The sequence below is a fragment of the Triticum aestivum genome, chromosome 5D (genome assembly GCF_018294505.1).
Source record: "Triticum aestivum cultivar Chinese Spring chromosome 5D, IWGSC CS RefSeq v2.1, whole genome shotgun sequence".
NCBI classification, from domain to species: domain Eukaryota; kingdom Viridiplantae; phylum Streptophyta; class Magnoliopsida; order Poales; family Poaceae; genus Triticum; species Triticum aestivum.
In genome coordinates this window covers 174855234-174927322 of record NC_057808.1, presented here as the reverse complement: position 1 = coordinate 174927322, position 72089 = coordinate 174855234, and the positions used below count along the sequence as shown (strand labels likewise).

The window sequence follows — 72089 nt, the reverse complement described above, 5'->3', positions numbered from 1 at the left end:
ACTTTGCTATTATTTGGTGGAATGGGCTAGCTGGACAGGGTGCTTTACCTGATACATGGGAATGACTTAAGGTAGCTATGCGTGATCGCTTTGTTCCTCCTTCGTATCATAGAGATTTGCATAACAAACTGCAACGTTTAGAACAAGGAGAAAAATCTGTACAAGATTACTATGCTCAGCTTCAAAAGGGTTTGATGCGTTGTGGTATAGTGGAGGGGCTTGAGGATTCCATTTGTCGTTTTTATGCGGGTTTAAGGCATGATATACAGGAAATTGTTGATTATAAAGAAATTCATATTATCAACCAGTTGTTCCAGTTTGCTATGCTTGCAGAGAAGGAATTGCAGGGACGTAGCAGCGGCACAGGAGCAACATCCACGCCTCCTAAATGCCACGCACAATGGCTCCGTCGGGGCTGCCTAAGCCATCCTATTTTCGGGTGCCCCTAACAGCAGGCAAGCAAGCTTCTGCCTCAACCAGTGGAGTTACTACAGCACCTAAACCACCTGCTGCACGTCCTACATATTCAGGTACAAATTCTTTGCAGGTTCCCGCCAGTAGTGCTTCATTTGTCGCCTTGACGGGACGCACTTCCAACATTCAGTGCCACCGCTGCCAAGGACATGGCCATGTGCAGAAGGATTGCCCAAGTCAGCGGGCATATGTGGCAACCGAAGATGGAGGTTACATCAGTACGTCAGATGTGGAGGATGATGCGGGTGATGATGATGCTGCCGCCGCCGAGAATGACACAGGCCATGACGTCCTTGGTGGCGCCGACACTTTGGGCTACATGACCATCATTGTCCAGGGTGTGCTGAGCACACAAATTCAGCTGCCTGAGAAGCTACAATGCCACAACTTGTTCCAGATTTTCTTCGTCATCAAGAACCAACGAGCACATGTTATCATTGATGGAGGAAGCTGCAACAATTGAGTGAGTTCTGATTTGGTCATGAAGCTTGGCTTGACCACATGACCACATCCACATCCATACCATATTCAGTGGTTAAATGACTCTGGAAAAGCTAAGGTAACACAAACATGCAGAATTCCTTTTCCATTGGTGCCTATACTGATTCTGTTGATTGTGATGTTGTACCTATGCAAGCTTGTTTACTTTTGTTGGGTCGGCCTTGGGAACATGATAATGATGCTACAAACCATGGAAGAAGTATTAAATACACTTTTTTTCATCAAGGGTAGAAAATTACTTTGGTACCTTTGACCCCTGCTGAAATTGTACAAGCTGATAGAAAGAGAGAGCTGCTAGTTTGAGTGGTGCTAAATCTGAAAATCAGCAAGTTGCTAATTCTATTTTTTCACCTAAAAAGGATAAGCCTGCACCTATTTATAAGGCTGAGGGAATTAAATTGAAGGGTGGTGTTATGCTTGCAAGAAAATGTGACTTTGCTGAAATTTCTGATAATGATATTTGCTATTCTTTGATTTGCAAACAAGCTTTGTTTTCGCTTGATGATATTGCTAGTTCGATGTCTCCTGCAGTCACTAATCTTTTGCAGGAGTTTGAGGACATTTTCCTAGCCGAGATACCCCCGGGGCTGCCACCTATGAGAGGGATAGAGCATCAAATTGATTTGATTCTGGGTGCAACTTTGCCAAATCGTGCTGCCTATCGAACCAACCCCGAGGAGACCAAGGAAATTCAGCGACAAGTCCAAGACCTTTTGGACCGCGGGTATGTACGTGAAAGCCTTAGTCCTTGTGTTGTTCCTATACTTTTGGTTCCTAAGAAAGATGGTACTTGGCGTCTATGTGCTGATTGTAGAGCCATCAATAATATTACTATTCGGTATCGTCATCCTATTCCTAGGTTAGACGACATGCTTGATGAGTTGTGTGGTTCTATAATTTTCACAAAGATTGACTTGCGTAGTGGCTACCACCAAATTAGAATGAAACTTGGAGATGAATGAAAAACAACTTTCAAAACTAAATTTGGGTTGTATGAGTGGCTGGTAATGCCTTTTGGCTTGACAAATGCACCTAGCACTTTCATGCGCTTAATGAATGAGGTTTTAAGAGCTTTTATTGGCAGATTTGTGGTGGTTTACTTTGATGATATCTTGATTGACAGCAGGTCTTTGGATGAACATATGGACCATTTACGTGCTTTTTTAATGCTTTAAGGGATGCACGTTTGTTTGGTAACCTTGAGAAGTGCATTTTTTTGCACGGATCGAGTCTCTTTTCTTGGTTGCGTTGTTACTCCACAGGGAATTGAGGTGGATGAGACGAAGATTGGCACCATACAGAGCTGGTCGGTACCCCAAGCTATCACATAGGTGAGTTTTCTTGGTCTTGCAGGTTTCTACTGCCGCTTCGTCAAGGATTTTAGCAGCATTGCTGCACCACTGCATGAGTTGACGAAGAAGGGTGTGGCATTCCATTGGGGGAAGGCACAAGAGGAGTCCTTTAGCACTTTGAAGGACAAACTTACGCACGCACCATTGCTGCAACTTCATAACTTTGGTAAGACTTTTGAGCTAGAATGTGATGCTAGTGGAGTCGGCAGTGGTGGTGTTTTGATGCAAGATGGTAAACCCGTTGCATACATTAGCGAAAAATTGCATGGTCCTGTTCTGAATTATTCCACATATGATAAGGAACTGTATGCACTTGTGCGTTCTTTAGAAACGTGGAGTCATTGTTTGTGGCCTAAATAATTTGTTATTCATTATGATCATGAATCGCTTAAGTATCTTCGCTCTCAAAATAATTTGAATGGTAGGTGATATGTCTCCAACGTATCTATAATTTTTGATTGTTCCATGCTGTTATATTATCAATCTTGGATGTTTTATAATTATTTTATAGTAATTTTATATCATTTTTTGGTACTAACCTATTGACATAGTGCCAAATGCCAGTTGCTATTTTTTGCATGTTTTTTACATCGCAGGAAATCAATACCAAACGGAGTCCAAACGCAGCGAAACTTTTTATGGATTTTTTCTGGACCAGAAGACAACCAATGGGCCAAAGAAGCACCTCGGGGGTGCTCCGAGGGGAGCACAACCCACCAGTGCGCGCTAGGAGGCCCAGGCGCGCCCTGGTGGGTTGTGCCCACCTCGGGTGCCCCCTGAACCGACTCTTTGCTCTATAAATACCCCGATATTCCAGAAACCCTAGGGGAGTCGACGAAAATCAATTCCATCCCCACAGAGTCCAGAACCACCAGATCCAATTTAGACACCATCACGGAGGGGTTCACCACTTCCATTGGTGCCTCTCCGATGATGCGTGAGTAGTTCTTTGTAGACCTTCGGGTCCGTAGTTAGTAGCTAGATGGCTTCCTCTCTCTCGTTTGATTCTCAATACAATGGTCTCTTGGAGATCCATATGATGTAACTCTTTTTGCGGTGTGTTTGTTGGGATCGGATGAACTTTGAGTTTATGATCAGATCTATCTTTTTATATCCATGAAAGTTATTTGAGTTTCTTTGATCTCTTATATGCATGATTTCTTATAGCCTCGTATTTCTTCTCCGATATTTGGGTTTTGTTTGGCCAACTCGTTCTATTTATCTTGCAATGGGAAGAGGTGCTTTGTAGTGGGTTCGATCTTACGGTGCTTGATCCCAGCGATAGAAGGGGAACCAACACGTATGTCTCGTTGCTACTAAGGATAAAACGATGGGGTCTATTTCTACATAAATAGATCTTGTCTACATCATGTCATCGTTCTTAGTGCATTACTCCGTTTCTCCATGAACTTAATACACTAGATGCATGCTGGATAGTGGTCGATGTGTGGAGTAATAGTAGTAGATGCAGGCAGGAGTCGGTCTACTAATCTTGGACGTGATGCCTATGTAATGATCATTGCCTGGATATCATCATGATTATTTGAAGTTCTATCAATTTCCCAACAGCAATTTGTTTACCCACCGTTTGCTATTTTTCTTGAGAGAAGCCACTAGTGAAACCTACGGCCCCGGGTCTCTTTCTCATATTATTTGCCTTTGCGATCTATTTTCCTTTGCTTTTAGTTTCAGATCTACTAAACCGAAAATACGAAAATACCTTGCTGCAATTTATTCCTATTTATTTTATTTGGCGTTCGATCTATCAATCTACTACAATTTATTCACGTCTGTTTGCCAATTTCTGGCGCCGTTTAACCGAAAGGGATTGACAACCCCTTTAATACGCCGGGTTGCGAGTATTTGTTATTTGTGTGCAGGTGCCGTTACGTATTGTTGATTGGTTCTCCTACTGGTTCGATAACCTTGGCTCATCACTGAGGGAAATACCTACCGTCGCTGTGCTGCATCATCCCTTCCTCTTTGGGGAAATACCGACGTAGCTTCAAGCCGCATCAAAAGGAATTTCTGGCACCGTTTCCGGGGAGGATCATCAACATCTACCAGGTTCCTAATCACAAATCTCATCTCCTTGCAATTTATATCATTTGCCATTTGCCTCTTGTTTTCCTCTCCCCCACTTCACAAAAATTTGCCGTTTTATCTGCCCTCTTTTTCGTTCGTCGTTTTCTCGTCAGATCTCTTTTTGTTCGCAATCTTGTTTGCTATCTTTGCTTGTGTTGCCATGTGTCCTATATTTGCTTGCATCTTCACTTGCTAAAAATCTATTGATATAGATCCTCGTCCACTTGCTAATCTTTTTAAAAGACACAATTATGATGAATCAATTGCTAGTGATTTAAGTGCACTAGATTATCTCTATGAAGTTTTGCTTGAGATTCGTGAATCTGAAAATTGTGATGAAGTGTTAAAAGAAGAAATTTATGAAGTGATTCATGATAGATCCTTGAATGAAAAGCATGATTGCAATGGTGTTACTATAAATTCTATTGATGACAGTTGTGCTAATGATATGCAAAACCCCAAGCTTGGGGATGCTAATATTACTATGTCCACTACTTGTTGCAATAATCATGATTGGGGTGGTTCTTCTTATGATCTTGAAAATTTATTTAAGCCTAATGATGATTATGCTTGCGATAATATTAAAAGTGGGTTTGGAAGAGTGTCAACTTTGCATGCATGTGGATCATGAAGAGAATATTTTATGTGATAGTTATATTGTTGAATTTGATTATGATCCTACATGTAATTATTATGAGAGAGGAAAATATGGTTGTAGAAATCGTCATGTTACAAAATTACCTCTCGTTATGTTGAGATCGTCAATGGTTTATTCCTCTTCTTTGCATATGTTAGATGTCTCTTGTCTTGATAATTTGTTTGCTTATAAAATTCCTATGCATAGAAAGTATGTTAGACTTAAATGTGTTTGTCATATGTTTCATGATGCTCTCTTTGCATTTCAATTCTTATCTTTCATGTGAGCATCGTTGAAATCTTGTGCCTAGCTAGGGGCATAAAACGATAGCGCTTGTTGGGAGGCAACCCAATGAATAAAATTTATTTTTGCTTTTTAATTTCTATTCTTGGGTGTTAGCACAATTATGCTACTGTTATGATTGTGTTTTTTGTGTTTTAATTAGTGTGTGTGCCAAGTAAAGCCTTTAGGATCTTCTTGGGTGATAGTTGTTTGATCTTGCTGAAAAACAGAAATTTTTGAGCTCACGAAAACAATTCTCATTTTTAACCAGAGCGTGATATCATGCCAAGTATTTTTGCAGAAGTTTAATATACAAATTTCTCACGAGGTCCTAATTATTTCAGAATTTTTGGAGTTTCAGAAGTATTCGAAATTTCCAGATTACTACGGACAGTTCTGTTTTTGACAGATTTTGTTTTCTTTGCGTTGTGTGCTTGTTTTGATGACTATGGTTTTTTTTCTGAGTTTTTGCCATAGAAAAGTTGGAATACAGTAGATATAATGCAAGAATAAAATATGAATTGGTTTACTACAGTACTTATAGTAGTGATTTGCTTTCTTATACTAACGGATCTCACGAAGGTTTTGTTGAGTTTTGTGCGATTGAAGTTTTCAAGTTTTGGGTTATCTTACGATGGATGAAGGAATAAGGAGTAAGAAGAGACTAAGCATGGGGATGCCCCGGCATCCCAAGCTATTATCCAAAGAGAGCAAGCAACTAAGCTTGGAGATGCCCCGAGTGGCACCCCCTCTTTCTTCTAACGACCATCGGTATTTTACTCGAAGCTATATTTTTATTCGTCACATACTATGTGTTTTGCTTGGAGCGTCTTCTATGATATGAGTCTTTGCTTGTTTTGTTTTGTGTTTTAAGTCTTGATTCCTGATACGTCTCCAACGTATCTATAATTTTTGATTGTTCCATGCTATTATATTATCTGTTTTGGATGCTTAATGGGCTTTAATATGCTCTTTTATATTATTTTTGGGACTAACCTATTAACCGGAGGCCCAGTGCCAGTTTCAGTTTTTTTGCCTATTTTAGTGTTTCACAGAAAAGGAATATCAAACAGAATCCAAACGGAATGAAATCTTCGCGATGATCTTTCTTGGACCGAAAGCAAACCAGAAGACTTGGAGTTGAAGTCTGGAACACCACGAGGCAGCCACGAGGCAGGAGGGCGCGCCCAGGGGGTAGGCACGCCCCCACCCTCGTGGGCCCCTCGTAGCTCCACCGACGTACTTCTTCCGCCTATATATACTCTTATATCCTAAAAACATCAGGGGAAACCACCTTCTATACTCGTGAGATCCCATCTTGGGGCCTTTTCCGGTGATCTGTCGGAGGGGGAATCGATCACGGAGGGCTTCTACATCAACATCGTAGCCTCTCCGATGAAGCGTGAGTAGTTTACCACAGACCTTCGGGTCCATAGTTATTAGCTAGATGGCTTCTTCTCTCTCTTTGATTCTCAATACAAAGTTCTCCTCGATGTTCTTGGAGATCTATTCGATGTAATACTCTTTTGCGGTGTGTTTGCCAAGATCTGATGAATAGTGGATTTATGAACTTGATTATCTATGAATATTATTTGGTTCTTATTTGAATTATTATATGCATGATTTGATATCTTTGCAAGTCTCTTGGAATTATCGGTTTAGTTTGGCCTACTAGATTGATCTTTCTTGCAATGGGAGAAGTGCTTCGCTTTGGGTTCAATCTTGCGGTGTCCTTTCCCAGTGACCGTAGGGGCAGCAAGGCACGTATTGTATTTTTGCCATCGAGGATAAAAAGATGGGGTTTATATCATATTGCTTGAGTTTATCCCTCTACATCATGTCATCTTGCCTAATGTGTTACTCTGTTCTTATGAACTTAATACTCTAGATGCATGTTGGATAGCGGTCGATGTGTGGAGTAATAGTAGTAGATGCAGAATCGTTTCGGTCTACTTGACAAGGACGTGATGCCTATATTCATGATCATTGCCTTAGATAACTTCATAACTATGCGCTCTTCTATCAATTGCTCGGCAGTAATTTGTTCACCCACCGTAATACATGATATCTTGAGAGAAGCCACTAGTGAAACCTATGCCCCCCGGGTCTCTTTATTATTATATTGCATCTATTTTATTTACATCACATCTCGTTTACTATTTTGTAATCTTTACTTTCCAATCTATACAACAAAAATACCAAAAATATTTACTTTACTATCTCTATTAAATCTCACTCTTGCGAGTGTCCGTGAAGGGATTGACAACCCCTTTATCGCATTGGTTGCAAGGTTCTTGATTGTTTGTGCAGGTACTAGGTGACTTGTGCATGTCTCCTACTGGATTGATACCTTGGTTCTCAAAAACCGAGGGAAATAATTACGCTACTTTGCTGCATCACCCTTTCCTCTTCAAGGGAAAACCAACGCATGCTCAAGAGGTAGCAAAAAGGATTTCTGCGCCGTTGCCGGGGAGATCTACGCCAAGTCAAGACATACCAAGTACCCATCGTAAACTCTTCTCCCTCGCATTACATTATTTGCCATTCGCCTCTCGTTTTCCTCTCCCCCACTTCTAAAACGATTTTCGAAAACCTTTCCCTTTTCTTCGCCCTTTTTTCGTTCGTCTCTTTTCGCTTGCTTCTTGTGTGCTTGTGTGTTGGATTCTTTGTTGGTCACGATGGCTCAAGATAATACTAGATTGTATGACTTTTCCAATACCAACAACAATGATTTTATTATCACTCCGATTGCTCCTACTACCGATGCTGAATCTTGTGAAATTAATACCGCTTTGTTGAATCTTGTTATGAAAGATCAATTTCCTGGCCTTCCTAGTGAAGATGTCGTTACCCATCTAAACAACTTCGTGGATTTGTGTGATATGCAAAAGAAGAAATATGTGGATAATGATATTGTCAAATTGAAGCTATTTCCGTTTTCGCTTAGAGATCGTGCTAAAACTTGGTTCTCTTCTTTGCCTAAAATAGTATTGATTCATGGAATAAGTGCACAGATGCTTTTATCTCTAAGTATTTTCCTCCCGCTAAGATCATCTCGCTTAGAAACAATATTATGAATTTTAAGAAACTTGATCATGAGCATTTTGCACAAGCTTGGGAGAGAATGAAATTAATGATACGTAATTGCCCTACACACGGTTTGAATTTATGAATGATTATACAAAAAATTTATGCCGGATTGAATTTTGCTTCTAGAAATCTTTTAGATTCAGCCGCGGGGGGGGGGGGGCACTTTTATGGAAATCACTTTAGGAGTAGCTACTAAACTCCTAGACAATATTATGGTTAATTATTCTCAATGGCACACTGAGAGATCCACTAGTAAAAAAGTTCATGCGATTGAAGAGATTAATGTTCTGAGTGGAAAGATGGATGAACTTATGAAATTGTTTGCTAATAAAAGTGTTTCTTCTGATCTTAATGATATCCCTTTGTCCACTTTGATTGAGAATAATAATGAACCTATGGACGTAAATTTTGTTGGTAGGAACAACTTTGGTAACAACGCGTATAGAGGAAACTTTAATTCTAGGCCGTTCCCTAGCAATTCCTCTAATAATTATGGTAATTCCTACAACAACTCTTACGGGGATTTTAATAAGATGCCCTCTAATTTTGAGACTAGTATTAAAGAATTTATGATTTCGCAAAAGAATGTCAATGCTTTGCTTGAAGAAAAATTGCCTAAGATTATTGAGTTGGCTAGGAACGTGGATAGAATTTCTCTTGATGTTGATTCTTTGAAACTTAGATCTATTCCACCTAAGCATGACATCAATGAGTCTCTCAAAGCCATGAGAATTTACATTGATGAGTGCAAAGAAAGAACCGCTAGGATGCGTGCTAAAAAAGATTGCTTTGTGAAAGCATGTTCTTCTAGTTTTCATGATAATAATGATGAAGATCTAAAAGTGATTGATGTGTCTCCTATTAAATCTTTGTTTTCCAATATGAATCTTGATAAAGATAGGACTTGAGATGAGTCAACTTTAGTTAAAAGGCGTCCCAATGATTCGGAGTTTTTAGATCTTGATGCAAAAATTGATTAAAGTGGGATTGAAGAGGTCAAAACTTTACATACCAATGAACCCACTATTTTGGATTTCAAGGAATTTAATTATGATAACTGCTCTTTGATAGATTGTATTTCCTTGTTGCAATCCGTGTTAAATTCTCCACATGCTTATAATCAAAATAAAGTTTTTACTAAACATATCGTTGATGCTTTAATGCAATCCCATGAAGAAAAGCTTGAACTAGAAGTTTCTATCCCAAGAAAACTTTATGATGAGTGGGAACCTACTATTAAAATTAAGATTAAAGATTATGAATGCTATGCTTTATGTGATTTGGGTGCTAGTGTTTCCACGATTCCAAAAACTTTGTGTGATGTGCTAGGTTTCCGTGAATTTGATGATTGTTCTTTAAATTTGCATCTTGCGGATTCCACCATTAAGAAACCTATGGGAAGGATTAATGATGTTCTTATTGTTGCGAATAGGAATTATGTGCCCGTAGATTTCATTGTTCTTGATATAGATTGCAATCCTACATGTCCTATTATTCTTGGTAGACCTTTCCTTAGAACGATTGGTGCAATTATTGACATGAAAGAAGGAAATGTTTGATTCCAATTTCCGTTAAGAGAAGGCATGGAACACTTTTCTAGGAAGAAAACTAAATTGCCTTATGAATCTATTATGAGAGCCACTTATGGATTGCATGCCAAAGATGACAATACCTAGATCTGTTCTTGCTTTTATGCCTAGCTAGGGGCGTTAAACGATAGCGCTTGTTGTGAGGCAACCCAATTTTATTTTTGTTCTTTACTGTAATAAATAATCCATCTAGCCTCTGTTTAGATGTGGTTTTTAATTAGTGTTTGTGCCAAGTAGAACCTTTGGGAAGACTTGGGTGAAGTCTTTGCGATCTTGCTGTAAAAAACAGAAACTTTAGCGCTCACGAGATTAGCTGCCATTTTTTACTGGAGAGTGATTTTAGGTTGACTCTTTTTGCAGATGATTAATAGACAAATTACTCACGTCCACCAGTTTATTTCAGAATTTTTGGAGTTCCAGAAGTGTTCTATTTAGTCAGATTGCTACAGACTGTTCTGTTTTGACAGATTCTGTTTTCCGTGTGTTGTTTGCTTATTTTGATGAATCTATGAGTAGTATCGGGGGTATGAACCATCGAGAAGTTGGAATGCAGTAGGTTTAACACCAATATAAATAAAGAATGAGTTCATTTCAGTACATTAAAGTGGTGGTTTATTTTCTTATACTAACAGAGCTCATGAGATTTTCTGTTGAGTTTTGTGTTGTGAAGTTTTCAAGTTTTTGGGTAAAGATTTGATGGATTTTGGAATAAGGAGTGGTAAGAGCCTAAGATTGGGGATGCCCAAGACACCCCAAGGTAAAATTCAAGGACAACCAAAAGCCTAAGCTTGGGGATGCCCCGGAAGGCATCCCCTTTTTCGTCTTCGTCTATCGGTAACTTTACTTGATGCTATATTTTTATTCACCACATGATATGTGTTTTGCTTGGAGCGTCTTGTATGATTTGAGTCTTTGCTTTTTAGTTTACCACAATCATCCTAGCTGTACACACCTTTTGGGAGAGACATGCATGAATCAGAATTTATTAGAATACTCTATGTGCTTCACTTATATCTTTTGAGCTAGATAACTTTGCTCTAGTGCTTCACTTATATCTTTTTAGAGCACGGTGGTGGTTTTATTTTTTAAAAATTATTGATCTATCATGCTTCACTTATACTATTTTGAGATTCTTTTAAAACAGCATGGTAATTTTCTTTGGCTATAAAATTAGTCCTAATATGATGGGCATCCAAGATGGGTATAATAAAAACTTTCATAAAAAGTGCGTTGAATGCTATGAGAAGTTTGATGCTTGATGATTGTTTTGAGACATGAGGATGGTGATATTAGAGTCATGCTAGTGAATTAATTGTGAATTTGAGAAATACTTGTGTTGAGGTTTGCAAGTCCCGTTGCATGCACGTATGGTAACCGTTGTGTAACAAATTTGAAGCATGAGGTGTTTCTTTGATTGTCTTCCTTATGAGTGGCGGTCGGGGACGAGCGATGGTCTTTTCCTACCAATCTATCCCCCTAGGAGCATGCGCGTATTTCTTGGTTTTTGATGACTTGTAGATTTTTGCAATAAGTATGTGAGTTCTTTATGACTAATGTTGAGTCCATGGATTATACGCACTCTCACCCTTCCACCATTGCTAGCCTCTCTAGTACCACGCAACTTTCGCCGGTACCATAAACCCACCATTTACCTTCCTCAAAACAGCCACCATACCTACCTATTATGGCATTTCCATAGCCATTTCGAGATATATTGCCATGCAACTTTCCACCATTCCGTTTATTATGACACGCTCCATCATTGTCATATTGCCTTGCATGATCATGTAGTTGACATCGTATTTGTGGCAAAGCCACCATTCTTATTTTTTTCCATACATGTCACTCTTGATTCATTACACATCCCGGTACACCGCCGGAGGCACGCATATAGAGTCATATTTTGTTCTAGTATCGAGTTGTAATTTTTTGAGTTGTAAGTAAATATAAGTGTGATGATATTCATTATTAGAGCATTGTCCCATGTGAGGAAATAAAAAAAGAGAAATGTCAAATAAAAAAAGAAGGCCCAAAAAAATGAGAGAAAAAGAGAGAAGGTACAATGCTACTATGCTTTTTTCCACACTTGTGCTTCAAAGTAGCACCATAATCTTCATGATAGAGAGTTTCTTATTTTGTCACTTTCATTTACTAGTGGGAATTTTTCATTATAGAACTTGGCTTGTATATTCCAATGATGGGCTTCCTCAAAATGCCCTAGGTCTTCGTGAGCAAGGAAGTTGGATGCACACCCACTTAGTTTCTTTTGTTGAGCTTTCATATATTTATAGCTCTAGTGTATCCGTTGCATGGCAATCCCTACTCACTCACATTGATACGCCTAGTTGATGTGAGACCAGCTTCCTCCTTTTTCTCTTCTCCACAACCACCATTCTATTCCACCTATAGTGCTATGTCCATGGCTCACGCTCATGTATTGCGTGAAAGTTGAAAAGGTTTGAGAATACTAAAGTATGAAACAATTGCTTGGCTTGTCATCGGGGTTGTGCATGATTTGAGCATTTTGTGAGACGAAGATGGAGCATAGCCAAACTATATGATTTTGTAGGGATGAACTTTCTTTGGCCATGTTATTTTGAGAAGACATGATTACTTTGTTAGTATGCTTGAAGTATTATTACTTTTATGTCAATATTAAACTTTTGTCTTGAATCTTTTGGATCTAAACATTCATGCCACAATAAAGAGAATTACATTGATAATTATGTTAGGTAGCATTCCACATCAAAAATTCTGTTTTTATCATTTACCTACTCGAGGACGAGCAGGAATTAAGCTTGGGGATGCTTGATACGTCTCCAACGTATCTATAATTTTTTATTGTTCCATGCTATTATATTATCTGTTTTGGATGTTTAATGGCCTTTAATATGCTCTTTTATATTATTTTTGGGACTAACCTATTACCGGAGGCCCAGTGCCAGTTTCTGTTTTTTTTTTGCCTATTTTAGTGTTTCGCAGAAAAGGAATATCAAACGGAATCCAAACGGAATGAAACCTTTGCGATGATCTTTCTTGGACCGAAAGCAAACCAAAACACTTGGAGTTGAAGTCCAGAATGCCACGAGGCGGCCACGAGGCGGCCACGAGGCAGGAGGGCGCCCCCCCACCCTCGTGGGCCCCTCGTAGCTCCATCGACGTACTTCTTCCGCCTATATATACTCTTATACCCTAAAAACATCAGGGGGAGCCACGAAACCACTTTTCCACCGCCGCAACCTTCTGTACCCGTGAGATCCCATCTTGGGGCCTTTTCGGCGGTCTGTCGGAGGGGGAATCGATCACGGAGGGCTTCTACATCAACACCATAGCCTCTCCGATGAAGCGTGAGTAGTTTACCACAGACCTTCGGGTCCACAGTTATTAGCTATATGGCTTCTTCTCTCTCTTTGATTCTCAATACAAAGTTCTCCTCGATGTTCTTGGAGATCTATTCGATGTAATACTCTTTTGCGGTGTGTTTGCTGAGATCCGATGAATTGTGGATTTATGAACTTGATTATATATGAATATTATTTGGTTCTTCTCTGAATTCTTATATGCATGATCTGATATCTTTGCAAGTCTTTTCGAATTATCAGTTTAGTTTGGCCTACTAGATTGATCTTTCTTGCCGGGGAGATCTACGCCAAGTCAAGACATACCAAGTACCCATCATAAACTCTTCTCCCTCGCATTACATTATTTGCCATTCGCCTCTCGTTTTCCTCCCCCCCCCCACTTCTAAAATGATTTTCGAAAACCTTTTCCTTTTCTTCGCCCTTTTTCCGTTCGTCTCTTTTCGCTTGCTTCTTGTGTGCTTGTGTGTTGGACTGTTTGTTGGTCACGATGGCTCAAGATAATACTAAATTGTGTGACTTTTCCAATACCAACAACAATGATTTTATTATCACTCCGATTGCTCCTACTACCGATGTTGAATCTTGTGAAATTAATACCGCTTTGTTGAATCTTGTTATGAAAGATCAATTTTCTGGCCTTCCTAGTGAAGATGCCGCTACCCATCTAAACAACTTCGCGGATTTGTGTGATATGCAAAAGAAGAAAGATGTGGATAATGATATTGTTAAATTGAAGCTATTTCCGTTTTCGTTTAGAGATCGTGCTAAAACATGGTTCTCTTCTTTGCCTAAAAATAGTATTGATTCATGGAATGAGTGCAAAGATGCTTTTATCTCTAAGTATTTTCCTCCCGCTAGGATCATCTCTCTTAGAAACGATATTATGAATTTTAAGCAACTTGATCGTGAGCATGTTGCACAAGCTTGGGAGAGAATGAAAATTATGATACGTAATTTCCCTACACACGGTTTGAATTTGTGGATGATTATACAAAAAAATTATGCCGGATTGAATTTTGCTTCTAGAAATCTTTTAGATTCAGCCGTGGGAGGCACTTTTATGGAAATCACTTTAGGAGAAGCTACTAAACTCCTAGACAATATTATGGTTAATTATTCTCAATGGCACACCGAGAGATCCACTAGTAAAAAAGTTCATGCGATTGAAGAGATTAATGTTCTGAGTGGAAAGATGGATGAACTTATGAAATTGTTTGCTAATAAAAGTGTTTATTCTGATCTTAATGATATGCCTTTGTCCACTTTGATTGAGAATAATAATGAACCTATGGATGTGAATTTTGTTGGTAGGAACAACTTTGGTAACAATGCGTATAGAGGAAACTTTAATTCTAGGCCGTTCCCTAGTAATTCCTCTAATAATTATGGTAATTCCTACAACAAATCTTGAGAGAAGCGCTAGTGAAACCTATGGCCCCCAGGTCTATTTTCCATCATACAAGTTTCCGATCTACTATTCTAGTTCCCTATTTACTTTCTTTGCAATCTTTTACTTTCCGTTCCATAACCAAAAATACCAAAAACATTACTTTACCGTTTATCCATCTCTATCAGATCTCACTTTGCGAATAACCATGAAGGGAGTGACAACCCCTTTGTCATGTTGGTTGCAAGCTGGTGTTTGTTTGTGCAGGTATTCGGTGGCTTGTTGCGTTGTCTCCTACTGGATTGATACCTTGATTCTCAAAACTGAGGGAAATACTTACGCTACTTTGCTGCATCACCGTTTCCTCTTCAAGGGAAAACCAACGCATGCTCAAGAGGTAGCAATTCCTTGCCGGACACGCCTATTTGGGAGAGCCAAAATTATGCCATGACTTGTTAAAATTGCTCTCTATGCTTCACTTAAATTTTTATGAGCTATGGATTTGCTCTAGTGCTTCGCTTATATCTTTTTGAGCATTGTGTGCTTTAGTATTTTTGAAGAAATTCTCTCTTGCTTCACTTAAATTAATTTGAGAGAAAGAAAGAAATATTGTGCTCATGATCTTCACTTATATTTGTATGAGCTTATCAAAAGCAACACATGAAAATTAGTCCCAATGTGATAGATATCCAAGAAGGATATAATAAAAACTTCCATGAAGATCATTGGACAAAATAAACTTGGTTCTTAGTAATAGTTTTGAGATATGATGATGTGATATGTGAGTCATCTTGATGAGTAATTATGCTTTAGTAAGAATATTGGTGTTAAGGTTTGTGATTCCCTATGCAAGCATGAAAGCCAATAATTATGCAATGAAATTATATCCTACTTGTGGTGCATTATTCGGTGTTAATTATGCTCAATGCTCGCTTATGAGATTATTCGTTTCTTGGTTGTTCGCTTCTCAATCTTTTGCTAGCCTTCACTTTGCACTAAGTATGATCACTACTTGTGCATCCAAAATCCTTTAAACCAGCTTTGCCACATGAGTCCACTATACCTACCTATATGCGGTATTCTTTTGCCGTTGATGTGCCATCTCTAATATTCAAAATAAATTTCTCTTTTGTGTGCTCGTACCGCTCGCGAGGCGGCGAGGGCTGGCTAATATTTTCCATGCTAGATGTCTTATTGTCATGATGAGTGTTTATTCCCTTGTCATTGCACGAGAGTAAGGCAAAGGTATTAGGGATGCCCAGTCCAGAAATGAAAAATGAATTTATTTTATGTTGTCAAATAATAAATTCCTTGGAAAGTCGGAAGGCACCCGTGGATACGGTTAGCCATGGAAAGTGAAAGTATGGTTGAAAAAGGAATAAACTTTAATTTCTGTTTGGGAACCGCCTATGATATATCTAGCATGGAAAGTGTTGGGAACTCTAAGTCGTTTTTGTTGGTGAGAAAAGTATGCCTCTCAAAATGTTTTTATCTCTCAATTTTCACTTTGAGCTCGGGCACCTCTACAAATCCCTGCTTCCCTCTGTGAAGAGCCTTTCTTTTACTTTATGCAATTTTTATTTTTTTAATTTGAGTCTCCATCTTCTCTTATAAAAGCACCAACTAGGGGGCACTATGATCGTACTTGAGCATCGGGTGTAGCTAATATGCGAGTGTGTTTCATGAATGGATCAATGATTGAGCATGATGGGCTAGGGATAACTTATCTTAGCATTGATATTTTGAAAGACTTGGTTGCTTGTTGATATGCTTGAGTATTTAAGTTATCATGTCAAAACTAGACTATTGCTTTGAACAATATAAAAGTCGAAATGTCCATGCTATAAAGAAAATAATATGAGATGACATGTTAGGCAGCATTCCACATCAAAAATTCTGTTTTTATCATTTACCTACTCGAGGACGAGCAGGAATTAAGCTTGGGGATGCTGATACGTCTCCAACGTATCGATAATTTTTTATTGTTCCATGTTGTTATATTATTAATCTTGGATGTTTTATAATCATTTTATAGTCATTTTATATCATTTTTTGGTTCTAACCTATTGACATAGTGCCAAGTGCTAGTTGCTATTTTTTGCATGTTTTTTACATCGCAGGAAATCAATACCAAACGGAGTCCAAACGCAGCGAAACTTTTTGTGGATTTTTTCTGAAACAGAAGACAACCAATGGGCCGAAGAAGCACCTGGGGGTGCTCCGAGGGGAGCACAACCCACCAGAGCGCGCCAGGAGGCCCAGGCGCGCCCTGGTGGGTTGTGCCCACCTCGGGTGCCCCCTGAACCGACTCTTTGCTCTATAAATACCCCTGATATTCCAGAAACCCTAGGGGAGTTGACGAAAATCAATTCCAGCCGCCGTAGAGTCCAGAACCACCAGATCCAATCTAGACACCATCACGGAGGGGTTCACCACTTCCATCGGTGCCTCTCCGATGATGCGTGAGTAGTTCTTTGTAGACCTTCGGGTCCGTAGTTAGTAGCTAGATGGCTTCCTCTGTCTCGTTTGATTCTCAATACAATGGTCTCTTGGAGATCCATATAATGTAACTCTTTCTGTGGTGTGTTTGTTGGGATCGGATGAACTTTGAGTTTATGATCAGATCTATCTTTTTATATCCATGAAAGTTATTTGAGTTTCTTTGATCTCTTATATGCAGGATTGCTTATAGCCTCATATTTCTTCTCCGACATTTGGGTTTTGTTTTGCCAACTCGATCTATTTATCTTGCAATGGGAAGAGGTGCTTTGTAGTGGGTTCGATCTTACGGTGCTTGATCCCAGTGACGGAAGGGGAACCGACATGTATGTATCGTTGCTAATAAGGATAAAATGATGGGGTCTATTTCTACATAAATAGATCTTGTCTACATCATGTCATCGTTCTTAGTGCATTACTCCGTTTCTCCATGAACTTAATACACTAGATGCATGCTGGATAGCGGTCTATGTGTGGAGTAATAGTAGTAGATGCAGGCAGGAGTCGGTCTACTAACCTTGGACGTGATGCCTATGTAATGATCATTGCCTGGATATTGTCATGATTATTTGAAGTTCTATAAATTGCCCAACAGTAATTTGTTTACCCATCATTTGCTATTTTTCTCGAGAGAAGCCACTAGTGAAACCTAAGGCCCCCGGGTCTCTTTCTCATATTATTTGCCTTTGCGATCTATTTTCCTTTGCTTTTATTTTCAGATCTACTAAACCAAAAATATAAAAATACCTTCATGTAATTTATTCTTATTTATTTTATTTGGCATTCGATCTATCAATCTACTACAATTTATTCACGTCTGTTTGCCAATTTTTGGCGCCGTTTAACCGAAAGGGATTGACAACCCCTTTAATACGTCGGCTTGCGAGTATTTGTTATTTGTGTGTAGGTGCCATGTAACACCCTCAGTGTCATGCTACGGTAACCCACTGTGATTAAGCTAATCATTCTTCCAAACAGTGCTTAATCACCTTTGATTCAAATCTCATTTGAAATTCCACTTTGCAATCAAATTCAATTTGCAAGTGCAAAATGAAGTTGATCAAAACTTGTTGGAAAAATGTTCACCTTTTAGCAAATAATCCAAAACTTTTTACTGTTAAGGAACACAACATCATCATCATTTCTCAATGGGCCTAATGCATTTTAACAGAGCAAAAACAGCCGTTAAAATGCCCTTTCCATTATTGAATAAATTCAAATGAAGTCCAAAAATGCCCAAACTTTTTGTGGCAGTGCTGGATATTGCAAAGTAATTATGTGACCAAGTTTCACATTTTTGCAAAATCATATGGAAGCTCAAAATATTACTAAACCCCTTTCTATAAAAAAAAGGAAAATAGAAAAGGCCACTGTGCACAGGCCTAAGTGCACAGTGCCTAGAGCTCAACCCACCAAGGCCTCCTCCTTCTCCCCCGTTCTCTGTTCAAGCGGCCGAGGCGCGCCCGTCTTCGCAGCCGAACCCACCTCGCCGACCACGCCGCTACAGGCCGTCGGGGTGGATAAGATCTCCACCGTGGCCTCCCCTCTCGTCATCTTCATCCATTCGCCCCCGCGTGCCTCTCCCTCTCTCGTTCCCCACCTCACCTGAAACGCTCGCCGCCATCGCCGCTCGATTCCGTGGCCACCGTGCCTCCCGCGCCTCGATCTGGAGCTCACCGTCTTCCTCGTCATCGTCTACGTCGCCTATGCCATCGGGACCGAGCCGAGCGCCTCTACTCCGACCGGAACGAGCTCATCTTCAACCTTCGGATCGCCAGCGTTCGTCGCCGATTCCGGCTACCTCGCGCCCTCCCCGAGCTCACTGCCACTCCCTATGGCTCCGCTGTGAGCTCCCGCTTCTCCTCCCCCTCTCCGTTAGCTCGCCCACGTTTTGTAGCTGCCGATGCCACCGACGACGGAACACTCCGCCGCTCGCGCTTGTCGCCGGCATAGCCACGGTGACCCTTGGGTCACGTGCGTGCCACCATCGCGCTCACCGCACCGCGTAGGCCTCGTCTACCCGCTTGGTTTGCCCGCAAATGCACCCAACCCCGATCCCGATGACGACCGAAGTCCGGCGTCCGCCTCGCCGCTCGCCATCGACGTTCCCGACCACCGCAGCCTCTGCTACCACCCCAGATCGCCTCGCCGTCGTATTCTCGTTCGAACGATTCCAGCCGCGTCCGATTTGAGCCACCGTAGCGCAAATCCGGCGGCCTCCCGTGCGCGCCGCCGTGCATTTTGGTCGCCGGCGTTGCTCCGGTCGCCGTGCTGACCTGGCGCCGACGTGGCCCTATGGGGGCCACCCCAGTGAGGCTGCCAGGGGGCCCCGGCGCCCAGTTGACCACGTTGACTCTGGTCAACGCGGTTACCTTGCACTGACATGTGGGCAGCGTCTGTTAATTAGGCTAACTAAACATTTTTATAAATAAAATTAACTTGTTAGACTAATTAGTCACTGACATGTGGGGCCCAGCTGCTAATTAACCCCCATGTTCAATTAAAATAACCCACTGCTAGCCCTCTGTCTATGACATGCGGGACCCACTGGCCAGTTTGACCAGTCAGCGGGTCTGTTGACCTGCTGATCTCATGTTGACACTATGCTGATGTCATAATTCCTTTTCTGTTAATATTAATAATTCCAGAAAGTACTTTAATCTTTAAAAATTCATAGAAAATAAACCGTAACTCGGATGGAAATGTTTTCTATATGAAAATTGCTCAGAAAAATCCAACGAATCAGAATACGCGGTCCGTTCATCTATCACATGCCCATAGCATAGCGAACCTGCAACATTTCACCTTCGGCTCATCTGTCCGAAAACATGAAACACGGGGATACTTTCCCGGATGTTTCCCCCTTTCGCCGGTATCACCTACTACCGCGTTAGGGCACACCTACCACCGGTCATTGTCATGTCATGCATCGTCATGCTTATGTTTGCATTGCATTTACTGTTCTTCCCCCTCTTCTCCCCGGTAGACTACGAGACCGACGTTGCTGCTGCCCAGTTCGACTATAGAGTTGACGACCCCCTCCTTCTTGCCAGAGCAACCAGGCAAGCCCCCCCTTGATCATTAGATATCGCCTACTCTTCTCTATACTACTTGCAATAGAGTAGTGTAGCATGTTACTGCTTTCCGTTAATCCTATTCTGCTGCATAGCCTGTCATTGTTGCTACAGTTGTTACCCTTACCTGCAATCCTAAATGCTTAGTACAGGATGCTAGTATTCCATCAGTGGCCCTACACTCTTGTCCGTATGCCTTGCTATACTACTGGGCCGTGATCGCTTAGGGAGGTGATCACGGGTATATACTATATACTTTATATACATGACACATGTGGTGACTAAAGTCGGGTCAGCTCGTTGAGTACCCGCAAGTGATTCTGATGAGGGGGCCGAAAGGGCAGGTGGCTCCATCCCAGTAGAGGTGGGCCTGGGTTCCTGACGGCCCCCGACTGTTACTTTGTGGCGGAGCGACAGGGCAGGTTGAGACCACCTAGGAGAGAGGTGGGCCTGGCCCTGATCGGCGTTCGCGGATACTTAACACGCTTAACGAGATCTTGGTATTTGATCTGAGTCTGGCCATTTGGTCTATACGCACTAACCAACTACGCGGGAACAGTTATGGGCACTCGACGTCGTGGTATCAGCCGAAGCCTTCATGACGTCAGCGACGGAGCGGCGCGCGCCGGATTGGACTGGAACGCCTGCTAGGCTAGGTCTGCTTCCGGCCGCGTTCGCAACGTGCAGGTGTGCAATGGGCGATGGGCCCAGACCCCTGCGCCATAGGATTTAGACCGGCGTGCTGACCTCTCTGTTGTGCCTAGGTGGGGCTGCGACGTGTTTATCTTCCGCGGCCGGGCATGACCCAGAAAAGTGTGTCCGGCCAAATGGGATCGAGCGTGTTGGGTTATGTGGTGCACCCCTGCAGGGAAGTTTATCTATTCGAATAGCCGTGTCCCTCGGTAAAAGGACGACCCGGAGTTGTACCTTGACCTGATGACAACTAGAACCGGATACTTAATAAAATACGCCCGTCCAAGTGCCAGATACAACCCGGTGATCGCTCTCTAACAGGGCGATGAGGAGGGGATCGCCGGGTAGGATTATGCTATGCGATGCTACTTGGAGGACTTCAATCTACTCTCTTCTACATGCTGCAAGATGGAGGCTGCCAGAAGCGTAGTCTTCGACAGCACTAGCTATCCCCCCTTATTCTGGCATTCTGCAGTTCAGTCCACCGATATGGCCCTTTACACATATAACCCATGCATATGTAGTGTAGCTCCTTGCTTGCGAGTACTTTGGATGAGAACTCACGGTTGCTTTCTTCCTCTTTTTCCCTCTTTCCTTTCTACATGGTTGTCGCAACCAGATGCTGGAGCGCAGGAGCCAGACGCCACTGTCGACGACGACTCCTACTACGCCGGAGGTGCCTACTACTACGTGCAGCCCGCTGACGACGACCAGGAGTAGTTAGGAGGATCCCAGGCAGGAGGCCTGCGCCTCTTTCGATCTGTATCCCAGTTTGTGCTAGCCTTCTTAAGGCAAACTTGTTTAACTTATGTCTGTACTCAGATATTGTTGCTTCCGCTGACTCGTCTATGATCGAGCACTTGTATTCGAGCCCTCGAGGCCCCTGGCTTGTATTATGATGCTTGTATGACTTATTTATGTTGTAGAGTTGTGTTGTGATATCTTCCCGTGAGTCCCTGATCTTGATCATACACATTTGCGTGCATGATTAGTGTACGGTCAAATCGGGGGCGTCACAAGTTGGTATCAGAGCCAACTGCCTGTAGGAATCCCCCTTTCCAACTCCTTGGCCGAAGTCGAGTCTAGTCATTGAAAACTTTTACTAACATGGCTGTGTGGCTTACGGGCCCACGTCGCCATTGGGTGGTATTAGGATCTTTTACTCCTTGTCTATACTCTGGGACTCTGATCTCTCTTCTATTCAGGTTAAGTGATTTTTGCTAAATCTAACATTAGGATCTCGTTATCACTTTCACCCGGAGAGCCCCTTATTACTGATGATCGTCTGCTGCACGTGAAGACCCTGAAGATACTCTCCGCTGATAACCCGAGAACTTGTGTTCATCGCTTTTGCAATTCCCTTCCATCGATAAACTCCTATGGATAACCACGTATACTCGCCATTCAAACAATGTTTCCCAGTTGATCTTGTTATTACAAGATACCCCGAAATTCTCTCTGTTGTTCCGAGAATCCTTTGAGCTTACTGCCTTGCTGTTCTTTGTCACCTGAATACCCCTACAGATAATTCTCGCACTCACCGGGTATTTGCTCATCCCCAGTTGATTCATGTATTTCACAAAAGTCCTCAAAATACTATTTGAACTTCCGAAAATCCTCAGGAGCCTTTTTGCTCTTGAAATTCTTGCTTACTTGCATTATGATTAATCTTAAGTCTAGTAATCTTATTGACATCCATTGTCATTATCATTTTGAGTCAGTTAATTCAATTTGTTGCGGATGCTCGCAATCCTCAAACAGATCCTAGAATTCATCCTTCCGACTCAGACGTCATTTTAAACATGAACTGGTTCTCGACCGACCGAATAGCCGTCGGTTGTACCCGTAAGTTTACTCAACTTATCCATCTTCAATCAGAGCATTTGCTTCTGATCTCTTGATTTGGAAATCGCAACTCCTTTGCATTGAGATTTGAATTAGTTAGTTATTCCCCTAATCTGATGCCTTGCATTCTTTCTTCCTTTGATTGAGTACTGAAACTCACATCAGCTTCGTTGTGGATCGCCCGATCCATTGTTGGATTTCATCCGACATCGTCCTTCATATTCAATAACCTTGTGAGCCTTTCCACGGGTATATAATGCCTTTGGTAAATTTTATCTTCTGCTTTGTCAACCATGCTCTACTTTTGAGCTTGTGTTATTTACTTCTGAAGTTCGTGGTATATGTTCTAAGAAGCCCTGATGGCTTGAACCTATGCCTTCCTTAATATGTGTGAACTCGAAAGATTTCACGAGTCATACTCTTCTGGTATTTTGCCATATAAAATTTCAACACTACAACTTCATCGAACGCGAGAAGTAAATGAAAGGATATGCATTGGAGAAGTGGGAGTCGACCTTGAACTTTGTGTTCATGCCCATGGACACGATGTAGATCTTCTCATCGAAGCTTCTTCTAAAATTAGTTATTCCCTTGGTATAAGTTCATCTTATATTTGGGATCTGGCCTTTTGCAATCGTGGTTCCGACCACGTTCTCCTTTAAATACCATTTCTCAAACAAGTTAAACCACTTGTCCTCTGCAGATCATTGCACCTGTCCAACCTTTACTTTAATCTATCGTCGAGTATTACCCCCGGTATCTCGAGATAAACACAAAACATCATAACTTCTTATGAGTTCTTCATCAAGTACTACATTTTCACCGATTCCAATTTTTCACGAGCTCCGAGTTATGAAACACTCAAAGACACCGATAACTGAATCGAGTCCACACTATGGTTCAACAACTCTTAGTAATCTTCTTTACGTACGAGTTCGTACCCGATCACGCCATTCCTAGCCTATTTGGCTATATCATTGTCGTGATGATTTTAAGTGTGCTACCTGGTCCTTATTCCCGGAACACAACTTTTCGACGATGAGCTAAGCTTACGTCGACCCTCCTCGTCTTATCATTTCGCCTTGGGCAACAAGCTTGGTCTCGAGTTTGTGTCGTACCCGTGGTTTCAATAACCTTTTGCTTCATCATTCCTTTGACTTGATGTCATCGCCGATCGATTACACCTTCATGAAATCTCTCGACAATTGTGTCGTGATCATCATCAACATTCTAAGCTCTTCCAGGATATCAATCGGATTCATGATGGGAAATACCATCCTTGCCCCTCGATGATTTGTGTAATCATCGACAACATTCTTACCTTCCCCCAACACAAACTTGTTCATGTTTTGTGTTGTACCTTGATATCCTTGCTATCTAGCTTAGGTTATGTTCTACCTTGTGGTATTACTGTCTTCTATATCAAGAATGTTGTGAGGATTGCTCCACCTCTTAAGTATTCTTGGTATAGTGATGCTTCTCGCCATCACCATTCCCTTCTTGGTCCCCGTGTTGAGTGAACTCTGTTTTGCGAATTTATTATCTCTGGCAACCCTATTGCTTCAGAGTTAATGGACAATTATTCCAATTTAGTGTGTTGGTTGCTCAATCGCCATTCCGACGTTGGGCGTGCAACCCAACCCTTATTTCGAATGCACCTTTCAAACCATGTTTAATTGTCTATGTTTTCCTCCAGCATACATCATTAAGTCATTTGATCTGGCTAATGTTATCTCCTTGTTCACATAGTTGTGGAAATCCATCCTTTTTGGAAATGTCAATGGATTGTCGCTGAGTCAATCAGTCACCTCCTCACCTCTCCTTGATTTAATGATGAACTCTTGTTTCGGAACTCGCTTCCATGGTTTAATTCCCGAGAATCATACAATGTCACCTCGACAATTTGTGTTGCACCTTTCTTCTCAGGCATCCTGAGTCTAAGGTATTTTGACACCAATCAGATCTGAATCTCGGTCAGATATGATGGTTGGAACATATTTTCAAGAGTTATAACATTGGTCCCTATATGCCCCGGTAAGGTGATGTCATGCCTAGCACGCCTGACCAGAGGACCTAGTGTTATAGTTTCTTTTTTTTAACAGGGTTAATCATTTTTCCATGAGGAAATTGAATGCCTTGTTTAATAAGTTTATCCTGATTGATCCTTTGTGTATCCAAAGTCCGATTTTTGCTTGAAGACCATGACAATGCTATCCCGAAGCATGTCGGTGGTAATCCAATTTTCAACAAGAACATTTGAAGCCCAATGCTAAATGTTTCTCGCTCAATTATCCAAACACCTTGTATGGGTAATGTCATGAAATTTCTCTCACCTTACCTAAAGAGTTTTCTACATTATATCCTGTCCTGGATATCATGCTCTGCTTGTCCTTGGGAAGGATATACCCTTGAAATATGTGTTTAAACACATTTTCCTTTCCATTGTTCCGTTTAATCTGATAATCATATTTTCCTTTCCATTGGTTGGTTTAACGTTTCTGGTGATCATTATGATCTAAGCAGTATTAATTCCCTGCTTGTGCAAACACCTCGGTGTACAACTCTGTCAGTAAGACCCTGTTACTATTGTTGGTGACATTTCGGTAACCACCGATGGACGAGAACTTTGCCTATTGGTCCGCCTCGTTTCAACGAGCAGGAAAATGGTTCTCTTCGTCCCTCGCCCTTGGTACCGACGTTGTTGCCGACATAACTGGTAGGCTACCCTCTGACATGCCTTGCTACCATGACCGTGCAAGATGTTACCATTTCTCCTACTTTTAATCCACATGGTGGGCCCATAACCCACAGTTCCACAGGATCGAAACCTGACTCTCCTATACACCCCTGTTTCTAAAGTTACTCCTCACGCTTGGCTTCTTATGAAAATCCTGAGACACCTTCCGAGAGACGATCTATTCTGGTATCAGATGCAATAATTATTCCCATTGCTCTGAATCCCATTCACCCTGTATTTCGGGCAACAAACGATTGCCTACCCGGTTGAAGCTTCTTATTGCAACTCCTTACCTTGCTCTCGACGTCTTTCTTAAATTTAACCTCGAGAGATGCCTCTATGCCATGTTCACTAAGATAGCCCCCAGGCACCTATCATGTGTTGAGCTCCATCATTCCCGAGTTTTTCCCCCTTACTACACCCCTTAAAATCTCGGGACGAGATTTCTTGCAGTGGAGGAGATTTGTAACACCCTCAGTGTCATGCTACGGTAACCCACTGTGATTAAGCTAATCATTCTTCCAAACAGTGCTTAATCACCTTTGATTCAAATCTCATTTGAAATTCCACTTTGCAATCAAATTCAATTTGCAAGTGCAAAATGAAGTTGATCAAAACTTGTTGGAAAAATGTTCACCTTTTAGCAAATAATCCAAAACTATTTACTGTTAAGGAACACAACATCATCATCATTTCTAAATGGGCCTAATGCATTTTAACAGAGGCAAAACAGCCTTTAAAATGCCCTTTTCATTATTGAATAAATTCAAATGAAGTCCAAAAATGCCCAAACTTTTTGTGGCAGTGCTGGATATTGCAAAGTAATTATGTGACCAAGTTTCAAATTTTTGCAAAATCATATGGAAGCTCAAAATATTACTAAACCCCTTTCTATAAAAAAAAGGAAAATAGAAAAGGCCATTGTGCACAGGCCTAAGTGCACAGTGCCTAGAGCTCAACCCACCACGGCCTCCTCCTTCTCCCCCGTTCTCTGTTCAAGCGACCGAGGCGCGCCCGCCGTCGCCGCCGAACCCACCTCGCTGACCACGCCGCTACAGGCCGTCGGGGTGGATAAGATCTCCACCGTGGCCTCCCCTCTCGTCATCTTCATCCATTCGCCCCCGCGTGCCTCTCCCTCTCTCGTTCCCGACCTCACCTGAAATGCTCGCCGCCGTCGCCGCTCGATTCCGTGGCCACCGTGCCTCCCGCGCCTCGATCTGGAGCTCACCGTCTTCCTCGTCGCCTACGCCATCGGGACCGAGCCGAGCACCTCTACTCCGACCGTAACGAGCTCGTCTTCAACCTTCGGATCGCCGGCGTTCGTCGCCGATTCCGGCTACCTCGCTCCCTCCCCGAGCTCACTGCCACTCCCTATGGCTCCGCTGTGAGCTCCCGCTTCTCCTCCCCCTCTCCGTTAGCTCGCCCACGTTTCCTAGCCGCCGATGCCACCGACGACCGAACACTCCGCCGCTCGCGCTTGTCGCCGGCGTAGCCACGGTGACCCTTGGGTCACGTGTGTGCCACCATCGCGCTCACCGCACCGCGTAGGCCTCGTCTAGCCGCTTGGTTTGCCCGCAAACGCACCCAGCCCAGATCCCGATGACGACCAAAATCCGGCGTCCGCTTCGCCGCTTGCCGTCGACGTTCCCGACCACCGCAGCCTCTGCCACCACCCTAGATCGCCTCGCCGTCGTCTTCTCGTTCGAACGAGTCCAGCCGCGTCCGATTTGAGCCACCGTAGCGCAAATCCGGCGGCCTCCCGTGCGCGCCGCCATGCGTTTTGGTCGCCGGCGTTGCTCCGGCCGCCGTGCTGACCTGGCGCCAACGTGGCCCTATGGGGGCCACCCCAGTGAGGCTGCCAGGGGGCCCCGGCGCCCAGTTGACCACGTTGACTCTGGTCAACGCAGTTACTGTGCACTGACATGTGGGCCCCGTCTGTTAATTAGGCTAACTAAACGTTTTTATAAATAAAATTAACTTGTTAGACTAATTAGTCACTGACATGTGGGGCCCAGCTGCTAATTAACCCCCATGTTCAATTAAAATAACCCACTACTAGCCCTCTGTCTATGACATGCGGGACCCACTGGCCAGTTTGACCAGTCAGCGGGTCTATTGACCTGCTGATGTCATGTTGACACTCTGCTGATATCATAATTCCTTTTCTGTTAATATTAATAATTCCAGAAAGTACTTTAATCTTTAAAAATTCATAGAAAATAAACCGTAACTCAGATGGAAATGTTTTCTATATGAAAATTGCTCAGAAAAATCCAACGAATCCGAATACGCGGCCCGTTCATCTATCACATGCCCATAGCATAGCGAACCTGCAACATTTCACCTTTGGCTCATTTGTCCGAAAACGTGAAACACGGGGATACTTTCCCGGATGTTTCCCCCTTTCGCCGGTATCACCTACTACCGCGTTAGGGCACACCTACCACCGCTCATATTCATGTCATGCATCGTCATGCTTATGTTTGCATTGCATTTACTGTTCTTCCCCCTCTTCTCCCCGGTAGACTACGAGACCGACGTTGCTGCTACCCAGTTCGACTACAGAGTTGACGACCCTCTCCTTCTTGCCAGAGCAACCAGGCAAGCCCCCCTTGATCACCAGATATCGCCTACTCTTCTCTATACTGCTTGCATTAGAGTAGTGTAGCATGTTACTGCTTTCCGTTAATCCTATTCTGCTGCATAGCCTGTCATTGTTGCTACAGTTGTTATCCTTACCTGCAATCCTAAATGCTTAGTACAGGATGCTAGTATTCCATCAGTGGCCCTACACTCTTGTCCGTATGCCTTGCTATACTACTGGGCCGTGATCGCTTAGGGAGGTGATCACGGGTATATACTATATACTTTATATACATGACACATGTGGTGACTAAAGTCGGGTCAGCTCGTTGAGTACCCGCAAGTGATTCTGATGAGGGGGCCGAAAGGGCAGGTGGCTCCATCCCAGTAGAGGTGGGCCTGGGTTCCTGACGGCCCCCGACTGTTACTTTGTGGCGGAGCGACAGGGCAGGTTGAGACCACCTAGGAGAGAGGTGGGCCTGGCCCTGGTTGGCGTCCGCGGTTACATGAAAATAACACGCTTAACGAGATCTTGGTATTTGATCTGAGTCTGGCCATTTGGTCTATACGCACTAACCAACTACACGGGAACAATTATGGGCACTTGACATCGTGGTATCAGCCGAAGCTCTTCTTGACGTCAGCGACGGAGCGGCACGCGCCGGATTGGACTGGAACGCCTGCTAGGCTTGGTCTGCTTCCGGCCGCCCTCGCAACGTGCAGGTGTGCAATGGGCGATGGGCCCAGACCCCTGCGCCATAGGTGGGGCTGCGACGTGTTGATCTTCCGCGGCCGGGCATGACCAAGAAAAGTGTGTCTGGCCAAATGGGATCGAGCGTGTTGGGTTATGTGGTGCACCCCTGCAGGGAAGTTTATCTATTCGAATAGCCGTGTCCCTCGGTAAAAGGAAAACCCGGAGTTGTACCTTGACCTTATGACAACTAGAACTGGATACTTAATAAAACACACCCTTCCAAGTGCCAGATACAACCCGGTGATCGCTCTCCAACAAGGCGACGAGGAGGGGATCGCCGGGTAGGATTATGCTATGCGATGCTACTTGGAGGACTTCAATCTACTCTCTTCTACATGCTGCAAGATGAAGGCTGCCAGAAGCGTAGTCTTCGACAGGATTAGCTATCCCCCTCTTATTCTGGCATTCTGCAGTTCAATCCACCGATATGGCCCTTTACACATATACCCATGCATATGTAGTGTAGCTCCTTGCTTGCGAGTACTTTGGATGAGTACTCACTGTTGCTTTTCTCCCTCTTTTCCCCCTTTCCCTTCTACCTGGTTGTCGCAACCAGATGCCGGAGCCCAGGAGCCAGACGCCACCGTCGACGATGACTCCTACTACACTGGAGGTGCCTACTACTACGTGCAGGCCGCTGACGACGACCAGGAGTAGTTAGGAGGATCCCAGGCAGGAGGCCTGCGCCTCGTTCGATCTGTATCCTAGTTTGTGCTAGCCTTCTTAAGGCAAACTTGTTTAACTTATGTCTGTACTCAGATATTGTTGCTTCCGCTGACTCGTCTATGATCGAGCACTTGTATTCGAGCCCTCGAGGCCCCTGGCTTGTATTATGATGCTTGTATGACTTATTTATGTTGTAGAGTTGTGTTGTGATATCTTCCCGTGAGTCCCTGATCTTGATCGTACACATTTGCGTGCATGATTAGTGTACGGTCAAATTGGGGGCGTCACATGCCATTTACATATTGTTGCTTGGTTATCCTACTGGTTCGATAACCTTGGTCTCATCACTGAGGGAAATACCTACCGTCGCTGTGCTGCGTCATCCCTTCCCCTTTGGGGAAATACCGACGTAGCTTCAAGCCGCATCAGTAGGCATGCTAAGTGGGTTGAATTTATTGAATCTTTTCCTTATATCATCAAACACAAGAAAGGGAAGGATAATGTGATTGTTGATGCTTTGTCTAGACGATATACTTTGTTGTCTCAACTTTGATTGTCGGATTTTTGGACTTGAGTCAATAAAAGAACAATATGCGCTTGATGCTGACTTTAAAAATGTTTTGCTGCAATGTCGAGAGGGACGTACATGGAATAAATTTGTCCTTAACGATGGGTTTATGTTTCGAGCTAACCGTCTATGCATTCCAGTTGGTTCTGTTCATCTTTTGTTGTTACAGGAGGCGCATGGAGGAGGATTGATGGGTCATTTAGGTGCGAAGAAGACGGAGGACGTTCTAGCCACACATTTCTTTTGTCCAAAGATGAGGAGAGATGTTGAGAGGTTCGTGCCTCGCTGCACCACATGTCAAAAAGCTAAATCTCGCTTGAATCCACATGGTTTATACATGCCTCTTTTTGTTCCTTCTATTCCTTGGGTAGATATTTCTATGGATTTTGTGTTAGGATTGCCTGGGGGGAAGGGATAGTATTTTTGTTGTGGTGGATCATTTTTCTAAGATGGCACACTTTATATCATGTCATAAGAGTGATGATGTTGTTTATATTGTTGATCTCTTTTTCAAAGAGACGTTCGTTTGCATGGTATGCCTGCTACTATTGTTTCAGATCGTGATGCAAAATTCTTGAGTCATTTTTGCCGCACCCTATGGAACAATTTGGGTACAAAATTGTTGTTTTCTACAACTTGTCACCCACAAACTCACTTTGGGCACCATGTTGAGGCTGTTTTGAAGAAAAATTTGAAGATGTGGGAAGAATTTTTGCCTCATGTGGAGTTTGCATACAACCAGGCAACACATTCTACCAACAAGGTAAGTCCTTTTCAGGTAGTGTATGGTTTCAATCCCTGTGGTCCTATTGATATCTTGCCTTTACCCACAAGTGAGAGGATTCACAATGATGCCAAAGAACGTGCTGGTTTTATCTTGAAAATGCATTAGACAACAAAGCACAATATTGAAAAAAAATGAATGAAAAGTATAGAATTACTGGTAGTAAAGGTAGACAAGAAGTTTAACTAGAACCGGGTGATTTGGTTTGGTTGCACATGAGAAAGGATAGTTTTCCAGATTTAAGAAAGTCTAAGTTGATGCCTAGAGCTGATGGTCCTTTCAAAATACTTGCCAAGATAAATGATAACGCATATAAACTTGAGTTGCCTCCCGAGTTTGGGGTTAGTCCCACCTTTAACATTTCAGATTTGAGGCCATATTTGGGAGAAGAGGATGAGTTTGAGTCGAGGACGACTCCAATTCAAGAGGGGGGGAGGGGGCATGATGAGGACATCACTCCTTCGGATACACACAAACTCCACTAGATATACAAGGACCGATCACTAGAGCTCGAGCGCGACAATTGAATTTAGAGGTGAGCTCGTTTCTAAGCACTTCTTTATATGTTCCTGAGAATGATTGCTACCTGATGATTATATTATGATTAGGAACCATAAAGAGCACCAGGAGATACTTGCAGAGGGGCTTGGAGGTGGAAAGGACCAGCAAGGGCGTCCAAGTCAAGGTGGAGACCCAAACAAAGTTGACTTCGAATCTGTTTCGGAGTCCAGGAGCAGTCTGCACTAAAACAGTTGTCCAGGTCGCATACGGGCTCGGTTTTAGACATTCCATATATGCACGGATATCTGAGAAGATAACCTTTTCAATGGCGCTGGTCCCATGGTCAAATTCCTCCTGAATCAACGGGAATCATCGAAACAAAAGACGTCCAGAATCTGTCTCGGTGCTGCACCACCGTTTTAGGCCTTTGGGCCATGTATCCTTTTGACCCCAATTAGGGGCGTGACCAGAGGGTCCTTGGTTAATCCTAGACCATATTTACAGCCGCCGGTGCTTAGGTTAGGGTCGGGTTTTGCATAGATTATTCTGTCACAAGAACAGATTCGCCGTTCCTCGGTTTGTGAGACCCCAACTTCGTGAGATTAATCATACATCTGCAATTTGGTTGCATGCTTTCTTGTTCTTGCTTGTGTTCTTTGATTCGCAGGTAAGGATTAGCCTGCTTGGCGAGGTCGACCGTGCATCGCCATTTGATAACCAGAGGAGACGTGGTCCTGCGATTTCCGGGTTCAGAACGTGTTGTTCGGGAGCCGGATTGAGTTGTGTTCCACCAAATCGAGAGTTATCAGGACCTTTCGAAAGATCGGGACACCCTTGATCATATTAGTTGGGCTGCAGCTGAGCTTTGGTAGTCCATCTTATCCGCGTGTTCGAGGGGTCACCGTGCCTCACTTATCTTCGTGAAGTCGGAGCTGCGGAGGAGGTGTCTCCGCGGTGACGATGACACGAGATGGGTGGTCGGTTCCAGTGCCGGCTCGGCGTAGGCCTAGCGCTTTCCCCTGCAATGCTCGTCGACAGAGTTGGAGCTGCCTACTCGTCTGCGTGTGCGGTGGACTGTTTGGCGTCGACCATCGCAAGCCTCGACCCTTGTTTGCGGTTAGGGTTATATCGGTGGTCGTTGAGGGTGGAGTCGGAGTCGCCCTCGTGGAGGTGTGATGACGATGGCAGCAGATTGCAACCTCGACAGTGCTTTTTTCTCGACGGCGTGTGTGTTCTTGTGTGGGTTGCCAGGTCGCCATGTGTACCTTGTTTTGCGGGCGTGTTTGTAACAGTTTTTGCCCCGTTTTTTGTTAATTAACCGGGCAACTCTCTTCGACAACTTTTAATGAATCGAGTCCTAAGGGACTGCGTTTCATAAAAAAAAGGACAAGTTAAGTTCACTGAAAGAATGCTTGGACGTCCATTGAGTATCTATAGCTAGTAGTAATTCGTAATTTCAATAGTGGGTTCTCTCAATTACTTGTCGTGTTTGGTGATCCTTACTTTATTTTAAAGGTGTATCTAGTAACTGTGATCTATGATCATTATTGGCGTTGGTGTGAACCTCCTGGTACTGCACCGAATCGATTGCAACTAAATTAATATATATATTACCCGAAAAAAAGAGTTAATATATGTATCGAGAACAAGTGAGCAGACAAAGCAGAGCCAACAAGTAGCAAAAAGACCAGTCATGACGAAAAGTGTAGCCTTTCCTACTGTCTGTAGGTCGGTAGGTGTAGCCTTTGAGCGCAATTGACATCTGACTAGCTACATACATTCCGATATGGCACCATGTATGTAGCTAGTCAGATGTCAATGATAACTTAGATCCGGGAAAAAACTTGTTGAAAATATACCCCTAGTAACTTCTGTGTAAATAGCATGGTAATTTACGTACTGCAAACATGATAACTTATATACAATACCATGGTAAGTTTAACCTGAAGGAAAGTTGTCGAAAACATACCCCCTCTAACTTTTGTGAATGCATGATATTTTACTCATGCGGGTTCCATAATTTACGTATAACACCATGATAACTTTAAACCAGGGGAAAAGTTGATCAAAACTTTTGGGGTGGGTGGGGCTGGGTGGTTGTTGAAAACACACCCGGTAACTTCTGTGTAAATAGCATGGTGATATACCCACATCAGAGCTGATAACTCACGTACAAACACTGGGGTAACTTTTGATAACTTAACATGGTAATATATGTATGACATAGCTGATAACTCAGTTACAAATACCACGGTAACTTTTGACCCCTGAAATAAAAGTTGTTGAAAAATAACGCCGGTAACTTCTGTGTAAATAGCATGATAATATACACACAATAGAGCTAATAACTCACGTACAAACACCATGATTACTTTGACTAGGTTTTTTCTTTAAAAAACATAATCTTAATAAATTTTGTGTAAATAGCATGGTAATATTTGACCACGGACCTGATAATTGACATACAAATACCACGATCCAAGAGAAGAAGTTGAAAACATAATCTCAGTAACTTCAGCGTAAATGTCATGGTATTTTACGCACCACAGACATAATCATATGTAGCCAACAAGCCGGCTCAGGCACTGCATGGCCCGACACACGCCTAAACAAATCTGGCCCGGCAGAATGAGCAAAGTTTCATTTTTAAGTGGATCATGCCATGTCGGCATGTGTACCTCACCTCGTGGCCCAGGCACGACATTGATTGTAGATGATGGGTATTACATAATTTACTTACAATATCATGGTAAATTTTAACACAAAAAAAATAGTTAAAACATACCTCAACAACTTCAATGTAAACACTATGATAAGTTATGTACTATAGGCATGATAATTTACTTGGTCAACGTGTGGTAACTTTTGACCTGAAAAAACAAATCGTCGAAACATACAACATAGTATCTAGTTTCGAACATCTCATCATGACAAATTTTTTATATGAAAACAGATTTTGAATCGAAGCAACGGTTTAAACTATAAAATATTTTAAAGTTTCAAAAGTGAAAGAATCTTTTGATGACATCATCTGTTTTGACTTTTGTTTACATGCATGCATGAAATCATGAGTGAAGGCTAGTTGCATGCCCTCCTTTGTCACCTCGCACGTGGATTAGCTAGTCTGCATGCATGTGAAATTAGTTAGGAAGAAGAAAACGTGTGGATGTGTTGTTTATCTTCCGATCAATCGAAAGTTAGCACAGTCCTTTATCCATATATATACACCTGATCTCCGTGACAACACTTGCATTGTTCCACGATTCAGCCACCCGTTTAAGCAAGCATGAACTTCGGTTTCACGTGGCGTAGTTGGCCCGATCAATAATGGCTCGAACGCAGACACCATCCGCGACACAGCGTCACCAAGACGTTTGCCAAAAATGAAAAGGTTTGCTGAAAACAATAGTGTCAGGACATGTGGGTTGAACCAAGAAGCAATTGTGGCAAAGCAGCAACATCACGGTACGTGCCATAAGCATACATCTTCTTTCTGAAGCTTAGAGACGATAACAAGTCTCAGCTCATCTACTCCCTAATGATAGCCAAATGATCCCTCGTCCGAAATTACTTGTCAAGAAAACGGATAGAGGAAACAGATAAAAAAAGGTTTGTGCCGGCCAGCTTTAACACACAAATGGCTAAAAATGACAAGAGACCACAGTGACCATCCTGCATGCATGACATCCTAGGTTCACCTTGACGATCTAAACTCCGTTGCCGGGCTGGCAGCACCTGTACACGAGTCAGTTAAGAGAATCTTAAAATAACTAAGTAGGTGATCCCACTATGAATAAGTGAAGAGAATTATAAGATAACATGTTCCTCACATGTAAACATATCACTTCAGCATGTAACCATGCACAAAAAAAGACCCAACCATTTCTATTCTATACTATGGTACTTATATTTAATAAATCATATGTATTCTCAGCTTTAGTTCTGAAACCAAAGATTCAAGTTCCATACAACCAAATCTTACTGAAATACTCCCTCCGTCCCATTGTATTACATCCAATGTGGATGGAGGGTGGAGGGAGTACATTGCAATCAATTCCCGCATCAAGGTATTGTCTAGCTTCCTTTATAGTGGGAGCCAATTTTCAGCAATATTACCACAAGACCGTGAGTCAGATATGCACGGAGATACCGTTTTCCAATTAACAGCCATCAGATCAAGTGAAAAACACCACACAACTGGTTTCCATCCATAATTTAAACAAACATTTTTGTCGTTAGGATCTGAAACAAGTTTAGCGTGTTTCTGTTTCTACCATATTATTATGAAAATTTTAGCAAAGAGAGGCAAAGAAATAAAACAGCAAAATGTGTGTGTGTTAGAGAGAGAGAGGGGGGGAGGGAGAGGGGGAGAGAGAGTGAGGAAGAGGGAGGGAGAGAGTGTGTGTGTGAGGATTTGACGGTAAAAAAGGTCGCCAATGTCACTTGATATGTATGAGAATATTAATATTGAACTCTTAAAGTTAATGTGGCCCCGTTGCAACGCACGGGCGTTCTTCTAGTCCATATTGTTATGCACTAGCGTGTATGTGTAAAATAGATGAATTATGGTCCCGTACCCAATAAGATCTCTACTCCTAATGTCTCAGTTGGTAGTCTCCGCGGTTAATTTTCGTCCCACCTTCCCTGATTTTTTTTCGTCCTCCCTCCCACCTCCCAATTCTCCCGCAGTAACGATCCCACCTCCCAGTTTCGTCGGTTTTTTCATCGGTTTTTTTCGTCGGTTTTTTATTCGCCCGCCTCCCACTGGCCGGACAAACCCAACGTTTATTTGGTAACACAATGAATTCACATATGATGATTGATTTCTTCTTTGGTAACCCAACTAACGGATGGTAATCAATCTTCAAATACCAAAACCAAATGTACAAGACAACAATCAATTCACGTATCACAATCAGATTCTTCTTTAGTACCCAGCTTAACTCATGGATGGTAATCAATCTCCAAACAAAGGAAACAATTAACCTCTACATCACGGAAGATAATACATATTACATAAAAATAACGCTGAGAATTTAGATGTATTGTTTGTCATGGAGCTGTGGCTGGCCGATTTACATGAAATTAATTCCCTCAGTTGTGGTGGCAAATATAATACACATAATCTCTACTCCTAATGAAGCAGTTGGTAGTCTCGCTTCCAGGTTTTTTTCGTCCCACCTCCCATGGTTTTTTTTTGGTACCTCCTCCCATCTTCGCTGGGTTTTTTTTCATAGATTATTTTCGTCCCCTCCCACCACTTTATCGGTTTATTTTCGCGTCATCCTCTCACACAACGAAAGAAATCTGAACAGATCAGAACTTTCCATACTGGCGCAAGTTATTTAGTAATGTAGAATCAATCACGAACAATCTCTAAAGATCAAATCTAAATTAATTAACCTTACCTTAAATCACTCAATCACATTAATTAGAAAACAAATATTTGATTTTCAGAAAAATCGCTCAATCACATTAACCTTACCTTAACTTACGGATGGTAATCAATCTCCAAACAAAGGAAACAATACATCGAGGGAGCAGTAATAAACTCCCTTTCTTATGACATGTATATGATCTTCCCTTCCCTCTCCGTTGTCGAGCGTTCTTGATTCTCGAGGCCGATGCTTGGGCTGCGTCACTGGGTCGCGACGGTGCCGGAGGACGAGGACGGCGAGGCCGGGTGCCGCGGCACCGCGTTGGCCGCGGCCGGTGAAGGGGGCGAAGAAGGGCGGCTTCCCTAGCCCTGGCCGTGGCCCTGGCCATGGGAGTTGGTGCGGTGGAAGCGGCACTTGAAGGACCCGGCGTGGGTGGCCGGCGCGCAGACGCACTTGGAAGCGGGCCCGTGGCCCGCGCCGGACGGCGCCGACGCCGACCCGGGCCACCTCCTCCGCGTATTCTTGGAGCTGTGGCTGGCCGATTTACATGAAATTAATTCCCTCAGTTGTGGTGGCAAATATAATACACATAATCCATATTGTTATGCACTAGCGTGTGTGTGTGTGAAATAGATGGATTATGGTCCCGTACCCAATAAGATGGATATGTGTGTGTTAGAGAGAGAGAGGGAGGGAGAGGGGGAGAGAGTGAGGAAGAGGGAGGGAGAGAGTGTGTGTGTGTGAGGATTTGATGGTAAAAAAGGTCGCCAATGTCACTTGATATGTATGAGAATATTAATATTGAACTCTTAAAGTTAATGTGGCCCCGTTGCAACGCACGGGCGTTCTTCTAGTCCATATTGTTATGCACTAGCGTGTATGTGTAAAATAGATGGATTATGATCCCGTACCCAATAAGATCTCTACTCCTAATGTCTCAGTTGGTAGTCTCCGCGGTTAATTTTCGTCCCACCTTCCTTGATTTTTTTTCGTCCTCCCTCCCACCTCCCAATTCTCCCGCAGTAACGATCCCACCTCCCAATTTCGTCGGTTTTTTCATCGTTTTTTTCGTCGGTTTTTTATTCGCCCCCCTCCCACTGGCCGGACAAACCCAACGTTTATTTAGTAACACAGTGAATTCACATATGGTGATTGATTTCTTCTTTGGTAACCCAACAAACGAATGGTAATCAATCTTCAAATACTAAAACCAAACATACAAGGCAATCACAATCAGATTCTTCTTTAATACCCAGCTTAACTCACGGATGGTAATCAATCTCCAAACAAAGGAAACAATTAACCTTTACATCACGGAAGATAATGCATATTACATAGAAATAACGCTGAGAATTTAGATGTATTGTTTGTCATGGAGCTGTGGCTGGCCGATTTACATGAAATTAATTCACTCAGTTGTGGTGGCAAATATAATACACATAATCCATATTGTTATGCACTAGCATGTGTGTGTGAAATAGATGGATTATGGTCCCATACCCAATAAAATGGATATGTGTGTGCGTTAGAGAGACATAGAGAGAGAGGGAGAGGGGGAGAGTGAGGAACAGGGAGGGAGAGTGTGTGTAAGGATTTGATGATAAAAAAGGTCGCCAATGTCACTTGATATATATGAGAATATTAACATGATTAATATTAAACTTTTAAAGTCAATGTGCCCCGTTGCAACGCACGGGCGTTCTTCTAGTTTTTCCAGGATACAACTGCCACAAAAAATGGGGGGCAAAAGTACTTGTAGTTTCATTCTCGGCAGTAGTTTCAGGTTCACCATGCTGAGAAGCTTTGTCGTCGCACGATGGCTTGACATCTCTGCTCACATGGACGGCATTTCAAGCGCCTGAAGGACGTCTTTGAACTCGAAATCATGTGTTTCCTTGTTGAAACGCTCCACGAGCTTGTACCGCACATCGTTCAGGTAGAAGGAGTGCGCGGTCACTAAAAGACACTTCGCCTCTGCATCGGTTAGTTTGCTGGTGAAGACAACGTCTCCTCGGACAAGCACTGTATCCTTGGTTTCTGCAAACTCTGTGAAATGAGTGATTGTATAGTAAGGGCTTGCTTGAGTTCCTCTTGCTTTGTAGTCTTCAAGCCCTGTGAAGATCATGTGTGGCAGCTGGACTGCAATGTTGAACGGCACAGAATAGGGCAGTTAGCTTCAAATAAAACAAACAGTGGCAGTTCCCATAGGTGGGTTTTGAACAAAACGAATGGCCATTCAGAAAACGGCGTATCTATTCAACACTACAACTGCTTCATAAATTTCCATTTAATTTCACCAAAATTTACCGAATTTTTAGACTGCAGCCTCACTGCCTTACAGTTGTGGAGAAGATACTAGACACAAACATTAACGGTATAAGATGTAGAGTTACTATTCCTATACTACCCCAGCACACCCATACATTTGAATGGGATGTTCAAAATATAATTACTTGGTTAGTAATACATTTACGTGTAAATCCATCAGTACTATAAGCTATTAAGTGATAGGGCTTGAGGTTGGCGCGATGATACAGCATGGATACTTAGTTCATTTGTCAGCAGTCTGTCGATGTTCATTTGGTATGACCATATGAGCGTGAGTATATGTACCATTCTTGAGAGACAAATTGGCTACAGGACACTACAAATTAATGATATTTGCTCCATCACGCTCCAAGTTTGTAACTTTGCTAAGGCGTTCTAAAATTATGGCTTTTCGCCTGAACAGACTACACCAGTTGTAATACCCCTTCGATCCATGTTACTTGTCGCTCTAACGGATGTATCTAGCACTGAAATACGTCTAGATACATTACATCCATTTGAGCGAAAAGTAATATGGATCGGAGGGAGTAATATTTTCTGGCTTGGGAGAGAGAGAGCGGTAAAAATCTGTTTGTGTGTTTGGTGATCTAGAGACTTAGTTGCTTGTGATGGCATCTATCAAGACAAATGTGCATCAGTTAATTTCTGTGTAAATATTGTTGTGCATGTCTACTGTGTGCAGCTATTAAACAATAACAACAAAGCCTTTAGTCCCAAACAAATTGAGGTAGGCTAGAGGTGAAACCCATAAGATCTCACGACCAACTCATGGTTCTGGCACATGGATAGCAAACTTCCACGCACCTCTATCCATGGCTGTTCTTGGTGATACTCCAATCTTTCAAATCTCTCTTTACAGACTCCTCCCATGTCAAATTCGGTCTACCCCGACCTCTCTTGACATTATCCGCACGCTTTAGCCGTCCACTATGCACTGGAGCTTCTGGAGGCCTGCACTGAATATGCCCAAACCATCTCAGACGATGTTGGACAAGCTTCTCTTTAATTGGTGCTACCGCAACTCTATCTCGAATATCATCATTCCGGACTCGAACCTTCCTCGTGTGGCCACACATCCTTCTCAACATGCGCGTATCCACCACACCTAATTATTGAACATGCCGACTTTTAGTCAGCCAACACTCGGCGCCATACAACATTACGGGTCGAACCGCCGTCCTATATAACATGCCTTTTAGCTTTCGTGGCACTCTCTTGTCACAGAGAATGCCAGAAGCTTGATGCCACTTCATCCATCCGGCTTTGATTCGATGGTTCACCTTTATCAATACCCCCATCCTTCTGCAGCATTGACCCCAAATATGGAAAGGTGCCCTTCTGAGGCACCACCTGTCCATCAAGGCTAACCTCCTCCTCGCGCCTAGTAGTACTAAAACCGCACCTTATGTACTCGGTTTTAGTTCTACTAAGCCTAAAACCTTTCGATTCCAAGGTTTGTCTCCATAACTCTAACTTCCTATTTGACCCCTATCTGACTATCATCAACTCGCACCAAATCATCCGCAAAGAGCGTACACCATGGGATATCTCGTATATCCCTTGTGACCTCATCCATCACCAAATCAAAAAGAGAAGGGCTCAAAGCTGACCCTGATACAGTCCTATCTTAATCGGGATGTCACCAGTGTCGACATCACTTGTTCGAACACTTGTCACAATATTATCGTACATGTCCTTGATGAGGGTAATGTACTTTGCTAGGACTTTGTGTTTCTCCAAGGCCCACCATGGGACATTCCGCGGTATCTTATCATAGGACTTCTCCAGGTCAATGAACACCATATGAAGGTCCTTCTTTTGCTCCCTGTATCTCTCCATAAGTTGTCGTACCAAGAAAAGGCTTCCATGGTCGACCTCCCAGGCATGAAACCAAACTGATTTTTGGTCATGCTTGTCTTTCTTCTTAAGCGGTGCTGAATGACTCTCTCCCATAGCTTCATTGTATGGCTCATCAGCTTAATTCCACGGTACTTAGTACAACTTTGCACACCCCCCTTGTCTTGAAGATTGGTACTAATATGCTCCGTCTCCATTCTTCTGGAATCTTGTTTGCCCGAAAAATGAGGTTGAAAAGCTTGGTTAGCCATACTATCGCTATGTCCCCAAGGCCTTTCCACACCTCAATGGGGATACAATCAGGGCCCATCGCCTTGCCTCCTTTCATACTTTTTAAAGCCTCCTTGACCTCAGACTCCTGGATTTGCCGCACAAATTGCCTGCTGGTCTCATCAAAATAGTCGTCTAGTTCAATGGTAAAACTCTCATTCTCCCCATTGAACATCTAGTCGAAGTACTCCCGCCATCTATACTTAATCTCCTTGTCCTTCACCAGGAGCTAGTCTGCTCCGTCTTTGTTGCATTTGACTTGGCCAACATCCCTCGTCTTCCTCTCTCGGATCTTGGCCATCTTATAGATGTCCCTTTCGCCTTCCTTCATGCCTAACCGCCGATAGCGGTCCTTATACGCCCGACCCCTTGCTTCACTGACAGCTCGCTTGGCGGCCTTCTTTGCCATCTTGTACTTCTCTATGTTGTCTGCACTCCTATCCAGGTATAGGCGTCTGACACAATCTTTTTTCTCCTTAATCGCCTTCTAGACATCATCATTCCACCACCAGGTATCCTTAGCTTTGTTTCTCCTTCCCCTGGACAATCCAAACTCCTCCAAGACCACCTTACGAATGCAAGTCGCCATCTTCATCCACACATTGTCTGCATCCCCTCCTTCCTCCCAAGGGCCCTCCTTAATGACCCTCTCCTTGAACGCCTGAGCTACCTCCCCCTTGATCTTCCACCACTTCGTTCTGGCGACTTTGGCACACTTATCCCGCTGGACACAAATCCGAAAGCGGAAGTCAGCAACCACCAGCTTATTGTGAGGGACAACACTCTCTCCAGGTATCACCTTACAATCTAGGCATGCACGCCTATCTTCTCTTCTCGACAGGGTGAGATCAATCTGGCTAGAGTGTTGACCACTACTAAAAGTCACTAATGTGATTCTCTCTTTTTAAAGAGGGTGTTAGCTACGATCATGTCGTAGGCTAGAGCAAAGCTTAAGACATCTTCTCCTTCTTGATTCTTGATGCCAAAGCCCCCATGCACCCCTTCAAAACCTATGTTAGATGTACCCACGTGGCCATTGAGGTCTCCTCCTATGAAGAGCTTCTCGCCAATCAGTACACTCCTAACCATGTCCTCTCGGCCTTCCTAGAACTCCCTCTTGGTGTTCTCATTGTGGCCTACTTGTGGGGCATACGCGTTGATAACATTAAAAACTAAGTCCCCAACTACCAGCTTGACCAGGATAATCCGGTCCCCATGTCTCTTGATGTCTACCACTCCATACTTGAGGCTCTTGTTGATCAATATGCCTATGCCATTTCTGTTTGCAGCCGTCCCGTGTACCACAGCTTGAAGCCGGTATCCTCCACCTCCTTCGCCTTTTGTCCCCTCCATTTGGTTTCTTGGACGCAAAGGATATCAACACCTCTCCTCACCGCTGCATCAACTAGCTCCCGAAGCTTCCCTGTAGAGACTCTACGTTCCAGCTACCTAAGCGGATCCTCCTAGGCTCGGCTAGCTTCCTTACCCTTCGCACTCGTCGAGTCAAATGTGAAGACCCTTGCTCATTTTCCACTACATCCGGGCGTCGATGTAGCGCGCCACTAAGGATGCGACGACCCGATCTTCGCTCACTTGCCACCGTATCCAGATCAAGATACGGCACGCCACCGGGGGGGGGGGGGGGGGGGTCCGGCCCTTGCCCATTTGACACCACACCCGGGTTCCGGTGTGGCACGTCGCTGAGAGAGTTACACCCCAACGAAAATCTTTTGGGTTTCATCTCCATAAGAGTGGCTGAGTTTTTACGTTGGCTCGCCAAGCCTATCACAACCCTCCTCCTTTACCCGGGCTTGGGACCGGCTATGTTGAGACAACATAGGCAGAGTTGTGTGCAGCTATTAACATGTCAATATTTTTTAACAGAAAATGGTAAAACAGAATTTTTACATGCTTTCCACACTCCCAAGTCTGGATGATGTTATAGTAGGAGGAGTGCATGTTGGCAAATCGATGCAAGCTTACAGTTTGTCTTGGCAAGCAATGAATTTATAGTACGATAGAGTAAATACCATGGATTTAGAGTGTCATGTAGCCAATTTTGCCTACATACCAGGTTCAAACAGCCTCGTCTAAAATAAGCAGATTTGTGTTCCAAGGGTTATAATCACTGGTTTCATTTACTGATAATCAACAAAACATAAAATCGGACACTTGAACAATAACATGCACATGATATTAAGAATGTCAAATTGACCAAAGTCCATTGATATGAAAATTCAAAAATATATGGTTAGTAAAGAACATACTTATAGATTGTAACAAGTTCAGTTTCAATGGAAAATTATGAAAAGGAAAGCAGTCAACAAGGCTTATAAAAATTGAATATATGCAGAAGAGCCGAGAAATAACCTTGCATAAACATGGTGGTATATCCACTTCCTCTCCACAAAGGAATAACAAAATATGGGCTACAAAAAAGATCAAATTAGTTAAGAAAATAAATAGTTCAGAAAACAATCATGGTGATGCAATCAAAACTCCAACCAACAAATAAATACCATGTAGCCGATCTTTGTTCCAAGAGACGGTAAAGCTTTGCTTTAATAGATACACCTATGTGACCTCTTCCCAAGTGGTACTAATGTTCCACGAAAAGAACAGCGACACAAACAAATTGTACAAAAGAAATGTCAGGAACTCAGGATGGATTCAAGTTAACAATACAAATGTAGTAAGCAGTATGCGCAGATACAAAATAATGCTTTAGTGTCAACAGCATAAGACATAAAAAAATAGTAACTGGATGATAATTAGGCAAAGCCAAAACTTCGCTTGCTAATTTTCTGGGCTAACAGGACATTATGTGAGATTACTGGTCATGCCACTAGCCTTTTGAATACAGAAATTCCTAGGGAAGCTATAGGTTCCTTCCCACACTTGATGCAAATAATGCATGGTTTTTGCATCATATCGGACAGGATGGTCTAAAAATCCTACTTGTTTCTGCTATTTTCCAACCTACTTGCCCAAACAAAAGCATAAAATAAGTTGTATTGCCTTCAGGTAGGGGCATGACAGATTATCACATATACCTTTGTTCACCTTGCCATCCTTCTTATCCGCCAAATACTTGGGGCAGTTCCGCTTCAAGTGACCAGTCTGCTTGCAGTAAAAGCACTCAGTCTCAGGCTTAGGTCCAGACTTGGGTTTCTTCTCCTGAGCAGCAACTTGTTTGCTGTTCTTCTTGAAGTTCCCCTTTTTCTTCCCTTTGCCCTTTTTCTTGAAACTGGTGGTCTTATTGACCATCAACACTTGATGCTCCTTCTTGATTTCTACCTCCACAGCCTTTAGCATTGCGAAGAGCTCGGGAATCGTCTTATCCATCCCTTGCATGTTATAATTCATCACGAAGCTCTTGTAGCTTGGTGGCAGTGATTGAAGAATTCTGTCAATGATGCTATCATCCGGAAGATTAACTCCCAGTTGAATCAAGTGATTGTTATACCCAGACATTCTGAGTATATGCTCACTGACAGAACTATTCTCCTCCATCTTGCAGCTGTAGAACTTATTGGAGACTTCATATCTCTCAACCCGGGCATTTGCTTGAAATATTAACTTCAACTCCTGGAACATCTCATATGCTCCATGACGTTCAAAACGTCGTTGAAGTCCCGATTCTAAGCCGTAAAGCATGGCACACTAAACTATCAAGTAGTCATCAGCTTTGCTCTGCCAGACGTTCATAACATCTGGTGTTGCTCCTGCAGCAGGTTTGGCACCTAGCGGTGCTTCCAGGACGTAATTCTTCTGTGCAGCAATGAGGATAATCCTCAAGTTATGGACCCAGTCCGTGTAATTGCTACCATCATCTTTCAACTTTGCTTTCTCAAGGAACGCATTAAAATTCAATGGAACAACAACACGAGCCATCTATCTACAACAACATAGACATGCAAAATACTATCAGGTACTAAGTTCATGATAAATTTAAGTTCAATTAATCATATTACTTAAGAACTCCCACTTAGATAGACATCCCTCTAATCATCTAAGTGATCACGTGATCCAAATCAACTAAACCATAACCGATCATCACGTGAAATGGAGTAGTTTTCAATGGTGAACATCACTATGTTAATCATATCTACTATATGATTCACGCTCGACCTTTCGGTCTCAGTGTTCCGAGGCCATATCTGCATATGCTAGGCTCGTCAAGTTTAACCTGAGTATTCTGCGTGTGCAAAACTGGCTTGCACCCGTTGTAGATGGACGTAGAGCTTATCGCACCCGATCATCACGTGGTGTCTGGGCACGACGAACTTTGGCAACGGTGCATACTCAGGGAGAACACTTTTATCTTGAAATTTAGTGAGAAATCATCTTATAATGCTATCGTCAATCAAAGCAAGATAAGATGCATAAAAGATAAACATCACATGCAATCAATATAAGTGATATAATATGGCCATCATCACCGGCGCGACACCTTGATCTCCACCGTAGCATCGTTGTCGTCTTGCCAACTTATGCTTCTACGACTATCGCTACCGCTTAGTGATAAAGTAAAGCATTACAGGGCGATTCCATTGCATACAATAAAGCGACAACCATATGGCTCCTGCCAGTTGCCGATAACTCGGTTACAAAACATGATCATGTCATACAATAAAATTTAGCATCATGCCTTGACCATATCACATCACAACATGCCCTGCAAAAACAAGTTAGACGTCCTCTACTTTGTTGTTGCAAGTTTTACGTGGCTGCTACGGGCTGAGCAAGAACCGTTCTTACCTACGCATCAATACCACAACGATAGTTCGTCAAGTTAGTGCTGTTTTAACCTTCTCAAGGACCGGGCATAGCCACACTCGGTTCAACTAAAGTTGGAGAAACTGACACCCGCCAGCCACCTGTGTGCAAAGCACGTAGTAATTTCAAAAAAATTCCTACGCACACGCAAGATCATGGTGATGCATAGCAACGAGAGGGGAGAGTGTGTCCACGTACCCTCGTAGACCGAAAGTGGAAGCGTTAGCACAACGCGGTTGATGTAGTCGTACGTCTTCACAATCCAACCGATCAAGTACCGAACGCACGGCACCTCCGAGTTCACCACACGTTCAACTTGATGATGTCCCTCGAACTCCGATCCAGCCGAGCTTTGAGGGAGAGTTCCGTCAGCACGACGGCGTGGTGACGATGATGATGTTCTACTGACGCAGGGCTTCGCCTAAGCACCGCTACGATATGACCGAGGTGGATTATGGTGGAGGGGGGCACCGCACACGGCTAAGAGATCAAGAGATCAATTGTTGTGTCTAGAGGTGCCCACCTACCTCCGTATATAAAGGAGGGAGGGAGAGGCCGGCCCTAGAGGGGGCGCGCCAAGTGTGGGGAGTCCTACTAGGACTCCCAAGTCCTAGTAGGATTCCCCTTTCCTTTCCCGAGTAGGAGAGAAGGAAAGAGGGGGAGAGGGAGAAGGAAAGGGGGGCTGCACCCCTTGTCCAATTCGGACCAGAGGGGGGGCGCCTCCTTCCTTTTGGCCTCTCTCCTCTATTCCCGTATGGCCCAATAAGGCCCAATACTTCTCCCGGTGAATTCCCGTAACTCCCCGGTACTCCGAAAATACCGGAATCACTCGAAACCTTTCCGATGTCCGAATATAGTCGTCCAATATATCGATCTTTACGTCTCGACCATTTAGAGACTCCTCGTCATGTCCTCGATCTCATCCGGGACTCCGAACTACCTTCGATACATCAAATCACATAAACTCATAATACCGAATGTCACTGAACTTTAAGCGTGCGGACCCTACGGGTTCGAGAACTATGTAGACATGACCGATTCTCCGGTCAATAACCAATAGCGGAACCTAGATGCTCATATTGGCTCCCACATATTCTACGAAGATCTTTATCGGTCAAACCGCATAACAACATACGTCGTTCCCTTTGTCATCGGTATGTCACTTGCCCGAGATTCGATCTTCAGTATCTCAATACCTAGTTCAATCTTGTTACCAGCAAGTCTCTTTACTCGTTTCGTAAGACATCATCCCGTAACTAACTCATTAGTTACAATGCTTGCAAGGCTTATAGTGATGTGCATTACCGAGTGGGCCCAGAGATACCTCTCTGACAATCGGAGTGACAAATCCTAATCTCAAAACACGCCAACCCAATAAGTACCTTTAGAGACACCTGTAGAGCACCTTTATAATCACCCAGTTATGTTGTGACGTTTGGTAGCACACAAAGTGTTCCTCCGGTAAACGGGAGTTGCATGATCTCATAGTCATAGGAACATGTATAAGTCATGAAGAAAGCAATAGCAACATACTAAACGATCAAGTGCTAAGCTAACGGAATGGGTCAAGTCAATCACACCATTCTCCTAATGATGTGATCCCGTTAATCAAATGACAACTCATGTCCATGGCTAGGAAACTCAACCATCTTCGATTAACGAGCTAGTCAAGTAGAGGCATACTAGTGACACTATGTTTGTCTATGTATTCACACATGTACTAAGTTTCCGGTTAATACAATTCTAGCATGAATAATAAATATTTATCATGATATAAGGAAATAAATAATAACTTTATTATTGCCTCTAGGGCATATTTCCTTCACAGTTTCCATCTTCGGACTGGGGAGATGACCGTGACGCTTGAGTATGTCTCGTTGATCACCGGTCTTGCTATCGACGGGAGGCCTCTCTGTATGAGCACCGATTCTGATGGGTGACGCGAGCAGATAATTGCTCTTATCGGTATGGCTCCTACCGAGGCTGAGGCTGATGTAGAGGAGGGAGAAGAGAAGAAGAAGAGGGAAAGGAAAGCAGCCGGAGCTGCTTTCACGTGGATTCAAAATAACTTTGTGACGTGCCCTGCGGATGCCACTGATGATGTGATCCAGACACATGCTCGTGTCTATATGTGGTACGTTGTCTCGAGGACTTTGTTTCCTGACTCCACGGGCAAGAACGCTCCATGGATGTGGCTGAAGGAGTTGACCGTCTTCGATAGCAAATGGAGCTGGGGTTCAGCGACTCTTGCGTACTTGTACCGACAGGTAGTTGGTTTGTTTTGTTATCAACTCATTTCTTCATTACCAATGCAACCTTGCTGTCAATTTAACATTGTTTTTCTTTCATATGCAGCTGGATGATGTGTGTTGCAGGATCACAGATAGTGCAGGCATTGGTGGTAATATGCTTCTACTTTCTGTATGGAGCTCGGAGCGTCTGCCTGTTGGACGCCTGAAGAGCGTCAGGTTTAATCCTTGGTATGAAGATGAAGATGACGAATTACGGTGCCCCACTTGGGCTTACAAGTGGGATGTGGTTTCCGAGATGACGAATGATGTCAATCTCATGTACCAAAACTACATTGCCGAGTTGGACACGATTACGCCTGAGCAGGTAACGAGGTCATTACTTCAGTCATTTCTCATGCTTGCCTGAAAAAAAGTCACCAATTTTGCATTGTTGCCCTATTTCATAGGTGGAATGGCAGCCATATGGCGCCGATGATAGACTTGGGTACACCCCGGAGTTTTCCATCAACCCGATGTGCTTGCGAGATAGGGATCCCTGGCTTATGTGGTGCCCACTGATATGCAACTGGGCTGTTGAGTTTCATTTTCCACATCGCGTGTTTCGTCAGTTTGGTCTGTTCCAGCCTCACCCGCCGGAATGGGTGGATACGGACAAAGCAGTTCATAGGTAAGAGAGCGTATTGAGTAAGCATCGTCAGTCCTTCTTGATTTTCCTAATGTTTGGTTTTGTACCATGCAGGTTGGACAGGAGAAGGCAGCGGAAGATAAAGGACTGGGACAAGCATCATGCTCCGTATGTTACCCGCTTCCAGCTTTGTGTGGAGCAAGCTCGTAGCACTGCACGCGCCCAGCTTCGTGAGCATAACCCACTTGCTTTTGATAACTACATACGATGGCTTCTTGAAAATACTCGAGTTGAGATATGCCCGCCGGCATATAATGAGGATATTCTTGAAGAACCCGTAAAAAACTTTGAGGATCTATCAAAGGGGAAGTACAACAGAGATGTCAGGGTAGGGCAAGGAGTCCCTGCTGTTCCGGTGATTAACTATGTGGTAAAGTGTTCCTTCTTTACTTTCCCGTTGGCTGTATTACACATGTTTGAATGGCTAACGTGTTCATTCTTTCTCATCCGCAGTGCACCGAGATCAAGAAAGCAGCTGATGAGAGCCAGTCTATTCTGGAGAACACACCGGTTGGAAAAGGCAATGATGATGGTTCACTACAAGCATTCCTCAAGGTACATATCGCATTCACTATGAGAGCCAGTCTATGTTGCAGAGTTTGATATCTTCTACACTTGTTCATGTTACAGCATCAGGCCAAGAAGTTAAGGCAGTTATCGAATCTTCTCGGTTGTCGTGATCCCGAATTTGATGAACCATCTGCCTCTAGGTCTGGTACACCATCAGACCCCTCATCTCACCATCAGGGGGATGATGTGAGTTCCTCATATGCTTATCTGGATGATGAGGGCACGGTCACCCAAGAGGTATGACTAATCCTTTAGATGTGATTCTCACTTGATTACGACGCCGGTCTTGACCATATTGTTTGATTGTGTGATAGGGCCATGAGCTTGATGATGACATGACTTTGGCGGACGCTCAAGTTCGGTCCGCATATATGTTGAAGCCTAGGCAGCCCATACGCTAGTACACTCCCACCGACTTTGACAACAGAGGCAACCCAAAGGTGGTCGTAGGGACCTCGCAGATGGCTAGCTTGGATGATGAGGCGGAGGCGGAGGCGGAGGAGGAAGTGCAGGAAGAGGAGGCTCGTCCACCCAGGAAGAAGAAGATTGCCTGCAGGCGTGGCACCAGGAATACGCGCGGAAGGCATTAGTGCTTGTGTTTGTTAGTGCTCTTGTAGCTGTTTCATTAGGTCGATGAACTTGTGAGGTTATGTTATATGTTGGTGAACTATTACTAGTGTGGTATTTGTGTTTGCGAACTAGTAGTAATGTTGAATTGTCCTAAATGATGTGATGCAAGTTATTAGTTGTCTTTCTTTAGTATGTGCAGTTTATAGTAATTTTATTTATGTTCAAGCAAGTTATGTGAGTGCAGAGTGCTGATGAGGCCAAAATGGCATCTGTTTCTGCAGTTTGGCAGTTAACAGCACTGCAGCGCCCAACAGCCAGGCGCTGCACTGTACTATGCAGCGTCCAACGCCTAGGAGCTGCACCATACAGTGCAGCGCTCGTCTCATAGGCGCTGCTCAACTGGCCATGGCTATCCAGAGGGCCACAGAAGGCTTTTAGCACTGACCATCCACGAAAATTACTAAGTCAGAGTGCAGCGCCCAAGACCCAGGCGCTGCACTGTACTGTGTGATGCCTATCCCTTGGGCGCTGCACAGTATAGTGCAGCGCCTGTGTTCTGGGCGCTGCACGGCTGTTTACTGGGAAAACAGAATTTGCAGCACGTTCATTTCACCGGAACATCATAATACTTACAATGACTGCAGCATCAAAGCAATTTGAACAAACACAAATTTTATGCCGATCAGTTCATAACTTAAGACAATTCAAACATTAGAAGATCAGTTCATACCTTAAGACATTCATTACAAATGACAAATGGCAGCTTGCCCTAGAAGATAGTTCACCAACATCTCACATGCCCTCACAAGTTCACGACACATTCATTAGAAGATAGTTGACGACGAGTGCACCGAAGCAAAGTCCCTACTGAGTAGAGCGAGGCCATTTCCCCTTCTTGTCACGTGCCGAGTCCTCCTCTTGCGCCTCGCGAGCCTTTGCAATCTTTCTTTCCCTCTCCTCCTCACGAGCAAGTCTCGCTTGGCGTGCCCTCTCCTCCTCTTGTTTCTTCCGCTCCATCCTCTCCTTCTGACGACGCTCTACCTCCAAGCCTCTTCGAAACGATTCTTCGAACCGCCGTTGCCGCCTAAGACAATCTTGGTATTGGTCCTTTTTGACATCTTCTGGCACTTCAAGATCTATCCACGTGAAGTACTTGCATAGAGGAGGCGGTGACTGCATACAAAATTTTTGTTAGTGTTGACACACATTTGAGAGTAACATTTTACTTCTCGAGCTTACCGGTGGTTGGTCATAGGCATTAGTTGGAAGTGCACGATCATAAGCATAGTTCGGGCATACAAAATATCTCCGCCCTTCCGTCCATGATTTCTTTCGGTCGGTGGACACCTTCACCTTGCAAACATCTCCACACCAACATGGCGGGATGTTGACATCTTTCTCCTTCACCTTGTCCAAAGATGCGTCCTCCCACTTGTTCGGCATGTCTTCTTGGTTAGCACACAGTGGCCTCGTCATGGAACCGAATGAAGCCATGCCTACAAAACCGAGAATTCTTGGTTAACCCTAACCCCCACTTAACAATAACCACAACCCTAACCATAGCATAACCCTAACACCAACATCAAACACACATAACCCTAACCCTAGCATACTATGAAAGCCTAACCATACCAAATTAGCAAAGAAACATAACATGATTCAACACAAATTTGCAAATCCAAGACAAAACTAGGGTTTCCCAAAGTAGCAACATTTGAGCAAATGTGACAATTCCTATGGATGAAAACGAGGGGATCGGAGGAGAATACCTTAAGGGAGGGGTTGGCTTCGAAATCAACGGTCAAATACTCCGGATCTGAGAAGGATTTGAGAGGGGGAGAGAGGAGGGCAGAGGGGAGGCACTGAGCTTCGGGTTTGTGTGGGGGTGGGGGTGTGTGGGGTGGGGATGGGTGGGAGGGGGTGAGTGCAGCCTAATAGATGTCAGACGTGCAGCGCCTAAGGGAAAGGCGCCACACTACATAGTGGAGCACCTTGCCCTTAGGCACTGCACACCTGGACATGCCATTCCAGAGAGCAACAGAAGCGTTCCAGTAGCTTTTTGACCTGCACAGTACAGTGCAGCGCCTTGGCCTTAGGCGCTGCACACTAACTTAGCAAATTTTTGGGTCGAAAAGCTACTGGAACGCTTCTGTTGCTCTCTGGACTGGCATGTCCAGGTGTGCAGCGCCTAAGGGCAAGGCGCTGCACTGTGTAATGTGGCGCCTCTCCCATAGGCGCTGCACACATGGACATGCCAGTCCAGAGAGCAACAGAAGCGTTCCAGTAGCTTTTGCACCCAAAAATTTGCTAAGTCAGTGTGCAGCGCCTAAGGGAGAGGCGCTGCACTGTGTAGTATGGCGCCTTGCCCTTAGGCGCTGCACTATCTACTGTTTTCAAATACCAAGTGCTTTTTATGTTTTGTGATTCACATAGATGGCACATAATCATATCCAAATCACATGTAGTAGTCCAAAACACAGAAAGAAGACATAGCACATATAGTAGTCCAAATCACATAGTCATACACACATAGCAATAGAGTAGTCCAATCACATAGTCATACACAAACATTGAGCCAAAACACATAGTCATTTACGTCTCATAGCACATAGTAGCACACATTTTGGTTCATAAGAAGGTCACGGTCCTTGTCCCTTCTTCTTCTTCCTCTCTTCTTCTTCTTCTTCTTGTTCTTCTTCTCCATCCTCCGACCACCAAGGGATCTCACCTTCCCCCTCCGTGTCCTCCACCCCCTTCATTGTTTCCATACCTATGAAAATGGCAATATAATAGTTAGTCACACAATGCAAAATGACAACACAAGCATTGATCCAAAAGAACAATATCATAGTAAGTCACATACGACAATGGTCCATTGAGCCAAGAGAACATTCCTCCACTACGGCCGCCGCCAAGGCCAAGATCACCACCACGGCCTCTACCACCACCACGGCCTCTACCGCCACCACGGCCTAGACCACCACCACGGGCTCTACCACCACCATGGCCAATACCGTCACCACGGCCTAGGCCTTCACCACGGCCAAGACCATCACCACGGCCTCTCCCACCACCACGGCCAAGACCCTCACCATGGCCTAGGCCTTCACCACGGCCAATACCATCACCACGGCCAAGACCATCCCCACGGCCTAGGCCATCACCACGGCCAAGACCATCACCACAACCTCTACCACCACCACGGCCTCTTCTAAGACCTAGTTGACTCCCTCTTTGTTGCCTAGTTCCTCGTTGGCTTGTTTGACTTGGTTGGCTACTCCTTGGTTGACTTGGTTGGCTATCATTTGCTTGGCTTGTGCTTGCATCATTTTTCTTTGATCTTTTTCTTGGTTTGGGACAAGTTCTTGTGTTGTGTCTCCGATGACTACAGTCCCCACAACGGGATTGCTCACGAGGCTCTTGGAATTGGTCGGTGCCATATTCTCCACTGCCACCACGGCCCCATCCGTCCATGTCAACTCTAAGACACTTTGTCTTACGTCTTCCCCGTCTAACGACCTTCAATTCCGGGTCCGGCCATAGTTGAACTCCATGATACTCCGGCCATTGTGATTGGTCCAAGTATGGCTGAAACCGGGGAGCCCATGTATTCTTTACCGTCATGATTGAGAACTCGGACTCCCTCACGGTAAGAGGGTGATTGACGTCCACATTCCTAACACGGGATGTGTTTAACAAGTGCGAGCATGGGAGATGAAGCAACGATGGCCTCATGCAGCTGCAATCACACTGTGTTAGGGACACCTTGAAAGCGCGGCCTCCGTGTTGGTGGCCATCGTTTGTGGTTCCTCCAGGCTCTTTCACCTCATACTTCCACTCGTTGTCGTCATATAGTACAACTTCTTGGGAGTCTGCCTTTTGTGATTGAAAGTCCAACCATTCTTCAACCTTTGGTGGGAAATAGTACTTGTGCTTATCCTTGTTCTCACCAGCAATCTGCTTATCCGTCTCCATTGAGTACTTTAAAAAGTATCCATTCATCTTGTCAAATGTGTATTGAACTATTGTCGTCACGGGTAATGCACATACACCCTTGAGCACCTTATTGAAGCATTCTGCCATATTGCTTGTCATTTGACCGTACCTCCGGCCATCTTCATCGAAAGCACGTGCCCACATATTCCTTTCAACAATGTTCTTATTGAGAAATTCAAGACCACCGGGGTCAAGTTTCTTGTGTCTGAGCAATGCATTGAACAATGTGGCAAACCGCTTGTTGGTGAAAGCGAGACAACAATCTTGAAGATCATCGGCCAACTCCTTGATACCACATGCCCTATAGAAGTTTGCACAAAAGTGCCTCATGCACCATCGATAGTGCAACTTTGTATGTCCGGGAATGCCAACCACCACCACGTTTAGAATTCCTGGATGGCGATCCGATATGACACAAATTTCCCTTTCAGCCGGTAATACCCTTGTTCTCAATTGACGCAAGAACCACTCCCAGTTATCATTGTTCTCCACCTCAACCAAAGCGAAAGCCAAAGGCAACACCCGGTTATTGGCATCACTTGCTATTGCAACCAATAAAGTGCCCTTGTATTGTCCGGTCAAGAACGTGCCATCAATGGCGATGACGGGCCGACAATGCTCAAAAGCCCTCACGCATTGCTCAAAGGCCCAAAATGCACGGCCAAATACTCGGACGGTCCTCCCGTTATGAATCAATGTTTGGTGCCCATGAGGCTCAACCACGTGAACCATGCCTGGGTTTGTGGCGGCCATAGCTAACAACAACCTAGGGAGTCGGTTGTATGCTTCCTCCCAATTGCCATACAACATCTTGAATGCGGCTTGCTTCGCCTTCCATGCCTTGCCGTACTTCACCTTGTAATGAAAGATGGCTTTCACAAGGTCAATGACACTCTTGATGCTCATTATTGGAAGTGTGGATATTTGGTTGGATAACCTGTAAGCAATGAACTCGGACGTGAGTTGTCTGTGTTGTTGGTACACAAGCTCGCCATCCGCATTCTTGTGCCGGCACATATGAGTTGGTAGACAACTCACTATGCGCCAAGGGGGACCTCCTTTCCATGGCCTTGCACGCACAATCCATGGACATCTTGGCACTTCAAATTTGACCGTGTAACGCACATTGACATCCGAGTTGGCCACTTTATGTGGACGATAATGTGTAACCGAGTAGTTGTCGAGCCACATCTTCAATTCCAAGAAGGATTCAAACTCACAACCGGGATATATCCCGTTCTTGCCGTCTTCCAAATCACGGTGAGAACTTGGCCTAGCTCCAAGAGATATGCATTTGCCACCATCCACAACGGCTTCATCCGCGAGACTAAGATCCTTGAACAATGGTGTCTTGTGATCCCGCCCGAATACCTTCTTGAATGCTTGGGCCTCCTTCGGCGTGAACCCCTCCTCATCAACTTCTTCATCGGGACCATCGTCATCCGAGTCCGATGCATATGCACGGGAAAAAGGGATGGATTGGTCCATTGTCTCTTGCACATGATATTGGTCGAGATCACCCACATTGTTGTCATGGATATCACCTTCGTTGTCATCCTCCTCGTACTCATCATTCTCCTCTTCAAAAGCTTAAGTTTGGTTGTTTGGAGTCGGGCTCAATGTTGGCCAATCTTGTTGCATGAAATGAGGTTCACTCATTTGATCTTGGTTAATGGGTGGGGGAGTGCTAGCAACCAACGGGGAGGGGTTCCGGTTCAAGTCCAAATTCAAATTAGACTCAACCTTCTTGGAGGCAAATAACTCAAGAGCCTTGTCCAGAGATTCGGCAACCATCTCCTTGTATGCAACCCAACGTTGCTCGGAGTTCACACGCATTGTCTTCCAACAGATGTGCATTCCAAAACCAACATTATGCCTTCCCTCGACCTCAACAACGTCACTTGGGTCCATCCAATTCAAATCCTTCCTCACTTGGTCCAAGAGCTCCGCATAGCTAGGACTACTCTCAAACACCATGTCAAGCTCATCCGGGTCCGGCTCAACATTGCCTTTCAAAAAGGCCTCTTTATCCACATGATGAACATAAACACATGTTCTCCCCATCCCTATAATAAAAAAAAACACATATATCAAGTAAGTACTTAACAAAAATATTTGCACAAAATACATATGCCATAACATATATATGAATTAATAACCATAACCCCCACATAACAATTACCGCAACCCTAACCATAGCATAACCCTAACACCAACATCAAACACACATAACCCTAACCCTAGCATACTATGAAAGCCTAACCATACCAAATTAGCAAAGAAACATAACATGATTCAACACAAATTTGCAAATCCAAGCCAAAACCAGGGTTTCCCCAAAGTAGCAAGATTTGAGAAAATGTGACAATTCCTATGGATGAAAACGAGGGGATTAGAGGAGATTACCTTAAGGGAGGGGTTGGCTTCGAAATCCACGGTCAAATACTCCAGATTTGCAAGATTTGAGAAGGATTTGAGAGGGGGGGAGAGGGGAAGAGAGGAGGGGCGCAAGTCTAAGGGTTTGGGTGGGGTGGGGGTGTGTGGGGGTGGGGGTGGGAGGGGAGAGAGGGTGGGCCAGCCTAAGTGGAACACAGACTGTGCAGCACCTAAGAGACGGGCGCTGCACATTACAAGCGTGGCGCCTAGGCCTTAGGCGCTGCAGTGCTGTCTGTGGGGCCGCAACTGGACCAGGGCTGCCACGCTGGCAGGAGGTGTGACGCCTAAGGCCGAGGCGCTGCACAGTTGTGTGCGGTGCCTAGCTGTCGGGCGCCACACGAAAGGGTCACCATTGTGAAAAAAATTCGAGAGCAGGTCAGTTTGTGATTTGATTTCGCCCTCAGGTCAAATATGTGATTTTTGCCAACCCCGCATATCAAATAGGGCGTTGGGTCTTTGGTGGGGGGGGGTTGCGACCCCCGTGAGGATTATCCTCTGGAAACCCATTCAAACCGCTTCTGTCAAACGAGGCCTAAGTGAGAATCATACCACTAGATCAAATGCCCTTTTGTGTCTCAAAGGCGATAATTACGTTACTTATCTCTACTACCTAAAAAATGTGTAGCGTTCCTTTTCCTGCCAACGGATCGTGTCCTGCCTCCCTTCGTCCATCGATCGTCTCCCTCCCACACGCGAGAAAATCGCTCTCATCCGCATCCCATCTCCTCTGGTTTTCTTCCCCCTCTCTTCCTTTTGGTTTTCTCGAACCGTTCCATCCACCCTCGCTCGACCCCATCTCCTCGATCCAATCATCTGTTTGCTCCTCTCAGCCGCCTAACCACTAGACCCGGCCGAATTTGCAATCTCCGCCGATCCCACCACTACCGCTCATGTGCAGCAACACACAAGTGGATTGATCTATGGGATGCGCTCTCAAAGACGGACTTTGACGATGCGGCCGGCAGAGCTGCGCAGGGGAGGATAGCAACAAGCAGGAGATCTACCTTGGCAGGCCAGCACACACGTTGTGGTTGGTCGGCGCTATGGATGAGTCTGTGCGTGTGTGACCTGAGTCGTCAAGGACAGCGAAGCACCATCGGTGAGTCGTCCCTCTAAGCTTCTCTTATTCGTTAACTTCTTCCACTGTAGAACTTGGGCTGGTTTTTAATGGTAGAAGTGGGTGATACGTCTCCAACGTATCTATAATTTTTGATTGTTACATGCTATTCTATTATCTGTTTTGAATGTTTTATAGGCATTAATATGCTGGTTTACATTATTTTTGGGACTAACCTATTAACCTAGAGCCCCGTGTCAGTTCCTGTTTTTCCTTGTTTTTGAGTTTCGCAGAAAAGGAATACCAAACGGAGTCCAAACGGAATGAAACCTTCGCAATGATTTTTCTTGGACCAGAAGACACCCATGAGACTTGGAGATGAAGTCGGAGGAGCCACGAGGCGGCCACAAGGACGGAGGGCGCGCCCAGGGGGTAGGGCGCGCTTCCCACCCTTGTGGGCCCCCCGTGCACCTCCTGACCTAATTCTTTCGCCTATATATTCCCAAATATCCCCAAACCATCAAAGGCATCCACGAAAACACTTTTCCACCGCCGCAACCTTTTGTACCCGTGAGATCCCATCTAGGGACCTTTTCCGGCACCCTGCCAAAGGGGCATTCGATCATGGAGGGCTTCTACATCAACTCTATTGCCCTTCTGATAAAGCGTGAGTAGTTTACCACAGACCTACGGGTCCATAGCTAGTAGCTAGGTGGCTTCTTCTCTCTCTTTGATTCTCAATACCATGTTCTCCTCGATGTTCTTGGAGATCTATCCGATGTAATACTTTTTTGTGGTGTGTTTGCCGAGATCCGATGAATTGTGGATTTATGATCAGCTTATCTATGAATATTATTTGAATCTTCTCTGAATTCTTTTATGCATGATTTGATATCTTTGTAATTCTCTTTGAACTATCGGTTTGGTTTTGGCCAACTAGATTGGTTTTTCTTGCAATGGGAGAAGTGCTTAGCTTTGGGTTCAATCTTGCGGTGTCCTTTCCTAGTGATAGTAGGGGCAGCAAGGCACGTATTGTATTGTTGCCATCGAGGATAAAAAGATGGGGTTTTCATCATATTGCTTGAGTTAATTCCTCTACATCATGTCATCTTGCTTAAAGCGTTACTCCGTTCTTTATGAACTTAATACTCTAGATGCATGCTGGATAGCGGTCGATGTGTGAAGTGATAGTAGTAGATGCAGAATCGTTTCGGTCTACTTGACACGGACGTGATGCCTATATTCATGATCATTGCCTTAGATATCGTCATAACTTTGTGCTTTTCTATCAATTGCCCGGTAGTAATTTGTTCACCCACCATATTATTTTCTTTCTTGAGAGAAGCCTCTAGTGAAACCTATGGCCCCCGGGTCTATTTTCCATCATATAAGTTTCCGATCTACTATTTTGCAATCTTTTACTTTCTTATCTATAAATCAAAAATACCAAAAATATTTACTTTACCGTTCCTTTACTTTCATCTATCTCTATCAGATCTCACTTTTGCAAGTAACCGTGAAGGGATTGATGATAACCCACAAGTATAGGGGATCAGTTGTAGCCTCTTTCGATAAGTAAGAGTGTCGAACCCAACGAGGAGCTAAAGGTAGAACAAATATTCCCTCAAGTTCTATCGACCACCGATACAACTCTACGCACGCTTTACCAAGAACAAGTATGAAACTAGAAGTACTTTGAAGGTGTTGTAGGATAGGTTTGCAAGATAATAAAGAGCATATAAATAAAAACTAGGGGCTGTTTAGATAAAGAAGCAACTAAGTTAGTTTTAGTAGAGATCTTTTTGTCACAAGAAAGTTATTTGTCCTTAGGCAATCGATAACTAGACCGGTAATTATTATTGCAATTTTATATGAGGGAGAGGCATAAGCTAACATACTTTCTCTCCTTGGATCATATGCACTTATGATTGGAACTCTAGAAAACATTCCTAACTACTAAAGATCATTAAGGTAAAACCCAACTACATCATTAAAGTATCAAGTCCTCTTTACTCCCATACGCAAACAACCTACTTACTCGGGTTTAAGCTTCTGTCACTCTAGCAACCCACCATAAGCAAATCATGAACATATTGCAAACCCTACAACGGGGATCCCTCACGCTTGCGCGACACGGAGAGCACCATAGGACAGCACCAATAATAAAACATACAACTCAAACCAATCACGATCATCAATTAACCCATAGGACAAAACGGATCTACTCAAACATCATAGGATAGCCATACATCATTGGGAAATAATATATAGCGTTGAGCACCATGTTTAAGTAGAGATTACAGCGGGGAGAAGAGGTGTTACACCGCTGCATAGAGGGGGAGAGAGTTGGTGATGACGGCGGTGAAGTTGTTGGTGTAGATCATCATCACGATGATGGTCCCAGCAGCGTTCCGGCGCCATCGGGAGAGAGGGGGAGAGAGCCCCCCTCCTTCCTCCTTTTCCTTGACCTTCCCCCTAGATGGGAGAAGGGTTTCCCCTCTGGTCCATGGCCTCCATGGCGGCGGAGGGGCGGGAGCCCCTCCGAGATTGGATCTCTCTCTGTTTTCTTCTGTTACTGCATTCCCAGATTCTGGCCTTTCACCGTTTCTTAAATTCTCGGAGATCCTTAACTCCGATTGGGCTGAAATTTTAACACGATTTTTATCCGGATATTAGCTTTCTTACGCCAGAAGAAGGGCATGAACCGCCTTACGGAGTAGCCACAAGGGCCCAGGGCGCGCCCCCTGCCTTGTGGACCCCTCGGGCATCGTCTCGCGTTGATTCTTTTTCCCAAAAATCACATATATTCCAAAAAAAATCTCCGTAAGTTTTTATCCCGTTTGGACTTCGTTTGATATGGATTTTCCGCGAAGCAAAAAACATGCAGCAAACAGGAACTGGCACTGGGCACTGGATCAATATGTTAGTCCAAGAAAAACAAATAAATTGTTGCCAAAAGTATATAAAAGTTGTAAAACATTGGCATGAAACAATCAAAAATTATAGATACGACGGAGACGTATCAGCATCCCCAAGCTTAATTCCTGCTCGTCCTCGAGTAGGTAAATAATAATAAAAATATAATTTTTGATGTGGAATATCCGAGAATGTTTTTGCCGAATCTCTGAAGGTGTCCGGTGTTGCACTGCGAGACTTATGCTGGAAACACACAAATAATTTAAAAGTCCCATAGACTTGGAAAACCAAAAAACTTCAGTAAAAACTTGACATCCGAACTAGATCAAGTGTTCGGTGCCAATCCGAAAATTGGAAAAAACGTTGTGCTTCTGTCGTGCTTTAACATGACACATCCGATCTCAAGACTTCAAGCGGGTCAGCCTACGGCTTCAAGCTCCTTATCCCAAAGGCGGAGTACTTCTCCGAGGCCAGTTTAGCGAACTAAACTTGAGTGACGTTTAGAGAGAAGATAGGCTATCCGTCTATTGACCATACACTCGAGTCGAAAAAGGAGCGGTAGAAAAATACTTTGCAACGACCAAGAAGAAAACACATTTACTATAAAATGGCTCATATAAATTTTAAGAGCCCCCAGTTAACGTTGGCAAAGGGAGTTTCTTTTAACAAACAACGTATGTGAGCATTGTCGAACTGAACACAATTTAAAATTTTAAAACTTTGAGCATGAAGCAACTTTGAGCATGAAAGCAACTTAGCTGGTTGCCTCGATGATGCGGTCCGAGCTTACGGCGGGACGATGTCCCAGCCCCTAAGCCGGTCCCGAGGTGGCGGAGCGAAGATCTCGGCACTCTAAAGTGGTGACATAACACGACCAATGTGGCGAGGTGGAACACCCAGTCCGTCCGAGGCGACAGATCAGGCCGGCAGTATGATGCCGAAGTTCCCGGCGTGGGTTAATGAAGTGGTGATGAAGCCCCCGGTCCAGCCAAAGTGACGTGGTATGTCAGTACGCCGAGATGACAGCGCTGCCCAACCCGGATAATTTACATGTGCACAGAAAATAGTGCAAAAGGAGATAATAGTAATAATAAGAAATTAAAAAAAGTAGCATAATAAATAATTTATGCAAAGTGAATAATTAAAGGAATATGGCCCGTGCGCCGAACACCTGACGAGGTGGAACCCTCCCGTTGATGCCGAAGTCATCGAGGCAACCGAACATGTCGGTATAGTAATTCGACCAACAAGGTGATCATGCGAGCCGATTTATGCCGATTGGGACGACGACGTCGGCTTGCCGAAGTGACTGCGTGACGCAGTTGAAGTCGATTACCTACACACATAAAATAGTACGGTCCAAAAAATAATAATTATATATATATATATATAATCCTTGCATAATTGCTTTACGCAAAAATAATTTATTTAAAGAGATGTGGCCTGGCGCCGAAGCCAATGTCGATGCAGGGCATCGGCGTGACGCAGTGAAGGCGTGACAAAGCCTGAATTTGCTGGGCGGTCCGAGTTCCGGATGCGGCATTCGCCGAACTGTATATGGAAACTGACCGAACTACCACGCGATCTTCGTTAATGCGGCCACCATTTGACAGACCTGTGTACAGATGATGGAACAAACCAGTGTAATAAATCCTCAGGAAAAATAAACCCAAGAAAGAAAAAATTACTAGGATTAATAGCACCTGGTTTATCTGTTGTAGCAATATGAAGAAAGGTTACTCCCAAAATTGGGACTCGATCCGCACACCCATTGCCTGATGGGCGATAAAGCGACGGCATGGCGATGCTGGCAAAGGTTGGCTCGCCGAGGCAAAGCCCCCGGTCCAGCTAACATGACGAAGCTGGTTGTCTGGTGACGCCGAAGTCTTCGGAGTAGGCTGATGAAGAGATGGTGGCGAAGCCCCCGGTCTAGGCCGAGGTGACGGAGTGGGTCGGTAAGGAGACGTTGCGGCTGCCATGTCAGTCGAGGTGCTAGAGCAGTTCGGCGTGATGGACATCAGCTTGAAGAAGCAACAGTGCAGCCATGCCGACGCTGGTCATAACTTGTGACGCGGTCAAAGCCAGATTGATGAAGTGACCGAGCGGCGATGTCGGCGCGCCTGACCCATGCAATCCGTCGGGCGATGGTGTTGGTGATAATTTAGTCTTCGCGATCCCGAACTCTTGTTCGGCTTGCCGAGCTGATGATCTGATAAGGTTGGGCTCGGCTCAATGAAGCGACGATCTGTCTAGCGCGGGTCGGCAGACGTGGAGTAAGGGAAAGGGATTCTTCCAAAAAGGTTGTCCAATATCCCGTTCATGAAGAAAGATGAACCCAGGTCGGATTCGTATTCACGCAGAAAACAGATCCGAAAAGGTATGCACTAATCGGAAGGTTCCCGAAGTTTGGATGGTCGGATCGAGCTGAAATTTTGGGATGTGGTAGATATAGGAACCCCGCCGCCGATCAACGGTTGGATCTTCCAAAGAACGTCCGCGCTAGATGCTGTACACCACGCTCCAAACTCGTCCAGATTCCCGTCCAGATTTGACAGGGCTCCGGTATATCGTAGATTGCCGGAGATTACTCCATCGGAACTCGACGAAATTTTGCATGGTTGTTGTAGACTTAATTCCGCACAATTCCATAGAAGCAATCGTTAAAACGACACTCGAGGAGGTGGTGGCGACGGATACAAGTTCGTTGTCCAGAAAAATAGCACGGTCGCTCAAGGGCAATGTTGACATTGAGCCCCCGGGCTTCATGAATTATTCCTCCATGATCTTGAGAGAGATCGGAGTTGATGTTGATGTAGGTCATCGTCTGAACATGACGATCTAACGTAGAGTGCAGTCCTCGGTCGAGCCAAAGTGACCAGTCGAGCCGGTGACGAAGATGTCGACGTTGCAGTTAATCTGCAGACGAGCCATCGATCCTTCATTGATCTCACAGCGGAACTCTCAATGAAAGCACCATTGTCGGTGTCAAAACCGGCAGATCTCGGGTAAGGGGTCCCGAGCTGTGTGTCATGGATCGATGGGTAACAGGTGACAGGGGACACGATGTTTACCCAGGTTCGGGCCCTCTTAATGGAGGTAATACCCTACTTCCTGCTTGATTGATCTTGATGAATATAGAGATTACAAGAGTTGATCTACCCCAAGATCATATGTTGTGGTCTAAACCCTAGGGGTATGATGATTAATGTCATAATGATCTATCGACTAGCCTGGCCTTGGCTTATATAATGCACCAGAGGCCTAGGATAGCAAGAGTCCTAGCCTAATACGTTGGTGGAGAGGGTCCTTGTCTTGATCATAAAGTCTTGTGGAATACTCCTGGTATGCGGCATGGGCTGCCCGAAGTGGCCCATGAGCGAACCGCCATGGGGGTCCTCGGCCCGATCCACCTGGTCGGGAGATGATGTGGTGAGTACCCCCTAGTCCAGGACACCGTCACCCATCAAATTGATGTCAATGCGAGGAGTAGGGATTGCCGTGCAACGGATGCACTAGAGCTATAAGTGTATGAAAGCTCAAAAATGAAACTAAGTGGGTGTGCATCCAACTTGCTTGCTCATGAAGACCTCGGGCATTTGAGGAAGCCCATCATCGGAATATACAAGCCAAGTTCTATAATGAAAATTCCCACTAGTATATGAAAGTGATAACTCAAGAGACTCTCTATATGAAAAGCATACTACTACTATGAAGCACAAGTGTGGAAAAAGGATAGTAGCATTTCCCCTTCTCTCTTTTCTCTCTTTTTTTCTTTTTTTTGCTCTCTCCTGTTTTGGCCTCTTCTTTATTTATTTTTTCGTCCGGAGTCTCATCCCGACTTGTGGGGGAATTATAGTCTCCATCATCCTTTCCTCACCTGGGACAATGCTCTAATAATGATGATCATCACAATTTTATTTACTTCCAACTCAATATGACAACTCGATATCTAGAACAAAGTATGACTCTATATGAATGCCTCTGGCAGTGTACCAGGATGTGCAATGATCTAGCATAGCAACGATATCAAAAAATGGACAGGCCATGGAAACATCATGCTAGCTATCTTACGATCATGCAAAGCAATATGACAATGAACACTCAAGTCATGTATATGATGATGATGGAAGTTGCATGGCAATATATCTCGAAACGGCTATGCAAATGCCATGATAGGTAGGTATGGTGGCTGTTCTGAGGAAGATATAAGGAGGCTTATGTGTGACAGAGCGTATCATATCACGGGATTTGGATGCACCAGCGAAGTTGACACCGACTCTCGAGGTGAGAAAGGACAATGCACGGTACCGAAGAGGCTAGCAATGATGGAAGGGTGAGAGTGCATATAATCCATGGATAGGTATGGTGGCTGTTTTGAGGAAGATATAAGGAGGCTTATGTGTGACAAAGCGTATCATATCACGGGATTTGGATGCACCGGCGAAGTTTACACCGACTCTCGAGGTGAGAAAGGGCAATGCACGGTACCAAAGAGGCTAGCAATGATGGAAGGGTGAGAGTGCATATAATCCATGGACTCAACATTAGTCGTAAAGAACTCACATACTTATTGCAAAAATTTATTAGCTATCGAAACAAAGTACTACACGTATGCTCCTAGGGGGATAGATTGGTAGGAAAAGACCATCGCTCGTCCCCGACCGCCACTCATAAGGAAGACAATAAAAAACAAATCATGCTCCAACTTCGTTACATAATGGTTCACCATACGCACATGCTACAGGAATCACAAACTTTAGCACAAGTATTTCTACCATCCACAATTACTCACTAGCATGACTCTAATTTTTTTTACCAATGCATGACTCTAATATCACCATCTTTATATCGAAAACTATTGCAAGGAATCAAACATATCATATTCAGTGATCTACAAGTTATGTAGGATTTTATGACTAACCATGTCAATGCCCAATTCCTGTTGACTCTCTAAATAGATATAAGTGAAGCAAGAGAGTTTAATCCTTTCTAGAAAAGATATGCCCATGCTCTAACAAATATAAGTGAAGCAAAAAAGCATTCAATGGCAGTTTTCTATGTGAAGAGAAACAGGCAATCCAAACTTCAAATGATATAAGTGAAGCACATGAAGCATTCTATAAAGCCATACTCAAAAGATATAAGTGAAGTGCATGAAGCATTCTATAAATCAACCAAGGACTATCTCATACCAGCATGGTACATTATTAAAAGAAAAAGAAAAAGCACACGACGCTCCAAGATTTACGCATATCATGTGACAAATAAAAATATAGCTCCAAGTAAAATTACCGATGATCATTAGAAGAAAGAGGGGATACCTTCCGGGGCATCCCCAAGCTTAGTTGCTTGGGAGTCCTTCAATATTACCTTGGGGTGCCTTGGGCATCCCCAAGCTTAGGCTCTTGCCACTCCTTATTCCTTCATCCATCGTGATCTCACCCAAAACTTGAAAACTTCAATCACACAAAACTTAACAAAACCCTCGTGAGATCCGTTAGTATAATAAAACAAATCACCACTTTAAGTACCGTTGCAAACTCATTCATATTTTATTTTTTCATTGTAGCTACTGTAATATAACTTTTCCATGGCTTATACCACCGATACAATCGATAGTTTCATTAAAACGAGCAAAAAAATGCATCAAAAAACAGAATCTGTCTTAAACAGGACAGACTGCAGTAATCTGAACATCAACCATACTTATGTAACTCCAAAAATTCTGAAAATTTAGGACAAAATAAAAAAATTGTATAGAAGTACTGTGCAAAAGGTTTCAGAAGCTTTTGACATTCCAGTAAAAAAATGTAAATTCACGCACTACAGCCAAAGTTTCTGTTTTCCACTGCACAAACCAAACAAGCAATCTAATCATCCTAAAGACAAATCTTGGCACATTATTTTTATAATACAATGGATTTGTACAAGGGGATAATTATTTTTGTTGAAAAGTTTCTATAATCAAGGTTTGCAAAGTTTCCATGGGCATGAACAAAGTTCAAGGAGCTCCCCCACTTCAACGGTGCTCGTCTTTCTTACTTTCACTTTTCTTTTTGAAAAAGTTTTAAGTTCCCCACTTTATTTTTTGTTTCTTAACTTTATAAAAGCACACAACAGAAATAAATGACTCTCTAAAACTTCCGGGTTGTCTCCCTGGCAGCACTTTCTTTAAAGCCATTAAGCTAGGCATATAGTGATCAAGTAATGGATCCACCAGGATCCCAAGGTATATCCAAGCCAATTTTAATTAACAATGATTTGCGATTTAGTAGTGAGCACAAAGTAACATATATCAAGTAACGACGAAGTCTAACTCTCTTCCTATGCATCGGCATGTCATAAAAGAACAATTCATGCACATCAAGTAAAGGTCGATGCATAGTATAAACAGTTTCTTGCAATTTTATCGTATTGGAAATATAGAGAGGTGGAGATGTAGTTCCTCTCTCATAATAATTGCAAGTAGGAGCAGCAAGGACATGCATATTATATTTATCAAAATCATCATGTGTAGTAGTAAAACACAACCCATCAATATAATCCTTAATAAGCGGAAACTTCTCTGATATAGTGTAGTTGCGAGAATTCAAAAAGATAATAGGACTATCATGCGCGGGTGCAATAGCAACAATTTTCATTCTTAACATAAGAAACCATAGCAAGTTCATCTCCGTAAGCATAATTCAAATTGGCATCATGGCCACAAGCATAACAAGCATCAAGTTCATTAAAAAGGGATATTCCAAACAAATCAAAGGGATCATAGCAATCATCCTTTGGTAAGCACGAAGGGAAATTAAACAGTGTATGAATTGAAGAGTTACTCTCATTAGAAGGTGGGCACGGGTGATCAATCCGCTCTTCCTCCTTTTGTTCTTCGCTCTCATCATCATCTTTTCCATCCAATGAGCTCACAGTGCCATCAGTTTTGTCACGGGAAACCACAGCCACCTATGGGACGAGGAGGCCCCTTGCTGGTTCGGCAGGGGGGCGACGCGTTGCACAAAGAGCAGACGAGCATGGGGCAGCACGACAGAGATCACATAGGCAATTTTACCTAGGTTTGGGCCACCGTGAGGCGTAAAACCCTACTCCTGCTTTGGTGGATTGATGGTGGAAAGGTGGTGGCGGAGCGTAGTACACTTGCCTGGCAGGGGTTGCCTCAAGGCAGCAGCGACTACGCGCGTATGGGAGTGTGAGTTATCCAACCTTCTAACCCTTTCTATGGTTGCCATGGGCCTCCTTTTATAGATCAAGGGGTTACCACAGTGGCATAGTAGTCATTACGCACTGATAAGATAGCAAACAGTGCTATCATACCTAACTCTGCGGGCTGCCAGGGCGCATTAAATGCACCGCTCAATGTCACATCGTTGGTTGCCCGACAAGGCTTGCTGGGCTATCTTGCCAGCTCCGCGCCTGCTCGCTTGACACGTCGTAGGACGGGTGTCGTCTATGGGTTTCTCTAGTAGAAATGGCTGACATGTGGCGAATGGTTGCCACTTAATCACTTCGCGGCTTGACACCGCATTGATCGACGACGTGGGTCGTGGTAGAGTGGTTGGTGAGGTGGTTTTGCTTCTGTGAGCCCCGGTAGGCCCTGCCGGTGCGCTTTGGTTGTCTATTCCTGGGGGTGGCCTCGCCCCTTGCCGGGCTCGCCTGCCCGACAAGGGAGGCTTTTCTCTTGACGATATCCTGCTTCTCTGGTTTGATCTTGGTCCCTCTGATCTGCATGTTGGTCCTTTGAATCTCTGGGGTTCTCGCACTCTGATCTAGGCTGGTGCCTCAATCTTGTTCCCGTGCCTGTGCACAGTCTGGGCAACAGACCCAGGGTTTGTTGCACCAACAGAAGCCCCCGGGCCTACCCCGAACGCGCCGCCGAGCGTCGTCGGGGTAGGGCCTAATAAGTGCACAGGCGAGGGTTGCTGAAGAGGCTGGTCTCTTGAGGTCTTCTTTGCTTCTTCATTAGCCTTGATTTCGGGCCAGTTTCTGGTTTCCCCGCGTGTTGTGTAAAGCCAATAGTGGTGGGGCCGCTCCAGTAATGGCCCGTGAATGACTTTAACGCACGGGTAGAAATGGACAATTCACTCTTCCCACCACGCCCTTATCCTTGGCCACATATGTTGCATGCATCGCGTGGGGTAGGTAACGGAGGCGCGTGGCGCGGGAGAGCATCAAGGTGAGGGCCCGGTCGTCTTGAGTTGGCGGAGGAGGACGGTGGTCACCCGTTGATGGAGCAGCTCCCTTCCTCGCTCCGCCTATAAAAGGGAGAGGCGGAGGAGGACAGAGTCACTTATCTTCACTTCCGCCTCTTCTTATCTTCTGCTTTCGCTAGTTATGTCGAAGGTAAGAGCCTGGGGCTAGCCCCCGGGCTCTTGGTCAGGGCTAATGTCGCCACATGCTGGTGTTGATGCTCGGGGAGTGAGCCTGGTCCTTGGCGTGGCGATCCTCTTGGATCCTTCGAGGCTCGGCCGGGAGGCGAGGCTGGAGATCGTTGGTAATCCCAACACTGCCCCTCCTGGAAGTCTTGGGGCTGATGTTGACAAGAGGGACGCCTTCCTGCCCGCCAAGGTGGGGGGCGGCGTGCCTCAAGCCCCTGGCCGTCTTGGCCGCTCGCCGTCTTCCCGAGGGAGGTGCCGGACTGGAGTCTCGGCCTTCCCCTGGAACGGTGTTGATGAAGACGAAGCCAGTGGAGAAGGAGAAGATGGGAGGTAGGTCATCCAGTAGGAGCACGACTACATCGACGCCTTCGTCTCGTACTGGCGACCTGCTACCCGTCTGTCTGGCTCTTCCTCCCTTTTCCCGGCGCCGTCATCACCATTTCTTCTGGCTGCCGGGAAAAGGCTTGTCTCCCTAGTGCTTCCGCCTCCCTAAGGGGTCTGCTGGCTGGGCTCCGGCGTCCTCCTCTGCCGGTGCATGTGCTGGAGCTCCCCGTTTAGCCCTGGAGGCGATGACCAGGGGGTCGTCGAGGTGCTCTGCACGTCTTCCTCCTTTGCAGCCTGGCCACTCCCGATCTTGTCAGGCTATGCCTATCAGTTCCTGACAAGGATCGGGGTGGCGTTGAGCCGGCACGTCGCCCGTCCTCTTCTCTTCCCACCGCACTACCCGGGGCAAGAGGGACAGGGAGAGGAGTTTACAGAGCACTTCTATTTTTTTAATCTTAAACTTGTAGGCAATTGCCAAATCTTAATTCAAATAATGTAATCTCTCGAGTTCATGTTTGTGTTTTGTAATGCTTGTACTTGTATTAGCATATTAATGGAAAAGATGAACCTTGTCGGGAACCCGTGCATGTGTATGTCCATGCAGAGGCGAGATGCCTCTTTAATATAAATAAACAAGTTTTTCTTGGCAGGCTATCCTGCCGGTACCCTTTTTGTCTGCCAGAGTTGCGTAGTACGCGTCGGTGCTATACAAACGGTTTTTAACCCCTTTCCGCGACGACATTTGGAACTTTCGCCTAGTGAGTGTGGGCGATAGGGGGGGTCCTTCCCACATGACCCAGAAACTGTCGGGGATATGCCCTCCTGGCACACACGCTCGGCAAAATGAGGTCGTGTGCGACCGGCGAGCGCTCAAATACGGAAATACTTATAGTAGAGCTAAAAAATACAATTATACAGGCGAAATTGTTTCCAGTCGCAAGTACATCCCACATAGTTAATCCCCGCTAAACGTTTCCGTTTGTATGAACATCCCACACAGTCGCCCCAAGGAAAATGTTTCCGTTCACAGGTACATCACACACAATTTTTCGCGTTAAATCGTTTGCGTTATTGAATGTATCACACACGGTCCGTAGAAGAAACTGTGTGGCAAAGGCTGTCCATCACACACAGTTTTTATGTGGTAAACGTTTGTGCAAGGTGGCCTAATGCAAACAGTTTTCAAGAGAAAGTCGTGTGTGATTGATCATTGATCCAACACGGTTTATTCCTAGAAACTGTGTGCGTTTCCTGAGGTCATCGCCCATGGTATTTTTTCAATAACCGTTAGCAATAGCAAAATCCAATTAGCAGGCTAATTCGCCATTAGCAGGCTAATTACCTTGTTATTAATAATCCATTTATCAATCTAATTGACATTCATATTAAGCACATAATATATTTCATTTCCATATTAAGGAAGCATAATTTCATAATTGAAATACATCAGAGTACAACATGATATAGCTTCAACACTCAACTACCCCATTACACAACTGCACCAGCACCAAGTTTCACATGCAACATGTAGAACCTTTCGAAATTAGCATCATAGACGGTATATAGACAGATGCATCTCATCTGGAAAACTGCTGAAGCGGAAGGCGAATATTGAGCCTTCATTCATGTTGAAGGTCTTTGCAACTTTAGGCCAGTGCCTGTGGATGATTGACCGTCCGTCCTTCGTCCTCTTCAGGAACACTTCAATATTGAACCATGGGTGTTGTATGAAAACCTTCCTCGCCTCCTAACCATAGAGGTGGTTTGAGAGGTAATCATCAGTGAACTGCTTTGGAAAGGCCTGAAAACAAGGATGTGCATAAATATCTTCTCTATTGGAAATGGGGCAAAGGAATAAAAAAGGCAAGGTATAATAGTTAGTACCATCTTGTAGTGAACTGATGTCTTCTTCATTGTGCAGACAAAGATCTTGTTGTTTTTGTTGCTAATTTCTTTATCCTAACAATCTTTCTGAGTTTCTTGATTTGATTGATATTCATGGACAACTCATTTACCCATATGCAAGAAGGGTCGAACAGTGGGTCAATACCTGTGACAGCAGGACCTACATGTGCAAGACCAAATTGTTAAAAACCAAAATATTAGAATGGTTACTGCAATTGCACAATAATGTGCTATTAGACAATGGACCATGCACGTGCTAACCTCGATTGTAAACCTCAGTGCTTTCCATTGTTTCCCTGCAACACATATAAGGTAGTTAGTCATTAGGTGAAGTAAGGGTTCGCATGCTATCAGTAAAATATGTTTATGAAAAATAAGCACATTGCAGATTCATCGATTAATTCAAGCCACATGGAAAACTCATTTATCCAAACGAAGCATGATTAAGAACTAGGAAATATAGCACTTGTATATGTTTCTCATGTATTATGTGCATCCAAATTTGATTTATTCCTCACATGCACAACAATATACAAAATTCTACCCACGACAATTGGACATTGCATTGCAGAATTGAACCAAGCAGTTAACTAAACACAACAACAAATGAACCAATCATTAACTGAGCATAGTCCTGGCCATGGGAAGCCCAGCCCGAAAAAGCCCGACCCGGCCCGGCTCGACGCTGCTCCCGGGCCGGGCTCGGGCCTAGATTTTGAGCCCGAAGGCCGGGCCGGGCCGGGCCCGTCATTTTTGCAATTTCCTGAAGAGGCCCGGCCCAAGGCCCGTCGGGCTTTTATATGTTCGGGCCGGGCTCGGGCCTAGAAACCAGGCCCGATGGCCGGGCCGGGCTCGGGCCTGGGGTTTTTTACTCGGGCTTGGCTAGGCCCGGCCCGAAGCTCGGCCAGGCCTGAGTTTT

At 44.2% G+C, this 72089-nt stretch overlaps 1 protein-coding gene across 1 annotated transcript; it reads right to left on the bottom strand.

Moving 5' to 3' along the window:
- Positions 1-38657: 38657 nt before the first annotated feature.
- LOC123120391 (uncharacterized) lies at positions 38658-44330 on the bottom strand. Its single transcript, XM_044540371.1, has 4 exons — positions 44280-44330; positions 43816-43895; positions 43667-43725; positions 38658-38980 (listed from the first exon to the last, which is right to left on the bottom strand). The coding sequence occupies exons 1-4, from the start codon at positions 44328-44330 to the stop codon at positions 38676-38678; spliced, it is 495 nt and encodes a 164-aa protein (XP_044396306.1). The 3' UTR covers positions 38658-38675.
- Positions 44331-72089: the final 27759 nt, after the last annotated feature.

Excerpts from the sequence above, each read along its gene's own strand:
- LOC123120391 (XM_044540371.1), bottom strand. The coding sequence starts at position 44,330 with ATGCCCCTACCTGAAGGCAATACAACTTATTTTATGCTTTTGTTTGGG. Across the intron at positions 43,896-44,279 it reads TTATGCTTTTGTTTGGGCAA|TACCACTTGGGAAGAGGTCA; the intron begins GTAGGTTGGAAA and ends GTGGAACATTAG. Across the intron at positions 38,981-43,666 it reads TACCACCATGTTTATGCAAG|TCCAGCTGCCACACATGATC; the intron begins GTTATTTCTCGG and ends TCAACATTGCAG.